The 54403-nt window shown below is 47.9% G+C and overlaps 1 protein-coding gene across 5 annotated transcripts; it reads left to right on the top strand.

Annotated features, from left to right (window-relative positions):
- The first annotated feature begins 4373 nt into the window (after nt 1–4373).
- Nucleotides 4374–54166, top strand: IL1RAP (interleukin 1 receptor accessory protein). Of its 5 annotated transcripts, none has more exons than XM_049802956.1 (11): nt 4374–4445; nt 21542–21612; nt 33722–34007; nt 34763–34955; nt 36802–36967; nt 37913–37984; nt 39131–39260; nt 40200–40348; nt 42496–42645; nt 43604–43747; nt 46472–50193. In XM_049802956.1, exons 2-11 carry the CDS (start codon nt 21546–21548, stop codon nt 46915–46917), a joined length of 1803 nt encoding a protein of 600 aa, XP_049658913.1. In that variant the 5' UTR covers nt 4374–4445; nt 21542–21545; the 3' UTR covers nt 46918–50193. The 5 variants fall into 5 exon arrangements, with proteins under 5 accessions (XP_049658913.1, XP_049658911.1, XP_049658914.1 ...); XM_049802954.1 differs by having other exon boundaries at nt 4376–4445; nt 21545–21612; XM_049802957.1 differs by lacking the exons at nt 4374–4445; nt 46472–50193 and adding exons at nt 4501–4770; nt 53181–54166 and having other exon boundaries at nt 21545–21612.
- The last annotated feature ends 237 nt before the right edge of the window (nt 54167–54403 follow it).

The following is a 54403-nucleotide window of genomic DNA, read 5'->3' as shown; positions in this document are numbered from 1 at the left end:
GTTTTAGCTTGTATGAAACACAGAATCATAGGACTGGAAAATATCTCCGGCCTTAGGCTGTATCAAAACATTTGTGACAGAGATCTGAATGGACTTAGGTGCAAGTCATGTAAGGTCAAGTTTCCATTTGAGAACCATTTGCATTAGCAGTCCTACCGCCACAGTAACACAGAGGAAGAGACACTAACAATATTTAGCACATGAACATGGACAACAGCTATTTGCTACATCCTCAGGAATAAACGATGACCTCATAACGAAGCTGTGCTTCCAATCCCTCCTCCTTGTGCAGGGTTTTTATAGAGGTTCACACAACATGCCTCACCGGGGAGTGAGATGATTTGAGATCTAGTTTGGATATAGTCAATATGGCAAAGAATACACGATCTGTGTTAGTCAAGCTCACCTGACACAGATAGAATTGGAGCTCCTCATGCATTTTAGTGACTGAGCAGTGCATACCTGTCTGAAAGCCATGTGTACCTGCACAGCCAGGCACAGGTTCCTCGCTGGAAAATGGTCTCAGCAGAAAATATTCAGCCTTTACCCCCGTGTGTGGGTAACCTCAGCTTCTTGACAGAAGCAGATGGGAGGTTCATGTGCTGCTATGTTAGAAATGTCTGTCATTCTCCCGTTTCTTCTATGATGTCCTTTATCTTAGGTTATCAGGCGTGCTCTTCTCAATGCCAGTTAAAACGTAGGTGTAAAACACAGAAGGCACGTTCATTTATAACTACACAGACTATAATTATATGTAGTCTAGGGCTTGTTTCCTGAACTAGGAAAGAGGAAAAATGGGTTAGGTGGGTGTGAGTAAAGTAACAAGCAGGAACATGTCTTTTAGAGGTTATGAAACTACCTTGATCTCCCAGTATCAGAAATGCTGGCTAAGAACAAACAAATCAGAAAACTGCGCGCAGGCTGAGAGTTGGGACAAATACAAGAGAATTGGGAACTGACAAGGGAATAGTAACAAGTTTCTGATCCAGCCTGGGAACTTAGCATTGCAAGCAAAAACGGAGGGGAAATATGAGGTCAGCACTACAGCTTATTTGCAGAAAGATAAATGCAATCTTGGGATTACCGGGTGAGGTATTTCAGTGAGAAATGGGGACTTTAATGTCATTGTATGAAGCATCAGTGAGACCTCCTCCCATTTAATACTATAACTACTTTTGGTCATCCATATGCACTTTAAGATTAATTGAAATCAGAGCAGATGGAAGGAAGAGGTCTGAGGTGAATTGAGAGTCATTTAGGAAAGAAGATTGAAAAGCCAGTCCTGTGTAGCTCGGGGGAGGAAAGGAGGCAAGAACCATCGCCACAAAATACTTAGGTAAGGAGTGATGAGCAGCTACTGAAATGAGAGCCAATGCTGGTGCCAGAATATGTGGGAATAAACTGGTGATGGAAATGACATGAAGGTGCCTGACCATCAGGGACATGGACAGTCTGGGAGAATCGCCCAGCAGCATTAACGGGCAGAAAACACAAACTTGTTTTAAGTTTGGAGCATGGTCCTTTCATGAAAAGGACCATAAACAACATTGTGCCTGGCATGGCGGAGAACTGGGCTGTATGATCCAGGCTCCTCCTGTGCTTTTAGCTCTAAATTGCCTAACGGAAATAGAACAGCAGCAAATCAAGGCCTTTGGCCACTTGTTACTGGAGATCTGTGGAATATTTTTGCAGCAGTCGCAATGCCAGCAGCTCCAGTGTCCTGGCTAAACACCAACACATTCCTCTGCTATTTAATTCCCCTCCGTGGTTTCACTTGGTAATGCTGCTCTTTGCTCCCCTGCCCCAAAATTGTGGCACAATGCTGCTTTTTTGTGCTTAAAAAATGTTTTCTATTTACTGAATTGCTCTTCAAACTGTAGTATAATTCACTCTAGGGTGTAACTGTGTTGCATTTTAACCTGCACAGAAATAGCATGTGCAAGTGTGGAGAGAGGATGGGAGAAAAAATAGCAATACAAAAATAATCCTTATGACAGCACTGAGCCCAAGTGAGCAATATTACCCTTATTTTACAGTAGGGAATTGCTGATTCTTTTAATCTATAAGCAAAAAGAGTTTGAATCCTTTCCCATGAAAACACAATAAGCAGGTGTGGTTTGGGGCTTTGCTATCAACTGTAGCTTTAAAACAATCTCTGGAAACGTGGTCTTGAACCTTAATTCATGAGCCTTTCAATGAAATCTAAAGTCTAATTCTGGCTTTCTGTCAAAATCAGAGAAAATTAATGACAGCGGCCTAAAGACCCTAATTTGCACTGGCAGGCTAGGATTTTGGAACGGTATGAATATGCCAGGGTGTACATGTCGATGACTGTTAACCTGCATTACCAGTACTGCAACAGTGCCTGGATCCTCCCAAACAAGAATAATGACACGTCCTACCCCAGATCTGTATCTATGGATGGCAGATATTACGTAGAACAAGGTATCATTATTATTATTATTTGATTCTTGTAACAATCGCCAGAGCAGCTAAGCTACTCCCACAGCTGCATTAAATATCACAACTAAAATATGCAATCCTTTTGTTATTTCATCTTCTATGAGAAAAGTGGACTGTCGTGTTTCAACAGAAGATTTTAAGCACGTATTTCTCTGTAAGTGCATTGGAAAATACAGCTCACAAAATGTGCCTTGCCATTCCAGTTTTACCTATATTCAGTAACGCGGCCGAGTGTACGGATACCTAAAGTAGCTGCAGACAAGCTATCTGGGATCCTGGAGCTGTGCAGGTAGCATGGAGCGAAACACGGACTAATCTGCCCTAAGAGTGGGGTAAATTAGTCTACACAGAGCTCTGCCTTAACAAGTTACTTTAATACTTGGATGGATTTGGGTTAGGGATGGCTTGAGTAGAGCTGACTCTAAGCACAAGCCAAGCAGGCAGATTTTCAAGGGCATTCACTGCCAGGAGAAGAAAGCTGCTGAGATAAGAAACTTTCTGCCTAATTTTGCTGTGCCAGAGCACTTGGGAAGGGAAGGGGAGAGAGGTGCAGGAGGAAGAGCTATTCCTGCCGGAGCAGCAGGAGCAACGCCGGCCTCCCATAGCAGCTCCTTCACACCCTGCGGCACAGCCAGGCCACAGCCGCTCCTCCTTGGGGTGGGGGGGAGCTTCAGGTGTGCCCTTGATGAGCTGGGGTGGGCTGCCAGGACAAGGACCTCCTTTTGCAGCGGCAGGTGTGCGTGCAGCGGTACCTCACACAGCCTCGCGGAGAAGACTGGGGAGATACGTGCTAGTGGTGGCTGTGAGAGGTTGCACCAGATGCAACCGGCCCTGCTCTCCAGGACAGGTTTGTTGCAGAGGAGCTTCACAGGGTGGAGTGAAATTTGGTCTCCTAGATATCCTAGAGCCACCTCCTGGGGATAACGACCGGAATCTTGATCTCGGTCCAAGTGTTGTAGCCAATAGTGCGAAGAAGCGCTGCAGCACTTTCCACCGACAGGATTTTCCTTAGCACTAACGGCTTTGTGTCCAGACATATCGCTTTGCTGTCAGGCTGCCAAGCGGTGGCAAAAGCACGAACAAGGCCAGGTCGCTCACCGCCAGGATGGAAGAGCCTCCTGGCCAGCCTGAGGGGAGAGAGCACGTTCCTCCTTGAGCGGGGCAAGGCCAGTCCTGCACTCGGGGCTGCACTGATCATCACCGGCCACGTTCCCCAGGTGAAGGCGCCAGCCCAAATTTCTGCGGATTTTTCTTCCGCTCCTCAGCCCCGCGACCATTTCCCTTGGAGTCCGTTTCGGGCGTCCGCTCCTCACCCATCAACAAATTCAGCCTCACGCGGGCCGCATCCGCGGCGGCGATACAGCAACAAGGTGCCGCTTCTCTGGGACGAAGTGGCCCACGGAGGGGAGGAGGGCAAACTTTGCCTCCCCGGGGGGGACAAGCGGCCCGCGGAGAGCGCAGGGGGCCGCAGCGCCATGAGGGCTGCGCACGCCAGCCCGCTTTCCCGAACCAAGGCTGCCTCCAAAGGCTCCCTAATGTCTCTCGGCCGCCCTCAGGACGGGGCCCTGACTTCAGGCAGCGTCAAGCCGGCACGACGGCTCGGGCCAGGAGAGGGAGCCGTGGCCCGCGGCCGGCCGCCTAACCCGCCTCCTCGCAGCAGGACCCCGCGAACTGCGAGAGGGGCCCGGCGGCGGCAGCGGGCCGCCTCACAAACCCGCCCCGCGCTCGCTGGCTCCACGCGATTCCTCCCACCCCGGCTGCTGCCGGTTCCCCCGGTGTGACACCACCCCCACCCCCCCCCGCCGTGGGCGTTAGGAGCGCGGCCGGCGGGGAAAGGGGCGGAGCGGAGCCGGGGACCGGGGACGAAGAGGAGGAGGAGGAGGAGGAGGAGGAGGAAGAGGAAGAAGAAGAAGAGGTGGAGGAGGAGGAGGAGGAGAGCGCGGCGCGCGGGACACGGCTGCGCGCGCCCGCCGCCTTCTCAGGTGAGCCACGGGCGAGGGGGGGGGGGGGGGCGTACACGCGTGTTTCTGTAGGTGTGGGCGGCGGGCGGGAGGCGCGGCCCCGGGGCCCGGGGGGGTCCGGCCCGCCCCGGTCCTGAACTTCCCCGCACTCGGAGGGAAAGTTTCTGGAGGAGGCGGCGGTTTCCAGCCCCGGCGGTGCGCGGGGTGAGGCGGGCGGTGGCGGCGGCAGCCCCCGCTCGTCGGCGAAAAAAGGAAAAAAAAAAAAAAAAAAAAAAAAAAAAAGAAGAACCGCTCGGGAGAGCCCGAGGAACCTTCGCGGCCCCCGGCCCGGAGACGCCTCTGCCCGGTGAGAAGCGAACGTGCGCGGCCGCGTCCAGCCCCGCCGGGCCGGGGTTAACGGGAGCGAGGGACGGAGGAGGCGAGCGGGCGCTGCGGCGGCTGTGCCGCTGCCGGAGCCGGGGACACCCCGGCGCTGTCCCCCGGTAAAGGAGGCAGCCGGTGGGAAGGGAAGCCCGAGGCGAGGTGCGGGACCGCAGCCGAGGGTCTCCGCCGCTCCTGCAGCCGTGCCGCCGGTACCCGAAACGCAGAGTGGTTTCCTTAAATTCCCTCCTTTGGGCCGGGGAAATCTGGATGTTCCTAGCTAGAGCGCTGCGTGCACTGGCAAATGCAACTTTAATTTTCATCCGCATTGCAAATGCGTTGAGCCTCTGATACCTGTTCTGTTCCGCTGTCAAACAGATCTTTGAAATGGAAGGGGGGAGAGGAAGGGGTCAGACTTAAGCTGCAGCAGGAAAATGAAGTGCAAGAGACGTGTCCAAGAAAACAGCCTGAAAGTGATCAGATGCCGGCAGCAAGATGCCTTTTGCTGTGTGTTTGTTGAGGACAGCTGCCCCCTTATCTGAAGCATTTGGGGGGGGGGGGGGTATCTGGATGGAAACTAGATGGTGGGAATGCTTTCCTGAAAAGGAAGCCATCGAGGCTCCAGTGCTTCAGGTGGCCCTTTTCTGTGCCAGTGTCGCTCCTCTTCATTACGGTGGCAGTGCTTGTTCCTCAGCCTGGGCTGGCTTCTCGGAGCGCGGCTGTACGGTGCTTGGCACAACGGCATCCTGATCTCAGGGCCTTAGGATGTTACTGTAAACTGGATTATAAATACACTGTCACACACACACGTTCCTTCTTTCCATCCTAGCCTCTGCTTTGTGAATAGCTGGTTGTAACGCTTGGATAAAATTCTGTTTTTCTTTACAGATCTTCTTTTCTTATCAAGTGATGGCTTTTGTTCTATGCAGTTAGTTTTGTTATCCTAGGAAGGGCTTTTTACTTCTGGATTTGGGAGATGGCAGCAAGCTCCTTATCTTTTTTAAAAAAATTATTTGCTATATAATTAAAAAGTACTACTTTCCTGACACTCCATTTTTAACTGTGGCCCCTCGTGGGTAAGCAGAACTGTCACTGAACTTATACTTCCATACACAGAAGGATTGTGGGGTGTTATTTATTAACTGTGCTGTGGACAGTCCCTATCTCATAACTTAGAGGGTCGTTTATAACAGGTTGCTTTTGGCAGCTCTGGAAGATTTACTTGCTTTCTTATGTTCCTTGCAGGAAAGGCCTCTCCTCTTTGCATGGAGAGCATCACTCCAGCCCGAGGGCTTTCTGGTGGGAGGGCTCGGTGCTGGGAAGGGTCCTGCCTTCTGCTCCCATTGCCTGCCTGGCTGTGGTGAGCAGGGACGGACAGGCCGAGAGGATTAAGCTCTTGAAGTAGGTGCAGGGTTGTTCTTGTCACTGGGAACACCCTCTCTGTAGGAGCGGTTAAGGATGTAGAATAACATGGAATGCGGAGAGTAAGGCTGTGAGGGCGTGGGGCGGTGGAAGTGTGCAGGGCGCTGAAACGATCAGGAAACATTAAGCTGGGAAGGTGGGAGATGCTGCATGGAGGTGAAGCAGAGAGCTGTGGGGTGAGAAGTTAAGTTTCTAACACAGTACCTCTGTGCAAGGCAGAGGACGGGTTTACGTGCACGCAACCCTGTGGCTTTCTTTCCATGTCTCTGGATGTAGCTTGAGTTCAGAGTGTCTATGTATTACATAGGAAGAGCTGTGCTTGCTCAAGTCTGCCCACGCCTGGTCCTTCCAGAGTCTGTGAAGGAAAGCTTGTGTCTGAACACCTCGGGGCTCTCTCCTTCCAGACCTCTGGAAGGGGCTCTGCTCAGGTATCCTGCATCTGAGCGTTAGCTAGTGTGCAGTGGGGATGAGTACGGCACCGGTCCGGGCTTGAGCAGGCTCATACCCCGGGTCAGGTAGTGCTACCCCAAAGTGCCTCGCAGGAACACACGGGTAAGAGAGACGTCGGAGGGTTGGCAGAGCGGTGTGGCAGGAGGTTGGGTAGTGCCTGGATATGTGGAGGGATGGGGAATGCCTCCTTGCTGGCCTTGGTGCTATAATTTTATGCTCTGAAATATGCATATAGGAAGGAGGAGGCAGAGAGAGCTTGTTCCAGCTTTATTCCTTCAATACCTGCATGTGCCAGATGCCAGCACCAGGGAAGAAGCATTTCATTCCTTCAGAACAAGAGGCCAGATCTGTTCTTTTATTCCTTCTCACTTATGTCAGGATTTTTATGTTGGTTATTTTGGCAGACATATGATTCATCTTCCTTTCCCCATCTGTCCTGGGTCTTCCAGTGTTGTCAAATGTCCTCCCGTTTCAGCAAGACTCTGACTTGCAAAAAATTGCCACAAACGTAACCCTTGCAGCTGGTGGTGTGGGAGAGGAGGTGTCCCAGCTTGGTTCTCAGACCACGGGTTGCCTTAGCAAGGTGGACAGTTTGGAAGATTATAATCAGCATGTGAACGCGTTCAGGTATCTGCGAGCATCCATGCTGTCCGGTCTTTCTTTTCATCATACTGTAATGGGGAATGCTTCGGGAGTAAAAATAGATATATGGAAAAGCCTATATAAGCTGAAATCTGTGAACAGCTCCACGTTATCTGGGAACTGAAACACTTTCTACAGTGGAGCTCACAGTTCAGACCTTGCCTGCTCTCCTCCTTCCTCCCCTGCCTTTCTCTTGACACAGCTCATGGATTTCTCTGCTCCCATAAGCAGAGCCAAGAGCCGTCTCCTCTGTGCTGCCAGGCTGATGCAGCCCAGCCGGTAGCATCTCCGTACCCGGTGGGTGAGAGCTGGTGCTCCTTCGGCTGCGCGAGGTGGGCCAGATGCAGAGGCAGAAGGAAGGCAAAGCTGGCTGTCACGTTTGCCACGCTTGGGCTGACCCCCTCTCTCACACCAGCTCTGCAGCCTGGGTGCAGCTCAGGGGCTCACGTGCAGGCGGGTTTCTTTCCCTCCAAGGTTTGTAACTGCTTTGTTCTGCTCTGCCATCAGCAAAATGTATGGCTGAGATTTGGTCACTGCTAAACTGGAACAAAACAGCTGGTTCTTTTGGGAGGTATTTTAGGATTTCTCCTCCCCACCCCAATGTTTTTGCAAAGCAGAAGGCTAATCTCGCGTTTCTCAGCCGCAGTGTTTTTACGTGTAGGGCTTTGGCATGCAACTGAGCCACATGTATGCTCGGAGAGACTGCAAAAAGGAAACTGATTTGGGGAAATTAGTTCAAATGGTGCCTCTGCTTTTGGGAATTTAGATCTTAGCCAGCACACTTGCTACCTTCAACCTCAGAGGTCTCAGTGAGACACATGCACAGATCATGATATTCATAATTTCAGAGTCTTATTTGACAGAAAATAGAATAGGAGAGCATGAATGTACAAGCGTACATATTTCGTTATAGGGTTCCTTAAAAATAGTTTCTGGTAAAAGAGGATTTCTACTATGAGCAAAGAATCGTATCTTTAGCGAGTCCTTTGTTAACTTAGCTACTCTCAGTTTCATCAAATGGGGACTATATCCCCAGGAATTCCTCTGACACAGGTTTCCCCTGAGTTGGCATGATTATCCAATTACAATTTTAAGAAAATTACAGCAAGGATAACTGGCTAAAGATAGAAGTCTCTGAGAGTGTTAGGGAAAGAGAAGGAAAGAGTGTGAGAGAGTGAGAGCTTCACTTTGTCATCTGAGTAAAATGAGGAGAATTATACCAGTCCTTAACTTTTTCAGTGAGTGGAGTCAAGGTCCCTGGTGTTGGGTTTGGACCTTCTTGCTTTCCTTCTTACTCTCCTACTTCTCTCTCTCTTGTTATGTGCCGACTCCATATTTATATGAAAAAGTTACGCTGATTCTTACGGAGTCTTTTCAGATTTACATGTGTTAACAAAAAGGGACCATTAATTTAAAAGCTCTGTTTGGGGCAGAGAATAAGAGACTGCCATGAATCCTGGGCTGAATCAGGGGAGTGGTAGGTGGCTCCTTCTCCTGGGAACACCGGGGAGGTGCCAGAGATCATTACCTTGGCAATCCCACCCAGAGTAGGGTCATCAAGAGCTACCAGCTCTTACCAGCTCTCTCTAGGTGTCCGCAGAAGGAGACCGTATTATCATGCCTGGAAGGAGAACTGGATGGTCAGGCGCTCCCATCCCATGTCCATCATGGGTATTGGGATCCCTGAGCTGGCACAGGGGAGTGCCCAGTTGATTCAGAAGCATTTGAGACTGCCATCAAGGCCGTTTAGTCTTCTTTATTGCTAACAGCTCTCTTAGGCATGGCTGGGCAAGCTTTACTATTTAATCCTTACAGCTTTGGATCTGGCCTTCAGCTTCAGCCAGCGTGGCCGCGGTCAGTGGGTTGTCTGGGCACAAGCTGGGAGCTCTGCGTTGCAGCCTGGAAGTACCACGGCAGAAGGCTGGTTCTGGGCTTTGCAGGGAGCTCCTCGGACAGGTTTGTTGTGCGACGGGAGGGCAAAGATGCAACGTGAATCGTGTGCTCGCACAAATACATAAGGAGCCTCTTCGTTTTTCCTAAGCTGAGGTGTTATCAGAATTAGAAGAGGACTTTAAAAAAAGGAAAAAAACAAAAAGAGAAAGTAAGTTTTAATGCCTCTCTGTCTCTTTAACTAGAAAAGCTGCTGTGTGTTGTGGTGTTTTGGGGGTTGTTGTTTTTTGTTTTTTTTATTCCTCTCCTGGCTTTGCTTAATCCCTTGCATGACTGAAAGAAAGTGTAATGAAATATCCTGACTCTCTTAGGCCTGATCCTGTCCACTCATAGGCATGTGATATTTTCAGATGTTCAGAGGATGATTCTTATATATTCGATCAGCTTGTGTGTAAAAGCTTGCAAAACTGTGACCTAAATGTTTATCCTTAGTGCTGACAGGATGCTGTGGAGCTGTTTAACGATATATTTGTAACAATTATGCTGCTTGGCGAGGAAGATATGACGTTTTCTTCTCAGAGGGATTATTTGGGTTTTTTTGCCTTTTGCTGCCTGTGATTTGTGGTTATAGTTGCCTTTCTTTATCATCTTACCTTTTGTCCTAGATGTAAATAAAGAGCTAATTACAGTTAATCTCAGTGCAAGGGAATGAAATTTTTAAAGAGTGAAAAATAACTCCCATCTGTTAGATTTGCAGTAACGTTTTGGGGTTTGCCTTCTACTCGGAAGGAAGCCAAAACTTATCTTGCTCAATTTAAAGTTTTCCTTGCAATATTTAAACTGGATTTTTAATCATTTAAAAAACAAACAGAAGTGGAAATAGCTTTTCGAATTATGTTTGGCCATGCTCTTAACATGCTGGTTGCTAAAATGTGAACAGCTCTGTCATGTTCCTACTGAAATGAGTTGAAATCCTACTACCGGATTCTATAGGAACAGGTTTGAAACCTTATTCTGGAAAAGCCTCTATTTTTCATAGTGGTGTATTGCATTTCTGTGTTTCCTGCGTTCTGGGACTCCATGTGCCCAGCCAACCAGCCCCAAAATGACTTGTTCCAAGGGAACTGCTGCTTAAGTGGTTACTATTTAAGACAGGCTCAGAACCCAAGTTTTGCGTGGTGGGTATGTGGTACATTTAGCCCCATCAGCTCCAGTGACTGCTGAGCTCAGGGAATTAATCTATACTTTGCACTCATGTGTTATCTTTCATCTCGGCATCTCTAAGCACTTTAGAGACATTAAGATGCACAGCTGTGGTGTGAGGTGGGGAGAGGCTGTTATAAGTGTGGCTGGGGAAACAGAGGCACAGATTTCAGAAGCCCCTACTAATGCACTCCGTTCAGGGGACAGCCATCTATAAGCTCTCTGATGCCTGATTATCAGGGAGGCACTACAATTTTTCATGCGCTACAGTTGGTGATTGATGCCTCTGTATGTTTCATGTAGATTAAGCAGAAACTCATATTGCTACCCTAAACCAGTAAACTGTTTTAAAATCTTCCACCTTAGAGACTTGCGGGAGCATAGTAAATGGCAGCGGCAGGAGCCCAAATTTCTAGTTATTATTTTCTGAGGTGAGCCCTAGTGCAAAAAGCAAATCTCACAAGGAACCAAAAGTAAAACCACCTCACCTCTACCCCACCATAGTAACATCTAGGGCCACCATAGTAACATCAGCAATCTGTTGATTCAAAGCTCCAGGATCTGTAGAAAATACTTATTCTGACAGTAAGAGCCGTACAAATTCACTCTAATACAAATAATTGGATTTGTTCCGTTGAGAAATAGCTACCTCCCCCTTCTTCCTTCAAGCACAGACACCTCCCAGCCCTTGTTTATAAGGAGGAATCTGGATAATGTGAGGGGGACGTATGTGTTGCTGCCCAGCGTGATAACGTTGGCAGGCTGTGAAGGGCTTGTAGGGCACCCAGCCTCTTTGAATGAGCACAGATGTGCTGCTGGATCCTAAAACGTGTTGCTCTAGCTAATTGTGCTGGTTGCAGTTGAGCCAGACAGGGCTTGTGTTGGGGTGACTGAAGGACGTGGCAAAACTCAGGCTCCACTGGATTAACATCCCCATGGACTGGGTTGTCTTTCCCCCTCATCCATTCTCCTGTAAAAATAGCCACAGCCCCAGTGCATTTACCTTTCTCCACCTTCCTCGTTCTGTCTCGCGTTGCTATGTGGGCTTTAGGGAGACTGTTTAATTCTGGCTCCTTGGGAGGCTGCACACACACAGACACCCCTGAACCAAGGCCATGGAGAGGTGGGAATGCTTTTCTCCGGGCTTACTGTGTCCTCCTCTTCTCCCACTGCACAGGGGAGCTGCATTTTCACATTTCAGCCCTGCTGAATAGCCCTGGGTTGTCGCCACCCAGGAAGGCAATGTTTTCCCCTTTCTAAGCTTCCCCCCCTCCCCTCCCCTTGTCTGCCAGGTGCAATGACTCTCTAATTGTTGCCAAGAAGTTTCAAAGAGCAAGAGGGGAAACAACCCAACTTTCCAAAGACACTTAGTGATTGCTTCCTCTCAATGCAAAGAGGTGAGGCAGCCCAGGGCTAGGGTCAGTGCAGATTTGAGAATATGAAGGCATCCGCTTCCTGGCATTGAAAATGCTCCGAACAGAAAATTTTGGAGACTTTTCAGATTTTTGGCCCTTTGCAGCAGGGTTTTAACACATAGCGGTATTTCCTCCTGTCACTGCTCCTTGTAGCCTTTGGAAATGTCAGCAGTGCATATATTGCCTTTTGTTTGTCATTCAGCTGGAGAAATGAATTCATTGCCCTCATGAGATCAATCATATTCTCCCCAAATAATTAATATTGATGACAATCACAGCACACTGCTTGCTGCCTGCAGCCCCTTCTCAGCCTTCCCACTGTGTAGGTGCTGTGGGTCACAGAGCAGACCTTCTCGTAGGAGGCTCCTGGACTTGAAAATTCAGGGTGCCGTTGTTAGAAGATTGAATTTAGAGCTGCACTGATGGGGTCAGTGCAGGCAGAGCCTGAGCAAGTTCCCTGTGAGGGTGCAACCTAATATTTGCAGAAGGAAATGTTAGAGACGTGGGGAGCAAATGTGATGAATGTGACATGGGAAGGATTGTCTTGTTCTGTTTCTCTTTTCCTCCTTTTTTCTGTCCGTGCCCAGCTTTTTCTAGTCCCCTTTGCAGAGCGCAACCGTACTGTGCTGACCAGGAAGGGGCAGGCACGTGGAAGAAAGTTGCTCTGATAGTCACCAGGAGGACCAAGTGGATGGGTTGGGAACATGGAGGCCCATGGGAGGGCTGGAAGGACCTCTGGAGAACTGCTTGTAAGTGGGTGTTGTCCTGGGGGAGGCAGGTGACTCCCAGGCTTTCAGTGCCTTTGCTCTTCCTTTTTCTATTGCTTTAAATTTTGCTGTGGATTGATGTGTAAAGCACACTTACAGAGCAGCTTGTTTGAGCTGAAGGAGGGGGAATGAAGCATCTTCATGTCTTATTCTTGTTTGCTTTTTCTTATAAGGCTAAATGCGATTAAATTAATGTGATTAATAGAAGTGCCGAGTGTGGAAACACTGTGTGGCCCAAACTTGAAAAAGAAAAACTCAGCTAGCTTGCTTTTACCCTTGAATATGTTGCTTATCCAAGGATGCCCGGAGTCACTCGAGGAAATCTTTCTCTTATGCCACCACAGGGAGAGTTGGAGATCAGGTCTTTGCCACTGGCAGCAGCATGGGTAAACCTGCCAGCGGTGCTGGAGGCATTGCAGTCTGCCTGGGGATTTTGTGGCAATGGTACAGTAAAAGAGATGCTTGGAAAGGGGAGTGAAACGCAGTGATGTGCTCTGGAGCACGGTGGTGCTTGGAGGCTTTTTGCTTGCTGTGCCCCTCTCTGGGGGAACAAGAAGGGGAAGATGTTGGCTGAATATGGAGCAGCCGTCCTGGGAATCTGGTCTGCAAGCACTGAGGGCTGTAAGGGGAGGAGGTGAAGTGACAGAGCAGGTATGTAGCTGGCAGCAAGGACTCGAACTTAAGAAACTCTTGGAGAGTTTTTTGAGACCGAGAGCCTATTACAGCTAGTGCTCAGCAGGACTGGGTGCAGCTCCTGTCGTGACAGTAGGGGCGTGCAGTGGGGCTGCAGAGCACTGGCTGCGCCAGGCTGGGCTTGCGAGGAAAACACCTCTCCTGGGAAGGCTGCTCTGGGGTTCAAGAGTGCCAGGCCAGTCCTGTGAAAGGCACTAAACCCAGCTGATAAGCCTGGTCGAGTCTGCATCGTATTCTCTGGCCTTAGAGACTTGGGCTGAGCTAGCTTGGAGTTGCTGCTGTGCAATCTGTTGCACAATGTGGATGTGCTGCTATATCCACAAGGACGTTGGAATAACCTCTTAGAGAGGGCAGTGGGGTTGCTTACATCTAAAACCCATTAAAAAGGTCAGGAGGCAGAATGTATAAATTAAATGCTTGTTCTCAGATGTGTCCAGGTGCTCCATGACAGCTAATCAGAACTATTCCAGCAAGGGAGGAATCTCACTCTGGATTCCTTAAGTGTCCTCAGGTCTCTGAGCCATGTTGGTTGCGGATTTCTTTTTTTCTGTGCAGAGATTAGTTTGTCAGTTTATTTTCCAGTAGCGCAATACGTGGGTATTTCTCAGAGCTCTCCTTTCACTGTAACATCGTTGTCCAAAATAGAAGCATTGTGTCTGACTTCATGGAAGGTCTCAGCTCTCTTTGAAGCTCTGTTGGAAGCTTTTCATTCCCTGGCTATTCAGACTTAAAAAATAGACTATCTTGGCTGGATACCTTTTGCTTGAGCACAGAAGTGCTCTTGTAGATTGGTGTTTGAACTGCTCGGTGGCCAAAGCGTGTGCATTGGTAATCCGTGCTATTTGATTTCATAGCTGTGGCTCAACCTGCCCCTCTTCAGCCCACTCCACAGATCTCTGGGTGATAGTCCCAGCTGTTTATTTGTATTGTCCAGGTGTGCATACATTTTGGAGAGGTGACGGATATTGAGCTAGTTTATTTTAAATGTATGAAATACAGTGTGCTCTGCCTGCTAAACAGCTGCCAGTGTATAATCAGCGGCACCCAGGGCTCCAGCAGAGCAGTGTGCAAGATCTGTAGCATTTCTGCTTTGCCAAGCCCTGAGAGGACCCCAGGCGAACTGAAAAGGAAAGGAGGGGATACTGACTTTCTTCAGATATATTTTTCAAGCCCCTCACACTTCTCTCCACATGTCTAGATTGCACTTTTTTCCTTTTCTCTTGAGAGGGGGAAAAACAGCTTCTTCCTCTGAATTCTCATTATTAGCGTTAAATCTGTTGAGCCAAAAGGACGCCAGGAGATGGTATCTAAATGCCAATAGCGGATCACAAATTCCCTGCCTGGCAATCGCCTCGATGTCCCAAACATTGGCACCGGCAGAGGCAAATCTTGCGCTACCAAGGAAGCTCCCAGAAATGATTCGCTGTTAATGAACGTCTCCCTGCTTTTCCCCGAGCCTCTGAGCCCAAGGTGGGGCTGCTGCCCGCTCTGCCCGCGGGAGCTCTTGGTGCTCTTTGAAGGTCAGCCTTGCTCCGGCAGTTTGCGCTGCTGTCTTGAAGGAGAAGTAGCTTGGGATCACCTCCTGGGGTGATCCCAGAGTGACACAGTGTGCAATTTGTTCATCCCCATGTTGGGGATTTAGTAAAAAGTAATTACTAAAAAGCCAGCAGACTGCAGCCCTTGGCCTGGATGTGCAGCGTGGGAGGCCAGGGAAGGGCAGCGGTGGGTGAGGGGCAAATGGAGCCACCTCGGATGCCTGGTGTCATGTCCTCAGCTGGCAAAGAGCTGGCTGAGCCACTGACCAAGAAGACTGTTTCTGGATTTTCTTGGGGTTTTTTTGTTTGTTTTTTCCTCTTTCTTCTGGGTACTCGTAGACCTGGGTGTAAAACTGTGTGTGAGCACTGTAGCTCTCCAGTGCCGGGAGCTGGTGCTTCCAGGTCCTGAGTGATGGTGGCCAGCTCTAGCCAAGGAAGACAGAAGATGCTTTGTGCTAGCGGCAGGGGAGACCTCTCACCAGGGCAGCTTTCTGTATGACTACCATCATTCCCCCCGCCCCTGCAAGAGCAAGTGTTTGATATTTGCTGTGATTCTGGCTAGTAACAAAGTTTCAGTCTGCTCAAATCTAAATGTTTCCTTTGGTTCTGATGATGTAAATTGCTTTTATGATAGAAACATTTCAGAACAAAACCCTTTCAGCCCGCTCTGTGGTCAGGCACGCGATAGCCTGGTAAGTGCAGCTACCCTGGCCGAAGTGGGACTTCAGCATCGATCTCGTAGGCTCCTGCCTTGGATGTGTCACCATTAGATGTGCTGACTGGGTCACACATACGGCTCCCGCGATATCCCTGATTGCGGGCCAGGCTTCAGCCCTGGCTGTCTCCTGCTGAAATATGCCTGGCTGTTAGGGAGCTGCTGCCAAGACAAATTGGGCTCCCTGCCCTTAGGAGAGATGCGACTGTTTTTCCGAGGATAGCGCTGGGGGCCCTTTGTTGGTCAGCGTGCCTGTGTTTGAAGTGGTGAGCGCGGTGTAGCGTGCGTGAGAGCAGGAGAAGCGTTCTGAGCTGCTTATGGAGTTCATCATCAAACTGCTGCTGGTTTTCTCCCCATTCTGTTCCTGGCAGCTGTCTGGGAAGGAAAATTTTAATGAACATGCCGATTCCTCCTGGGGAGAAAAGGCTGGACTTCCAAAACCCATCGCCCGTCTTTCTACCCACAACTCCAGAGATTTCAGTGTGACATTACGTTGCTCAGCAGGGCTTTCCTCAGGACTGGGCAGCTCGCTGCAGGAGTGGCTCTGCTTTGGGCACGGGTACGAGCAGAAAATACTGACACCGTAGCAAAGGGTGGTGCTGTGCGGTGCCCAAATGGCCTCCGGAGGAGAGGCAGGGTCAGAGAGATGCTGCGCAAAGCCCGGCTAAGTGGCACCAAGATGGTTTATGCTACAGTAATTCCCCCCTTTGTCTGACTTACTCCTGCACATACTGAAAAGCGAAAGTGTTTCCTGGAGCGCCGAAGGGCCTTTTCCCACTTTCCATTAGTGTTTTTGCTATTGCTTTTCTGCAGCGGCTTTTGCAGGCTGCCCTTTGTCTGCCTTTTGGATTCTTTGAATTTACTTGGACTGTACATCTATTTTCTACATAAGAAAACCCGGCAAACTCATCAAGCAGCCTTCTCCAGTGCTGCTGCACGATGATGCAGGGATGCAGGGCTCGTGGGCCCACAGTGATGTGGGAGCAGAGGACCTGTGCCCCTCTCCTGAGTGCCAGCCTCACTCTGCAGCCCGTCAGCCTTCAGCCCCAAGTCCACATGGCATTAGAAGCAAAACATTTCCTAAACTAGCTCACCCTGGTTTTTGCTAGCCTCCTTGTGTTTGCATCCCTTTTCCTGGGGCCAGTCCTGCACTCTTGAATGCTTTTGACTCAAAGGGGCTTGGGACAGAATTACAGAAAGAAAATAATATGTAAAACCTGCTGTGGCCAGTGTTATTTTTTTTCCTCTTTCTGAAACTGCTTTATTTCAAATGCCCTTTCAGCCAGAGCACTTAGTGGCAAGGTTTTGAAGGGCGCCTTTGTTCTGTGTGCCATAGTGTGACTTCTCAGCAAAAAGCAAAAAACCTGTCAGCTCTCCCTAGGTGCCTGTGGTTAGGAGGGACAAAGGCATTTTCTTGGAAAACGCAGCATTGTTCTGTAGAATTGGTACAGTGTCTTTGAGAATAGGTATGCAGTAGTTACTTTGAGTGCAGCTTTCTTCGTTAATTATTTGACATCTGTCTTGGGTTTTACAATCATTTGGAAAGCGCATAGCCTTTGAGGTGTCCATGCTGCTAAAGGCAGGAGGGTATAATTCCTTGCCTAGGTTTGTTTGGGAAGGGTGTTTTATTAAAAGGTATTTTATATGAAAATATTCATGCTTTTTCTGACATAAAGGCCACTTCTTGCCAGTATCAAATGAAAAAACAAACCTTTCCACCACCTCTGCTTTTAAAGACTGGAGACACTTCCACGACTGTGTTTCCCCCCACCCTGCTTTTCTTTGCTCCCCAGTAGACAGAATGTGAAAGTTTGAAGAAGAAAATGCTCAGGAACGAAAAGGAAACAATTTCTGATTTGAAACAAAATGAACGTTTCAAGGAAACAATTTCTGATTTGAAACAAAATGAATGTTTCAAGTTCCTTAAAAAAATTCCAGCAACAGCAGTGATGGATTGTTTTCCCCAACCGCTCTATGAATTATTATTATTAGAATGTTAATTTATGGAGACATTAAGAACACCTCAGTGTATATTGGTCTCGTGAGAAGTTCCTGGAGCGCTGAGGATGTATCAGAGCTCTACAGCCTTCTTCTGGCTGCTCTGATTGCCTGCTTTCTAGCTGTGATTTGATTTCTGAACTGGTATGCTCTTCTGCTCTCTGATTTTTTTCCTGGCTCCCTTTATTTTATTTGCTTGTGTACTAGAGGCAAGGTCTGTGTCCTTTTTGGGTGGACACGGTTAGGTGAACCCCTCTGCTGCAGGCTGGTGTTTGCACTCTCTGACCTCTGGCTCCTTTGGTTGCAGCCAGAGATGCTGGTGTTTCAGTGCAGTGATACCGAATTGTGCAACAGCTTAATCAGACACCACTGGAATTGCATCACATGCAGGCAAAATGGCAACATGCCTTCTGATGTCACAAAGCAAAGAAGCAGGTTGCTGGAAAAGGCTGAGAAAACTCTTGGTTCCTGGCAAGACCGGAGTGGGTTGTAGTCCTGTGGTGTCAGATTCTTATGGCATTGCAAAACCCACCCTCTCTCTGCAACTGAATGGATGCAATGCTTTTTTCCTGGTGTCACTGCAGAATCATGTTATCCTCCCTGGGGACAAATGATGACACTGTGTGACCACAGGACTGCTGAGGAAAGACCTTTCTCTTGGGGGTATATCACAGATTTCAGGCCTTTTAAAGCAAAGCATCACAATGCTAGCAGCACTAGTATACAAGAATTGGCCCCTGCACTGTGTTAGTAGTACAAACCATCAGATCCTGTGGCATTAATTTTTTTTTTTTCCTTAATAATTATGTGCCACAGGAGTGGACCTGGACTGCAGAAGCCATCCTGCCCTACAGTCCCCTGTGTCTTCTTCATTGTGTGCGTGAGCTCTCCGTTTCTTTAGCAAAGGGGGAGAATCCTCTTGTTTCAGCTCAGCTAGCAAATGCTGGCATAGTCAGGGCATCCAGGAGGTTGCGACAGCTCCCCTTGACCAGCCCTTGACTCTGTGCCTGTGCCTTCCACGGCCACTTGTATTTTGTATAGTGTGAGAGCAGCCAGGGCTGTGGTCAACTGAGTCCCATTCCCATAATGGAGAAATTGCTGTAATCTGACAGGCTCCATGTCCATCTGTCTCCACTGATAAGATCTCTGGAGAGCCTGGAATGAACCAGAAGTAAATCACACTGTGTAGGGCTTCTGATTTTAGAGCTGGGTAGAGGAAAGAACAAGAATTTTCCTACTAGCAGGCAGAGCATTGGAAATCTTAGATACCTTGCTCGTGGGAACAGAGACCTGGTGGCTCTTTGAGACAGTTGAAAGGAGCATGTTCCTATGAGCATAGTTAATGGATGTAAATATTAGCTTGCTGCAGAGTTCATGTATCACTGAGTGAAATGTAGTAGTTTATTTTGGCCTGGGGCCACGTAAATGGCCTTGTTGTAAACGAGAGAAACTCATCCAAAGTCAGTAGTTGTTCCTGCTTGCTTCAGGGCTGAATTCAGTCTGATTTGTGCAAAATGCAGGAGAGAATCACTGGAAAATAAGGGTGTGTTAGGACACGCTGTGCATTTATCTAATGACAAATGGAGAGGGAACCATGTGGGATCTTTATTATGAGAATGATCCCCCCCCCCCCCCCCCCGTTTACACTTTCTGTCTTCCACCATCTGAATTCCCAAAAGTTCCAAAATTCCTGCCTATCGTGGTTTAACCCCAGCTGGCAGCTAAGCCCCACACAGCCACTTGCTCGCTCCTCCCTGATAGGATGGGGGAGAAAACTGAAAGAGTAAAAGTGAGAAAACCTGTGGGTTGAGATAAACACATTTTCACAGGTAAAGCAAAAGCTGCACATGCAAGCAAAGCAAACCAAGGAATTCATTCCCCACTTCCCAGGGGCAGGCAGGTGTTCAGCCATCTCCAGGAAAGCAGGGCTCCATCACCCATAACGGTTACTTGGGGAGACAAATGCTGTAACTCCAAATGTCCGCCCTTCCTCCTTCTTCCCCCAGCTTTATATGCTGAGCATGACGTCGTGTGCTCTGGACCATCCCTTGGGTCAGTCGGGGTCAGCTGTCCCGGCTGTGTCCCCTCCCAACTCCTTGTGCCCCCCCCCCCCAGCCTGCTCGCTGGTGGGGTGGGGGGAGAAGCAGAAAAGGCCTCGGCTCTGTGTGAGCACTGCTCAGCGATAACGAAAACATCCCTGTGTTAGCAATGCTGTTTTCAGCACAAATCCAAAACGTAGCCCCACACTAGCTACTGTGAAGAAAATTAACTCTATCCCAGCCGAAACAAGCGCGCTGCCAAAAGTGCAGCATGTTGGTTCTCTCTGTCCTATCTGATGGCATAAAGATGTTTTATCTTTCTTCAGCATTTCCAGAGGGCAGAAGTACTTAATTTTGTTCCCTCTCTACAGAGTTTTATAAAGTGACATTGGGAGCTGACTGTAGATGGCAATAGAGAAGGGTTTGATTAGCAGCTGGCATTTCAGTTTGAATGAAGGAGGTAGGGGATGACCAGCCCTCTCAGCTGGACCCCAGGGAAGAAAACTCACTTTCTTCCCGGCTTCTTGCCCATTTCTGAAGGTCTCATGGCTTCCGAGGCAGACTGTAGCCCTTTGCATGGACTGTGCAGGGAAGAGCAGGCTGGCTCCGGATTTCCTTTGTCTCTTCGAGATGAGCCCGGCAGAGGGAAAGCATTGTACAAAGGCTTTTCAGATGCACACATTGAAAAGGAAGGATTCAATATCCGCTGCTGGATTTTGAGTAGTACAGTTCACGCATCCCATTCTTGTTACTCTGCAGTAACTGTGCAATCTCAGGTGCTCTCTGCTTATGCTTGAAGCCCTTCAGTGTAATGTGTATATTACGGACAGGATTATGAGGGACATGTTTAAGAGAGTTCTGTGGCTTCTCTCCCCACCCTTTTAGCCCACCCTGATGGGGCAGATTTCTTGTCATCTCATGAGCACGCTCCTGACAGTATCACCATGCTCATTACCTCATCTGCCCAGTGGAGCTGAGATGCTTTGATAAAGTTCAGCCTTTTAACCATCTCTTCTCCCTTTGTGATCTGACAGCACCCAGGAATATCAAATGTAACCCTCGCCCCATTAATGAGAGCACCCAGTATTTATCAGCTTTTGTGACTACCAGCTTATAAATTGCATCCTGGAAAACCTAGAAACACAGGGAAATTTAATTCCAGTGAGGGAACAGCTCCGAGAGCTGAATGCCAGGTACTGGAGCAGGCGGCAAGTGAAAGTCTGGCAGTGTACATTTATCTCAAATTACAGGAAATTGTGCTCTGTAGCAGGAACAAAGTCTGGGGTTGGTTTTTGCCTATCAGTGCTGCTTTGAAAGTATAAATCTTTGTTCAGATAATTTCTGAAGAGAGTACAAACCTGGCACTTGTTTACTCTTGTGAGGTGGCCATCCCAAGGAGGGTTTGACTGGAAAGAGCTGGTGGAGCCTTGACCTGCCTGCAGGAATGGGGTGAAGCACAGGACTCTTGCAGGTCACCAGCAGCACACCTTGCAAATTCGGACTGCACCGGCGTGGTTGTCATGCCGAACTGTCAGATGCATGTTCAGTGCAAATGTGCTTCAGTTGCTGCTTGCCATCACGAATGCTCTCTGCACTCGTCCTTAGAAATGAGCGAATGAGGCACTGGCAAAGGACCTTGGTGTTTTGGGAGTCAAAGCTTGGGATTTCTAGCCTGCAAGCATCTACCTCGCTCCTTGTGCTCACGGATATAGACTATTCCAGTGACTTAAGTCAATGAGCTGGGCTGTCCTTTTCTGAGCCATCACCTCCCAGGCTTGGAGAGCTCACGCAGCTGCCTGCAGGCAGAACAACGCTGCCATACAGATGCTGTTCTTAAGGAATCTTAATGAAATAAAAAAAGAACAAACGAGAATTAAAGGATCACTGGTGGGTGGAGGAATAAACACATACACTCAGAGTTACAAAATTGTCTGCAGTGATGAAAATAGCGTAAAATAACCAGAACCTCTGTGTGTGCTTTGTCTCAGCAGGATGAAGATGGTTGGTGTGCTGCTGGTTACGCTTTGGCTGGGCATGGTCACCCTCGGCAGCGGCTCGGGTAAGGATGTGGCATGTGATGGGTCTGCCCGCTTACCGCGGGAAGAGCTGATCTGGGGCTGGAGAAAGAAAACTGGCCGCAGTGATTTTTAAGCATTTAGAGTATTCCTGGATGAAATGGTCGTGTGCAAAATACTTTAGCAAAACGCATGAACACTATGTTAGTTCTGTGTGGGTATTGTGTAATGCTCACATATAGAGGCTCCAAGCACGGTGTAAATGGGTGCATTAGCAAATAGCAATAAGCACCACCTCAACCTAAAAGTGCTTTGCAAATTCAGCCAGTTTTGTTATTCCCCTTCCGTGAGAGGCAAAACCAGGGCTCGGCGCATGGTGCTGACTTGTCACTGAGTTGTAAGCAGGACCTGGGCTTGAACCGGAGCTCTGCTGTTCCTGGCTGGATCCAGAGGGGATTTAGATTCCGACTCTCAGATTCTGACTCATGCCTCAGCGATGCAAGGGGAGAGGGGAACTTCTTGAGTAAGAGGAGCTCTCTCTCATACCCGTCTCACTGAGTCACTTTCCTGGCAGGAAATATGTTGTCATGCTCACAGCTCCTCTGGCACACGTTCAGCCCAGCTCTTGTGAAGAGGCAGATTGTGTGCGTCTCGGCTCCGGACTTCCTATTTGGGGGTGGAAGGAGACAGCATGATTTGCAGGAGATGAGTGGAAAGGGGGAGGAAGGAAAGAACAGGCGCTGGCTTTATAGGGGGAAATGTTCAGAAATAAGGGCTGTGCAGGGGATTGACTAGTACCCCAATGAGCCCTTGCCCCTCTGCGGCACTGGCAAACAAGCAGTTATAATACCGTGAGGAGATAAACAGCTCTTGTATCATTATCTTTTGGACCATGCTGAATTATCTGGGCCAGATTCACAATACGCACTTCAGCAAGGTTCATCTCGGTGCAGGGCTCATCACGGAGGCTGAAGGCTGGGGGGCTTTTCTCCTCGGGTTGCCCGAGGGCTGCAGGCATATCACAGTAGGCTGTAGTCTTCAGTAGGGGATGCCTCAGCCTGGCTAACAGGGGTCTGGTGGAAGTGGTGAGCAATGGGGAAACAAGAAAGGAGAAAGAATATATGGCCTAGGTCCCCTTGGCTAAGCCCCGGGTAGTAGAAGTGCCTGGGGAAGGAGGGACCCAGCAATGCAGACTGCCGCTGCTTGCTGGGAAAATCCCTGCTTTGCGTGTTCTTCTGGACGTGCTGTTCTGCTCTCCACCAACGCAATATCCTCCTCCTGCTGAGGCAGCATTACAACACCCCACGTGCAGTCATCTTGGGCTTTTTCAGAAATGGGAGGTAGGTGCAATTGAATCAGGATTGCCCAGGAAATGTTAGAGCAGCTCTAGAAGCTGAGACTGTCAGCTGGGAGCAGTCAAATGAGCACCCTGGCGTTTGGGTCACACAGGCTTGTGCCAATTGATCTGGCAGAACCCTCTGTGCATCTCTGTGAGGTATTTAGTGCTCTTCAAATATTCCTCCTTTAGCAGAGGTTTTCTGTACAGGATAGTTAGAGCCCTTGTAAAGTGCTGCAAGAACATAAGTGTCAAAGGGTGATACGTGGGACACGTGATCGGTTAAAATAGATTTCTTCTGCAAATCCACTGTAGTGTATGCAATTAATTTTCTGCAGGTCCATGGGTGACAGACCCGCTTTTCAGTTCAGAGCTCCCTTTTTGTTCCATGGACATCATAAACCACTTTGGGCTGTCAAAACGTCTTTTGTTATTCATGATGGGCTTGGATGGCTGTTTGTACTTGGATGGAGGGGCAGCCGTCTGTGCAGCCCTCTGTTACACTGCGGGGTTTCCTGGGACTGGCACCAAAAGGGAACTGGAGCTCATTTCACCCTTGCAAAGTCATAAATACAGAGCAGTGTGGGAGACCGGACATGCTCTGATAATGTTACAGCATTTGGGCTTGCTTTTTCTTCTTGGAGCGGGGGACGTAGGTGGGGGGAGCGGAGCAGAGGTTATCCGGAGCGAATGCAGAAGGCTGTGCACGGTCTGCAGCTGCCCCAGTGGTCAACTAACACCAAGCGAGGCCATGGGGATGGGTAGCTCTCACTAGGCAACCTGGCTCGTGGGATATTTAAGATGTGTAACTTGGTCAGGATTTATCATTTCAGCTGGATCTTTTTCTGTGCTTTGCTATAATAGTCATGTAACGCTGTATTGTCGGGACCAGCTCTCTCTCCAGCCCAGGCTGGCAGGGGCCTGGGGAAGACTAGAGGCAGGGGCAGGAGTCCTGTTGTGGTTTGCTGCCACTTTTCCTGCCTGCTTCTGCAGTCCTTCCCAGGGATGCAGTGTGATCAGCAACATTGACTGGGGACTGCCCAAGCCAGGGGTATCGGCTCTGCTGAGTCCCAAGCTCTCTGAGCTTACGGAGGGGATGAGGAGCCAACACTTACTAAATTTCAGCTATAAAACCCCAGCGCTGCTTCAGCTATAATGCAGACAGCCTTTCTATCCGGTTTAGCCAGTACAGCTGACAGTCTCCCTGGCAGTGTGTCAGAAAGCTTCAGCATTGTACTTCACCCTAACTCTTACTGGAGAGACAAATCTGCAAACTATTCCCCCCCCCCCCCCCCCAATTTTGCCAACAGCACTGTGGCTCTAAACATCTGTTCTTTGGGCTCTGCTGTTTCTGCTGTGTATGGAGGCTGGTGCTGCAATAAAATCATTTGCTGAAAGGGAGCCGCAAGCTGGAAGAGGAAAGAAATGTGATCTGAGTAGTGTAGAGTAAAAGACTTGGAGTCTGAGACTGAATTTGTGCCTGAGTCTGCTACTCACTCATGCCGTATGCGTGGGCAAATCTCTTCTGGTCCTGAGAATATACGTTATCTGCAGTGCCTGGGTTTGAATTCCTTACTCCTGACCTTTGGGACATTGTTTGCAATGGTACTCAGCATCTTCTGCTTTCCGTGCCTCAGCTAAGCCATCCTTAAGATGGAAATAAGGCTTAGATCTCTGCGCTTGTGTTATAGGATGCTTAATGAACACAGATGTTCTGATATCCAGAGAAGGGTAGCAAAAACCAATGAACCCAGTTTTGGTCTTATGATGATTTCTTTGGCACTGCTGAAGTCATATAAATACGCATTGGCTTAAAAGAGATGAAAAACCAGTTAGACAAAGAACATAACAGTAAGTATGAATACAGAATATTGTTATCTAGTTTCTAAACATAGCTGGCCAATGTTAGATACTGACTTATTTAGAAGATGGAGCTGTAGTTGTGCTCCTTGTTCTGTTTTTCCCTCTGCTAACCAGGCTGCGCTCTCATTCTCCAAGAGCTCTCAGCTTTCACAGGGTGAGGGCTTGGGAGAGGATCACGGTTAGGAGTGTTGTCCTGGGGAGCTAGAAAAGCAGAAGAATATTGCTGCCAGGAGAGGAGGAGCAGCATCATACTGATTACCTAAAGGACCCACCTAGTGTGAACAGGTAACTGCTGTGCATAAATAGTCCTTCGGTGGAAGGAAACGTTGTGTTTGCATAGAAAACTCCTCTGACAGCTCCCCTGGGGGCTATCAGACAGGCTGTGTGGTAGGATGAGCCCAGGACTGGGGCCAGCTTCTGCCCGGAGTGACACCCCAGCACGGCAGGCAGTGGCTGTAAGGCAGCCAGGAGCCTCTGTCGCGGGAGTTTTATTTCAGGCTTTGCTGTTATTTACTGGATTGTGAGCGAGTCTCTTATGCTCCCCCATACCAGAGGCTCTCAGGCACTGGTTTTGTCCTCTCTGAAGTCGGCTCCAAAGGGCCAGATGTCACCAGTGCTTCTGGATTCAGGTGTTGGCTGGAGCAGTGAAGTTCTGACCGCAGCGAGGCAGAATGAGGTCTGGCTCCGGAGGTCAGAGCTGCCGCCTGCGCCATCTCTCCAGAATGCCGATCTGCGCCGTGCGTCTCTCTCGCGCTTAGCAGGGAGGCAGAGCAGTTACTTATGGCCAGGAGAAATTTGCAGATTAATAAATTACTGTCTGTAAAACACTTTGAAGATGGAAAGCCCTGAGCGGCTCCTCAGGATTATTACTATATAGCTCTTATTCTACTGACGGGGTTCCAGTGGCCTTATTTTCCTTATGATTTGTGACAGCCCCAGAAGCTGAGAAGCTTATTTTAGTGCGTAAAGTCAAAAGAAAAATAGATTAAACTGCATTATTGTTTTCTAAAGAGACTAAATCCCTCCCCCATCATCTTCTCCTGGGATTTCCTGACTTCCTCCTACTCTTCCAATCTCAGCTTCTTGCTGTCCTAATTTAGGACATGATTTTCTAACTATCCGTACCCATCTGTGAGTTACTGCGGTTGTAGAAGTTTACGGCGCTTGGGGGCATGAAGTTATTCAACACTGAGGGTGTTGAAAGGTGCACAGCCCTGAAGTGAATGGAGATAAAACCTGCAGAGCAGAGCTGGCCTGGGTGTGCAGATGTGTAACCACAGCCGCCAGCCTCCCTCCGCACCAGCCAGCGTCGTGCCCGCTGAGGAGATAAGACCTCACGTCTGCTTCTTGTCAGCTGAGGAAATAGGTTGTGAGGGGTGAGTTTTGTGCAAGCATCAACATGACGTGACCCATCCGTATTGAAGTGCAGAAACGTGTGGAGGAAAGCAGCCCATTTTGGGTGTGTTGCTGATGTGATATTGGAGGGTTGCTTTTGCTCCTTGGTGTGTATCAAATAAATAGGGTGTCAGGGGACATCAGGGACCCGTCTCCTACGCTCCTTATCCATCATGTCCCCCTGCTGCAGCTGCACAGTTTTGTTCTCAGTCTCATACGTTTTATTGCGCACAAGTGACTTCTGCCAGGCTCATAGACCCTTACGGTGCATTTTATCACCTGCTGCATTTTTTCAGTTCCCGTCCTCATCTGAGGACAAGTGCTGCAGCGTTTTTTTAATGCAGACATCCCTGTGGATATTTATGGTGGGCAGTGCAGAATTGTTGACCGTATTTTAAAGCAGGCAACAGAGACCCTGGCTAAGTGCAATAACTAGGCTGCATGGGTTTAACTAAGCAAGCCTGTGGCAGAGCCAAGAGTTGAGCTTGGACCTCGTCAAGTCCCAGTCTGATGTTCCAGGCACACAGAAGAGCCGCTGCCAGCTTGAGCACAGCTCTGTGGTGGTGCTACTCAGGTAAACCTCCTTTTCATGCTGCCTCTCCTACAGATGATTTTGCAATGGGCCGTTCTGTTTCCTCTCTATCTCTCTTCCTCCCGTGCTGCTCTGCTTTGCTTCATGCAGCAATTTCCTCAATGAAGTGGGATGGAAAGTAGCTATTTGCTCCTTTTCTCCTTCAGGCTTTGAAGCAGTTCATACCCCTACCTTTATCGTTTTGATCTCAATTTTAAAAAAAGCCTCCAGGAAAACATGTCAAGCTTGCTAGAGAAAACCTAATACTTTTTTTTTTTTTTCTTTTTGGCCCAGTTGCTGGAGGTAACCAAAACACTCTGTGCCACGTACAGTAAACACAGCGTTACGCACAGATAGAGAGTGAAGGCATAGAGCTCACTGTGGAGGAGTTTTAAAAGACACAAACAACTACCCCTCCCCACGTTACAGGCTGTGCTTGATTAGATAAGGAAACTAGGAGTCAGGAGCTATGGGCTCCATTACAGGATCATCATTTTTTGGATGTCATGCCTTGGCTGCTTCCTCTGAAGTCAACAGAAGTTTAGGCAATCAGCTTGTTTTTCATGAATTTGGCTGAGGCAGACCATCACAACTGTTTAAACTAGACTTTCAGGGTCTAAAGTTAAACAACCACAATGTGTAAGTGCTTTTGAAAATTATGAGCTATTCTGCAACAGAAAGTCCTTTTCCTTCTTCCTTTCTTAGCTGTTCTATCTATTTAAATTATAAAAGCGGTTGGGGGGGGGAGAGAGAGAGAGAGAGACTCCGTCCTCATGCGCAGCATCCAGTGGAACTGCTTCCATGGGGTGAATCACAGCTCACTGTCAACACAAGATGAATATGGTGAGACTTGGGAGAAGTATAAAACCACGTTGCCAGTGCCATTGCAGCAGAACTGCGTGGATGGGGCTGGGCTGCGTGCTGTGCGTCGGAGCCGGTCACAGGGGGGTTTGTGCCAGGACCACTTCCAGTTACTGCCTCTGTTGGAGAGGCTGTGGGGGGAAGGCAACGAGGTTATGACAGGCCCTTTTTGATGTGTTTCCACTGGAAGTCAGATTATAAAATACCTGCAGATTTCACAAAGCTTCCAGGCTGAGCGTCCACGACGGCGTTCAGCTACAACCAGTTTTTAGGCATTCTCTGACCACTATTGCTGCTGCGGAGATAGTGGGAGCAAATGGTGAGAGCTAGCTGATCTTGGCTAGGGCTAACCCAAGTTCTCTGTCATTCCCACCAATTTCAGTGTGCTTAGGTCTGTGCCTCTTCCCCCAGTTCAGGAAAGATGTTCTCATTTGTTTTGGTCCATGTTGCCCTCCCTCCGCCGCGTTGTACGGTCAGATGGGATACAGACTGCATGGGAAACGCTGCCCTGCCACGCTGCCTAAATTGCTCAGCTGCTGAGTGAAGCGTGCAGCCAGGGAGCACGGGCTGGTGGTGTGCGGGATGCGTGTGTGAAAGGAAAAACGCAGACGCAGTGGAAAAGTGGGTGCTCCTGGCGCCAGTGTAAATGGAAAGCGCACCCACGCGCGGCGGCTGGCCACAGCTGGTACCTCCTGTGCTCACAGCGCAGCTCCTCCATTCAGCCTGGCTTCCTCTGCTTCCTCCTCACTGACTGCTGTGAGCTTGAAAGAGGGTGGGGGTAAAATCTTTTTTTAAGGTAGTAATGATTAATTCTCACTTAATCGCTTTGCGTGACCAGCTTTTTCTGCCTCATCGATGCCGATTCTTTCATCATGCTGACCTCTGGCCTGGCTGCGCTCCCCAGGTGGAGGCTGACTCATATCAACTTTGCTTTAAGATAATGCAGCAGGGATGGCCGAAGAAAGTAGGAAGCTGTTGAGATAGTGCAGCCCCTTCTGCTGCTGAAAAGGCGTAGGGAAGAGGGCTCTGCTGTGTCATTCAACCAGCAGCATCGATGGCTTCATGTCCTGCTGCTGCCGCACAGTCCCAGTCTGCATGCAAGGCAGGTCCCCTCCCAAAATTAGAGACGATTAAAAACGGAGCATCGATTTGGCAAATGGCAGGGTAATTTTGTGTCGGCATGATGGATGGCTTCTCATAAGGATGGCTTTTTATTATTTCTTCACAGAAATTTTAACTAGGGAAAGCCTTTGTTTGTAGCCCCAGGGGAGGGAAGGGGTGGAAGTGGTGTGGAGCTGGTAGAGTTTTGGTGGTTGAGGATTTTTTTTCAAATGGAGGTACTTAAAATGACTGCATAGAAATGCCAAGCTGTGGACAAAATGGGACGGCATTTCTTGATGTGGCCTTACTCTGTTTTTCTTTTTTGATCCATGGGTTAAGCAGTTTGTCTCTTCTTGAAAAATCCAAATAATCGCACCAATTTCATCTCTGTTTTGACTGTGTGGGTGCTTATGATGGGTGCTGCAGTTGCATCTCAGGAGCATTTCAGGTGTGTGTATGCAGAGCTCTGTTCCAAAGGGGGTAAATCAGTGTAATAAGAGAAAGGTTGGGAAAGGTTTCCAGAAATGTCTGGTTTCACTTTTATGCAGCTGAGCAACATCATTATTTTTTTTCTCTCCTTTCATTTTCTACTTTGCATCTGGAGAAGGCACTTCTTCAGCTTTTGTTTGTCTTTTGAGAAGGAGTCTGTTTTGGGATACCTGCTGTTTAAGGGTGTTGTAACACCAGATTCAGAAACAGTACAGATCTGACTATTTCTGTAACAGAAGAGGTTTCTGTCCCTTGTAGCAGTAGTAGATATCCCTATGAACGTGAATTGCAACATACAGTCCAAGCAAGGAGGACATTTGGAGTTAACTTTGCTAGTTCACCCAGATCCCAGTGTGCATCAGGGAGGAGCAGTAGCCCAGCAGCCCACCCATAGCTTTATCTCAAGGCACGTGAAATCAAGATGGACATCCTTACCCTGACCTTTCTGCCTGCACTTTCTCTTCCAATGCTGGAGGTGGGTGTTGCATTCCACCATGCAGCCTCCCTCCAGCCTGTGTAATCCTTATCCATTTTCCCAAGAAGGCTGTGGAAACAGGACCATTTCTTGCTTTTTTTCTGCATTGTCTGTCACAGGTATGTATTATGGGTCATAGACTGCCTTGCTGTGTGATTACAGAGCACCCAGCAGAAAAGAGGGGGTCAGTTGAGGCATGTGCAGTACACCTCATCAGTAATAAGAAAAAGATGGCTTTTTTCAAAGTGTTTTGCAGAGGTGTTTCTAGGAGGATGCATTTGTGGGATGGTGGATTTTTAGAGATTTTATTGTATCCCTCAGTTATGTGCATAGTGCTCCATTTGCTGCAGCATGGAAGGGACCACGGGGTTGCATATAGCTCCCCCATCTCTTCAGTGGTTTCTGTTTGTTAGTGAACCTCTGAAGTCACAGCATGAATGCTGAGCCCACTCAATTTAATCAGGAGCTGCTCTTAACTCCAACGGCTGTTTTGTGCAGGAAATATTTAAAGAGAGAAGAAACTCACTTCCTAGGCTTAGCCAGTGAAAACAAGTGTGAGTTGCTGCAAATGGGCATAGCACTGTAGAAGTCAGTGCTGTTTTTCACAGTTAGAACTGGGTCTTTGTGTCTTTCTGCAATGCCCCCTCAAATACCGTTACTGGAGTCAGGATATATCAATGTGTGCGTATATATATTTTTTTATTATTGTTTTTTCATAGTGGGAGCTGCTTCATGCCAGTGAGGTTCAGTGTGAAGCCATGCCAATTTTTCAGGCTGTCGCCGGTTTAGACTGGCATCCAAGTAGCTGCATGCTGATGTTAGCAGCAAACAGGCTCTGAATGTCCAATAGAGGTTAAAATAGTGGAAGTGGCACAAAATGTTGCAGGGAGCTGTTGGATGCAAATAAAATTATAGCAATAATAATGCGGGCAATCCCTCTGCTTTACACGTGTGTAGGGAGTGCAGCCGGCTGTCTGGGCTTGACTCAGCCACTGTGGCAAAGGATGTTGCTGGCACAGGGAGAAGAGCCACATCACACCCGAGGAGGGAGAAGCTCACAAAGGTGTGTGTGTGAGGGATGCCTGCAGTCCCCTCACGTGCCATGTCAGGCAGAGTCCAGCTATCTCAGGCATAAAACACCCCCAAAAATCAAAATAGCAGTATTACTGTCAGCATGGCACAGGGAGGGAGGAAGTTGTGCAAAGCACCACAACTTCTGTCCTTGGTGTTTTATGCATGAAGGAGGTCTCACTCCAGCCCGTGGTGTTTCTGCCATCTCTGTTGTGAGCGATGGGTCGTGGCTTTGCTCCCTGAGCCCTTGGAGCCGTGCCGGGCTGGCTTTGCCGTGGCAGCCAGGAGGAGCCCTTGCCAGGAGGGTGGCCAAGCGCAGCCTGTGATCTCAAGCTGCACGGCTGCTCCTGTGGTCTTTGGTGCAGCTGCTCGTTAGCAGCATGGTTATGTGCTGCGTTTGGGGTTCAGCTCGGAGCACGCAGCACCCCAAGGCAGGACACATGTGGGGAGCCTTAGGACTAGCTGTTTGGTGCGACGGTGTTCTTGGAAGTCAGGCGAATTAGCCAGCTCTGAGACAAAATCTCCAGGTACAGCTCTTATAGTAAAGAACAGTAACAGTCGCCTCTTCCCCAGCCAAGACGACAAGGCCCATGCATTGCTTTTTAGTAATCTAGGAAGAAAAAAAAAAAAAAAGTTGTATTTATTTTCAATAACTCATTGAGGTAGAACAGGTAAGTAGTTTTACAATGCTGATTTATGAGCTGTTGCAAAATGCAAGAGCTATTCGTGGTAGCAAATTTCATTGATCTTGACTCCAAGAATTTCAGTACTGTAATGTTTTATGTAGTTTTCTTCCTCTTCAGTCCTGCCATTTGAAGTAATGAGGACAATTTGCCTTTATGCAGTCCCAGAGGAGACAGCAAAGTCAGGTGCCAGGAAGAAAACCTGGGTGTCCTGATTTACAGACCCAGGTCTGCTCCTTTCGGAGGGAAAGCTTTTCTTTATAAAAACAAATGGCCCGCAATCCGTGCTTTATCATGCAATTAGCAGGCAGTCTCTGGCAGGCTCATTTGTCTCATTTACCACACTATGGAAACTTGCCCATGCCTAATCCAGTAGCTTGACCCCACCAGCATAAAGCAGCATACTGGTTCCAGTTGGCCTTGACCATGGTGGTGACTGGTGACTATGCACCTTCCCATGGTATAAGGCTTCCAATAGTGTTTTGGTCTTTTAAAATGAGCCTTGGTGATGGCTGTAGTAGCAGCTGTAATGGATGATGCTGTGCAGTTTTGAAATAAATAGCTACATGTTTCTTAGATGATGAGCAATGGCACTCTCCAGCCATTTGGATTTGGGGTTCCTACTAGCAATTACTTGTACCCTGGGTAGCTTCCCTGCCTCGTCCTAGCCCAACTCCCTCTCTTCCTCCAGAAGAAGCACTCTGTCATATGGGTGTTTGGCATACCACAGGAGGAGCAGTGCAGTTTGCATTTACATTTGTGTGTAAACCTGCCAGAAGACATTTCTATTCTTACTGGCCCAGATTCCTCTTCACTGTGACTAACCATTGCTGAGCTACAGGAGTTAGCATTGCTGCCTTTAAGCGCTGTGGGCCATCTTCTCAAAGGTTTATCTCTTTGCTTTTTTTAATTAAGTATGAATTTTGGGCCAAGCTACATCCCACTGTCTATTTAAGGAAGATAAAATGCCAGAAATCCTGCTTTGGGCCTGTGAAGTCAGTTCAGAAGAATTGGGCTCAAAGAGCATATTGTATTCTGTTTTTCCTCTCGGTCCGAGGTCTTCTAATATCTGCAAACCAGAGAGGCTTTGCAGTGTCGTCTCTGGTGTGCCTGTGATATGCTGAGACACTGCTCCCAGGGACTGCTGCAGGCAGCACCCCTTCTCCTGTTCGACTCATTTGGGGCTCTCAAACATCAGGCTGCCCTAGCTGATGCCTCCCAGCACCTACAAGAGATGTGCTGGGAAGGTGCCGTGCCATGCTCTGCCTTGCCGGTGCGGGGAGACAGGAGATGCAGTGACAGCAGCTTCTCCATGTGTTTCGGCTGGCGCCGGCAGCGCGGGTTGCTCTCAGGTTTGCCGACACCCTGGTACCCTGCTTTGCTTGCACAGAGTCCTTTTGTGACTGGGCATCCTGATGGGTAGGAGGAATGGAGTGGAGAGGAACACTCGGAAGAGGAATGGTTTTTGACTGTGCTGTTGGTCCTGAAACTAGTCACTAATGACAAGGATAAAGTAAAAAAAAAAAAAAAAAAAAAAGAAAGAAAAGAAAAAGGGCACTGCACAGCTTTTTCTCATGCTGCCCAGTTTCTATGTCAGCCTGAGTCTGCTGTGAGCCACACTGAGCCTGTTGAACTCTGCTTGGGGATTGCACCTGGAGGCTGCCTGGGGATCCCCAAGAGAACCTGCTGCCAGTCGCTACATGTCACTTATTAGTGCTTGTACTCTCTGTGTTATCACAGCGTGCACAGGTGTTGCATGAATGCATCACAGGAAAGACAGTCCTCGCTCCCAGAACCCACAGTTCAGCTTCTTCTGGCATGGACGATGGCCCATAGCTCTAAGGGAGGGTTGATGTCTGCGTTGTTATTTTTTCCCCCTCTTATTTCAACACCTCTATTTCCATCTTCCCTGTCACTGTGCCTGGATGCACACACACCTCTAGCGTTGTTTTCGTCCAAATTTTATCTTCCCACACAAGATTTTAGGATTGAATTTTCTTGGAGCTCTCTGGGAAGCCTGGTGTTATGCAGGAATATCCTATCCTACCCTACTGTCCTGATGGGGGATAAATAACTTTGAAGAAATGTAGGAGGTGTACAAATGAAAGTAGAGGTTTGCAGGTTCTCTAGAAACGAACACGGTATTCTTGTTCTGCTTTAGAAAAGCCCAGTTCGCTTCCACTGAAAACACTACCTTTTTGCCTCCGATTTTAATGGGGACGGGACCAAGGGCTGTGGGGAACCTGGGAAGAGCTGCTTTTCCCCTGCAGACTTGCAGACTAAGGTACCTTGTTCTTCCTGGCTGCAGAACGCTGCGATGACTGGGGTGTGGACACCATGAAGCAGATCCAGATTTATGATGGGGAACCTGCCAAGATCAAATGCCCGCTTTTTGAGACCTTCTTAAAGTACAACTACAGCACAGCCCATTCTGCTGGCTTGACCCTGATCTGGTACAGGATTGGGCAGGACCGGGATCTGGAGGAGCCCATTAATTTTCGTCTCCCAGACAGTCACATCAGTAAGGAGAAAGACACCCTTTGGTTTTGGCCTGCTCTTCTCAATGACACTGGGAATTATACATGCATGCTCAGGTAGGTTGTGCAGTGCAGCTTCTGTATGTCTTCAGTATAATCAAAGGACTCTCATGGAAGTGGGAAAATTATGCTGTTAGCACCAGATCTTTCTGTAGGGAGAAGACCATTTGCATAAGCATTAATGGGAAAAGAATGTTACAATTATAAGACCGCTCAGTGCTGAGCCAATTTACATCGTAATAATTCTTGGAGCCTTGCAAACATTAATGAGTGTGCCTCTCCTTGCTGGCTGCAAGTGTCCGTGAAAATATTATTGCTGAGCCCATGGCAAAATCCACAGGCACTCACCATTAAGAAGTGATCTGTATGTCTAAAGTAAAAATAGCTTCAGATGCAGGGGTAATGTTTTGACTACATGCTAATTTGGCAAAGATTCATGAGATTCAGACTTCTAGGAAATTAAAAGTCTCTCCAAGTGTGCTACAAAATGAACATAGCATCTGCTATGCATTGAGCACAAGAGCTCTTTTTGATCTTCCATTGTCTCTTGTTCATCGCGTCTTTGACCCTATTATCTCCTTTACCAGCAGGGGAGTGGATGTTGCTTGTTAGTCATCTTTATAGGCTTTTCTGAGCTAGTGTGGCCATCTCTGATGGTGTTTTCTTTCCCATTTATAAATGAGTCAGCTAAAGCTGTATGTGCCTCATCAGTGCTATGACGCTTGTTATTGCAGATGTGATTCTTATTTCATTCCACTGCTATAGGAGTAAATAAGTTTCAACTAATCACCCCTATCCTCCTCTGTCCTTAGAAATACAACCTACTGCAGCAAAGTTGCATTTCCCTTGGAGGTTGTTCCGAAAGACCAACACTCTTGTGTAAGCCATTCAATAAAACCCATCGAGGAGATGTTCTACTTGGAGCATTACCATGAGAAGATCATATGTCCAGATATTGATGGGTTTTACCCTGCTAGTGTAACACCAACTGTCAAGTGGTACTTGGTAAGAAGGACTTGTTTGGGCAGTGGGGGGAATGCAGTGTTGTATCTGAAAAAGCAATGGTTGGCATGAGAATCATGGAGCTATGTTTCAGAGGCTCACCAGTGATGAAGCTGTTAATGAAGCTTTACTAATTTTAAGAGCTTTGTTTCCATTGAATTTAAGGGTAAAACTGCTCTTGGAAGGGAATTGAGAGGTAACACTGAAACTTTTTTGACCAGTGTGCATAAGTGCAGAATATTCTAGCAGGGATTTAGGAACCTCAGTTCAGCTGCAGGCAGTGTACCTGACCTGCTATGTAAACCAGTCACTATTCCTGTAAAGGAAACTGATTCATATTCCGTCTTCTGTAAAAAAACCCCAACAACAACAACAATCCAAAAAAGCAAACAACAAACAAAACAAACAAACAAAAAACCCCCCAAACCTGCTAATGAGAACAGCATTTTTCCAAAATCCTTTGAGGTCAGGAGATGAAGTTGTACATTAGGCCTTTGCAAGGACCATGGGTGCCCTGTTTGACACAATTCAGCAAACCTCTTTTCTGAAGATGGAGACATCCCTACTCCACCCTCCATATTGCTCTGATAATTAGGCTGTCTGCAGCCATCCTCAGGCTCTTGCCTACAGAATTACTGTTCAATTTTATTAAATTTTGACCTCAGTGTTTTTCTTTAGGTGAATGCCTTTAGTCAAGAGAGAATAAGAATTCTCAGGGGATGTGCAGCCAGAGGGTTATGGCACTGAATTCTCTAACTGCTTATAAAGCGCTTTTGGATTTCTAGATAGAAGGTTCTGTACGAGTGAATTTAATAATAAAGAAAGTTGGCAACAAATACATCTGCTGATTAAAAAAAAAACAACAACAAAAACCCCCCACCAAAACAAAAACCCAACCCCAAACAAAAAAAAACCACCACCACCCCAAAAGAAAAAACCCAACTCTAAAACCCTTCAGGAAAAACTTACTTTTGTATCCAAGAGGAGCAGTTTCACTTGAGTAGCTGAAATGCTATGCTTGTACCATTCATTGAAATTCACATCTCAACAATCAATTAGCAGAATAAAACAAAAAGCCCCATGGAAGTAATTTTTCAGGCAGCAAGTCATTCCATGCCTAATAAAAATCATTAAAAATGGTATATGACCCCTGTCTTAAACTGCCCCATTAGGATGTATCTGATTTGGAAATGTACCATTCAGAAATAATCTCTGAGAAAATGTGCACATCTTTGGGTTTTATGACATTCAAGATGTCATCTGCATAACCCTTTTCTGAAAAGGGATCTCTAGCTTGGTACTTGGCAGAGGTTTCTTGCCTTTCCTGACAGAAAGAGAAGAGCTATTAAGGTTTCTGTACTACAGATTCTCGTTTGCCAGTTGCCAATTTTGGGACCTCATCCTCAGCTGAAGTCAGTCAGGGTAGCTTAATTAGTCCCGAAAGAGTTAGACACGCTGACATCAAGGGGGACATGTCCTTTAGTCTTAGTATCCATTTGTGAATACATCAGCATTTTCTTCCTGTCTCTTTACTTTCACTCTTCACTCTGCTGAGGTGCTCACCCTGATTGGAAGTGTAGTTCTGGATCAGAGATGTCTCTCTTATAAACTTGTCTGTATTTAAAGTGGGATAAAACTATGAGAGTCTTCTGCTTCATCACCTCATTTTCAAGGTGAACATACCAGTTTGTATTCCAACATGCTTAAAGTTCATGGTATATAGGTCCAACGTACATCACAATCCCAAGTATCATATTCATAGTATAAAAAGCAGATCTTTCTAGTACATTTAAACCAGTATCTTTACTTTTGAATCCCCAAACTCAAGTGTTTTTCTGCCTAACTCCAGAACTGCAACTTGGTGGATGGCTTCTATGAGCGACACCCCCAAGGGTCCAGGCTTGTCATTGGCATTGTCCGCAGCGCGTACAAAGGGAATTACACTTGTATTGTGACATTCAAGGACCATGGAAGAACCTACAATCTCACCAGAACCATAATGATGAAGGTGGTGGGTAAGAATGACTTTAAAATGTGTAAAATGCAGGTGGATGGCTGCATAAGTGGTGAAAACAGCTGGAAGAGTCTGTCACAGGATCCATTTGTGGTTGTGCTCAAACTGCATTACCCAACTGACCTGGTATATTTTTGCTTGCTGGGGTCAGCCTCGTGTGACTGCCCAGGCACTGGAGGTCCTACCCACCACCATGTCAAATGCCCCAAACAACACAGAGGGTGACCAGGCTTAGGCTGGTGAGGTACAGCCCATGAGATGGCCAGGGGTACCCTCTGGTGGCATGTGAATGCATAACCCTGGCACTCTTGCTCATTTTTGTCTCCAGTGCCCTTTGCTCATCATTATTTGTGGGATTGTCCCATTATAGCCAGTTTACCTTGGTCTTCTTGCAGTCTCAAAGCCTTGAGACTGTTAATCAGCCAGGCAGGGCTCCAGTTACCCAGCCCAGTGCTTGGACAGGTCGTCCCAGGCACAAGGGCTTAGTCTGCCTGCCAGACAGAGCTTAAAAACCTGGTGAACAGTAGAGCACATGCTGAGTTCCATGGCAACTGCTGCTTTAAGAGCTGAATTAAATACTTGCGACAGGAAATGATGTTTGTATTTTGTTTTTTTAGAAGCAGCGATAAAAAGAAACTGGTACAGGTTGTGCCTTGTGGGAGATGCTGAGTGGGAGATGAGAGGGGTATGGAGCTCTTCTGATGTGAGAAGCCCAAAACCTTGTATCTAGACTTACCTGAACTTTGGAGAAGCCTCAAAATCTGGGTCTGGCCCTGAGTTTGGGGACTAGGATTAGATTTCTCTTTGCATGGAACTCTGCAGCAGGATTGTATCACATGTTAGATAGGGGCACGTGCAGTGGGGCATGGGGGCGTCATGAGTGAGGCTGTAAGGACCCCAGGTTCTCATGAAGTCCCTGTGGGGGGCTCTCTGTTCTCTTCTGCAGGATCTCCGAACAAGGCCTTGCCACCACAATTCACCTCTCCAAATGAGAAAGTTGTCTACGAAGTGGAAGCAGGTAAATTGCAACGCTCGCTGCCTGCGGTCGCTGCCCTGGCAGCCTGCCTGCCAGGATGGGGAGACGCAGCCAGGCGTGGAAGCTCTCCCCTTCCACTGCGTCCCTGGTGCTTTCCCTCGCAGAGCACACGAGCTGCCGCAAGTTGCCTGGCAGAGAGTGTGGACTGCCAGTTCTCGATGCCAGAATAGGAGAGCATGGCTTTAAAAGTTTATTTTTCCAGGAACAAATAAAGGTAGATATTCAGGCATGGAGATGCAGGACTGCAGCTGCAGAACCAGATGAAATGGGGACCCTCAGCTGCTTAGAGAAATTCCTGTAGGATCTGGTCTCAGCCCTGTCCCTGTCGTTTGTTCCAACCCTCCCTCATTCAGTCCCTCAGTGGCTTCAGCCTTCTGGCCACTTCTTGCTCATCTCTCCCTTCTTGGCTGATTACTTTCTAATGAATGACAGCTCTCCTTTTGCTGGCCTCACAGCATTGTGTAAAGGGGTACCATGCCCCTTCCCCCACCCCATCTGTTTAGACTGATAGCTCTTTGGAGAAACTCCCTATCTTGAATGGATCATGTCCCATTACATTGCTGTAATAAATGTGGTGCTAATGATGATGATGAGCAGCAGTCTTCACTTTAAAGCACAGCGTTTTTGGCTCAGAAGGTCAGACTTCTTCCATAGTCACTCTAAGATAAAATCACTTCTGGGCTGATCACAAAGATATTCACACTCCCAAGCCTGATCTTGAGGGGAAGTTAAATGCCTGAACAAGTGTTCCCACACCAAAATGCTTTTGTGTAGCTGGATCCTTCGCTTTATGGCATCTGTCCCTTGTGCAGTGGGGATGATTAACACTGCCTGGCTTTCCAAGGAAGTGGTTGGCATGGAGCATCTCCCTTTGGGTGGGTCACTTGGTGCAGTCAAGGAATTTGTAACACATTTGAGAAGGCAGGATACTTCTTCCTATTTATTTGTCTGTCATAAATCAACATGTTCAGAGTGCTAAACTGTTACCAGATGCCTGAAGGTGGATGCTGGCCTCATTCCCTCCTGAAAGGAGGCAGAGCTTAGGCTGGTAGGATCACTGGAAAGCACAAAAATCAAGGTGATGCTGTTCCTGCTTTGCAATACCTCACCATGGTCCTTTCTTCCCAGGAGATGACCTTGTTCTGTCCTGTGAAGTCTTCTTCACCTTCCTGAAGGACTCCCGGACTGAGGTGTGGTGGACCATAGATGGGAAAAACACAGATGACATCACAGAACCCAAGATAAAAGTCACACAAAGGTAACATACTGATGTGAACTTTCATTTGTATCTAGCCCTCTCTTGGGTCCTGCAGAGAGGTGTGGGTACAGATGTGCAATAGTCCCGTTTTCCCTTGCAAGGGAGTGTGAAGTCCTCCGCTTCCCTATTAATCAGAAACCCCTGTGTCTGCACCACACCGTGATGAGGATGCCTCCAGACCTGGACAGTATCCTGTCTTACAGAAGGATTTGAGGGAGCTTTGTTTACCAGTTCACATTATCACTTCTTCAGGTCCTGGTAGTGGTGCCAACAGCTGGTGGACTCCTAATACAGGGCAGACAGAATTTTCTTTACAGGAATGTTCCCAAATAGCATAAGTGATAAATATGTCTCAAAAAACAGAGGATGAAAACAAAAATGTAGTATTATACTTAGTATTGATTAGGAGGAATAGAGATTCAGTTACATGAAGAACCCAAATGAGGTTCAAAGTCCCATTTGCTGGGTGCTGAATTACATGTGGAAAGCAATTGCTGCCCCAACTGGTTCGCAAACCTATGTAGAAAAAGGAAAGGTAAAAGGAAATACTATTATCCCCATTTTGCAGATGATCAATTCAGGTATAGAGAGACAAAAGTGACTCATCCAGGATTGCACAGACAATGCGACGTGGGCTCTGAATCCTGACTTCATGAGGTCTTGTTGCTTTGTAGGCAAGAACTTCCTTTATCTCTAAAATGCAATGTGACACAGCTGCAACTAGAAAGTTATGAGCGGCAAAATAAATATTAAGGAAAATCAGATAAAGAAACAGCTGCAGCTGTATTAAAATCTGAATTGTGTATCGATTTATAAATATCAGTTTAGGTGTTTTGTCTTTTTTAAAGAAAGAGTCGGGCTATATCAGGGAAAAGAGTATTTGCCACTAAGAACTTGCTGCAGTTTCACATATGTAATGCTCTAGTTTTTCTCTTACAGTGAAATTACTAGAGATTTTGAAGACAAAACTATCATAAGGACTCTAACAGTTGCAAAAGCCACGCCAGAGGACTTGAAACGGAATTATACTTGCTATGCCAGAAACGCCAAAGGCAAGGACCATCGCCAGGCCATAGTGCACATGAAAGGTAAAATACTTGCAGAGCATGGGTGTGAAATGAGGCATGCTCAGAGAGGCCTGTCGGTTCTTCCTGGAGCCTTGCCCTGCAAAACAGTAGGGGAACAAATAATTCCATCAGGCCTTTTTCCCCCACACATGCTGTTCTGTATGCACTGCTGTATTATTGCTGTCATACTGCACCACTTCTCGGAGGCAGGGAGCAAAGGACAGATGCCACATACACCCTACTGTGATCAAGTGCATGGGGAGAGAGAGGGATAGATAGACCTGTTGTTCTCATCCCATCTATGTACCACAATCGAAGTAGACCTGAGGGGACAGGCTGCTTGGAATGATTTCGTGTTACTTGCTTGTGTGAGTGTTTTGCATGATGCAACGGCTACCACTTGGCATCCTCCAGAAGGCAGACTGCACTCGTTGACATTGCTCAGGGAGTGAGACAGTCTAACCCCGACACTGTGGTTTTACTCCTCGCTGTGATGATGCTTCAGTCTAGATACAGCCATCTCAGCATGGATGGTATGGACTGATCCACCTCTGTTCAGTGTGGGTTTTTCCTATATCTTTCTTTCATCAAAGACTTTGTTTCTGTTTCCCAGACCCACCTGTCAGTAATAAGAACTGAGCCCTCACTATAGTTATGTGAGGTTTCCTGACTAAGGTGGATATTTCTACCTCCTTATTAACCTCCTCTAGAGCTTTAATACCTGCTTACTGTAGGCTGGAAGGAACAATAGACCAAACACACAACTGAGGCTAAAACCATTTGCCAGTGTGTTCATCCTACATACATAATTCTGCTGGGATTATAATGTTTGTACATGTAGCAGAAGTGAATCTAAAATCTTAGGATTCTTTCTCTATACAGCAGTGCCTAAATGCTGTTTTCTAGTGGACTGATCCACACTACGCTCTCTCTTCCTCCCCCGTCTGCTCCTAAGCAGTTGAGTGGGTTTGCTCTGAGCAGACCTGGTTACTCACCACCCCTCCTTTTTGCTCTGTTCTGCAGAAAAAATCCAAGAACCATTCCCGACTGCTGCTGGCATAGAAACCTTAAGCTAAGCTCACTGCAGACCATCCAACTGCACCTAGGAACATCAAGCATGCCAGAACCTAGCCGCCCAGCACTTGTCTTCCATTTTTTAGCAAGCAGCTATATGTGTTGGCTCCAGCTCTTTCATTACATTAGGTTATATATGTTTCCTGCTTTTTCTGGATTATTTCCCTCTCCTTCTCATGTACTTCTGTTGCTCATCCCCTAATGAAAGTCATTAAATTCCTTCCATTTTCTTTTTTTGTAATTCAGTTTCTAAGAAAACTTATTAAATCTTGAAATTTTGTCATGTCTCCACTCACTGCTGTTCTTTTATTGTGCAGTTTGCCAGTGTGCATGTCAGCTGCCACCTGAATTGCCATAAAAATGGAGTTGCCCAGGGTTACAGTTAGTGGAGTTATTTTCTGTCCTTAATACAAAGAAGCATCAGTGGCGTGACGGACACCGTATGAGTTGGAGGGGGGCCTGTGATATTCTGGCTTGATGTCCACAGGTTGTCCTATTTGTTTGCAAGCATTTCAACTTTTCTGTAATGAACTCTGATTCTTCTTTCTTGGTAGAAAACAATCAGGCCATGGCTAGTTATGTACTTGCTGTCAGTCTTGGGACAAGCCACAAGAACTGTGCGTGTTTGATGGGGAGGGAAAGTGGTGGCCATTGCCTTTATTTGCTGCAGGTGAGCTTTGGCTGGCTCTCCTAGAAGTAGAGTGCTGTTGTGTTGCCCCAAGAGTTTGCATATAGTGCTGAGAAGGTCATGTTCACAAGCTGGCTTTGGACTGCGCAGGTGGTTTCCATCAACGGGTCATTCTACCATCTGCCTGCTCCCAGGGTCTTGCTCAGAGCCCGAAGTCCAGCCTGTGCTTTGACTTGCTCTGCCAGCCCAACCAGACCTAGTAGCCCAGAACGGGGACTCCAGGGTGGCCAGCCATCATGTGTCCTGCCAGGAAAACCTTGGCTTGGCCACCTTACTCTGAAGGGCCAGCTTGGCTCTTGGCTGTTCCTTTGTGGTATTTGGCAGCATGTGACACAGGCTTGTTGCTGCTCAGCTGAAGGCCCGACCTGTTCTGTAAACCATACCCCCTCTTTATTTTTGAACCCAGTTGTAGCACCGAAGTACACCGTGGAGCTGGCCTGTGGACTGGGGGCAACCATCCTGCTCATTGTGGTGCTGATAGTCATCTATCACGTTTATTGGTTTGAAATGGTCCTCTTCTATCGGGCTCATTTTGGAACAGATGAAACCATTCTAGGTAAGGAGCTAAAGGGCTTACATTTATTTTATCCTGCTACAGGCCGGACCCTTCATTTTCATAGAGGAATCTTCATGTGAGCTATTTTTAACCTTCTTCACAGCATAATGACATTTTGACCTTCCATTTCTATACCTGCATTCAGTTGTGTGGGTCATTTTAGAGCAAGAGGAGTCAGGTTTGGGTCAGGGGAAAGGAGAGAGAAGTCCTCTGTATTGTCTGCAGAGGTGAAGTATGGACACGTCAGAATCCCTGGGGCACTGCCCTGCTGATGCCTAGCTGTTTCATCCGATCTAGATGGTCAAGATAAGTCATCAAGTTTCAGTAAGTCCCTAGTGTCTCTGGTGACTTTATCTAAGGATTCGCAAATCCAGGGTGATTTGCTTTAAAATGTGGGAAGGCATCCAAACGGATGGGTCTGGAAATCACCCTTCTGTCCTCAGTTCTTCCACAGCTTCCCTGTGTTGCTGGGAGTTCATTTCTTGGGACTCTGAGCTGAGATTTCTTCCTCCGTAGGATGAGGAGGGTGTTCAAGCCCTCGCAGCTTGTGGTGTGAACCTGCCAAGGGGGTGCAGCGGCTCTCAGAGGGTGTAGGCAGGGTGCAAGTCTCTGTCTGGTGGGACTGCTCATGTGGATAGACAGCAATGAGAGCAAGCAATGTCAGAGGTGTCAGAAGACAAAAGGACCGTGGACAGAATGGGTTGGTCATCTTGCTGCGGTCTCATGCCTTCAGTGACCCAGCAGTCTCCAAGTACCCTGCACGTTCAGGCTGGGTAGTCAAAGAGGCAGGGCTGCTGTCTCGTAACTGTGGAAATCAATGTATCTTAACCTGTGGTGCCTGGGCTCAAAGTGAACCTTCATATCTGCTTTTCCCATGAAGTAAGTCAAAGGCTCAGCATGTTCAGTATCACAAGTGTCTCTTCTGCCGTTTGTGTTTCTCTGCGCTTCCAATGCTCAGACGGGAAGGAGTATGATGTGTATGTGTCCTACGCACGCAACGCGGAGGAAGAGGAATTTGTGCTGCTGACGCTGCGGGGAGTCTTGGAGAATGAGTTTGGGTACAAGCTGTGTATCTTTGACAGAGACAGCCTCCCTGGAGGAAGTGAGTATTTCACAGGGGGCTGTGCTCCATGTGCATCCTCTTTTTATTGTTCTTTGAGGTATTGATAATTGATAGGAACTGGCTTATCCAGATTAACTTTATCCTGTGGGGTTTTTTCACCATCTCCATTAACGATCTCTTGTTGGTATTTTCTAATGTTTTTGCTTCACATGACAATGTTGCAGATGCTCCAGGCCACCAAAAAGGCTACAGTGGGCAAGTGGTGGTTGTTGCTCACTTCAGTTGCTCTCCCCAGGAGTGATGTACAGGAGTAATTGATCTATCAACACGAGGGAATCAGACCACTGACCTTCATGCAAACCCTCTAAGCTGCCTTAAAAAAAGGGGATAAAGTCAAGGCTAGAAAGAAAAGAGGCAGGGGGAGTGTGATACTGGACCAGACTGGTAGCTCACAGAGGGTAATGGTGAGTGCCTGTAAAAACCAGGAGTGTCTGCTTCAGGGAGGTGTGGAGAGCACCACGCCAACATCGGTGAGAAGATAATGTGCCCTCCCAGAAGGCCTCCCACTCACTCTCATGAATTAGAGAGTCTGTGTCTAACACGGCATACAGTTAAGTTGCTATGATTAAGAGTACTTTGTTGCAGGTAGTGAGACTCATCTCTTCACTAAGATGTAGATTTGTTTTTCACCGTTTCAAGCTAAATCCTACAAGGTTCTGGACACAGTGTCTGCTGGAGGGTTGCAGGGAATCACCAAGAATGGAAGCTTGTGAAACTCTCCAGATACATGTACAGTCACACAGGTGCCACAGCAAGTGTACAAATCTAGCCAACGCTTTACATTTCTAGTGTCCTGGGGACTGAATTGGCTGTATGATCCCTGATGCCTACTAAAAGTTCAAAGCCTGAACTTTCACCAGTGCAGACTGCCCCACTTTGAATTCTTGGGCTTTGGGTCAGGACCCCACTGATGACAGAACCTGTGCTGATAAAGCCCATTAGTGTCCCTTTTGGGTAGGACAGGAGGGAATGCTGCAGTCCCAGCCCAGCTGTCTGACAGAGGGAGCAGAATCAGTCTGGGATCTGTTATCTTTATCTCCTAGATCATTGCCAGGACACAGCACCTCTAAGTTTGAGGGCAAATAAATACTTGTGCCTCAGGGTACAGGGAGACAGCTGCAATCCTGGTGCTGTTCCTTCCAGAGAGAGCCTGGATGACGTGGCAGGGCACCTTCCAGGCTCTGTTTCCTTGACGCCAGTGCCAGGCTCAGACCAGGTTTGCTCTGAGCTGTTCTCACCGGTTGTTCCTCAAGATGTACATCTCCTTCCTGTTCCCGCTACCACTTCTTGCCATCCTTCCCCTTTCCCTTTGGAGGGTCTCATTTTCCTCCCAGCACAACTCTCCTGGGTTCCCTGCCCTTCACTCTCACCCCCAGAGCGCTGCCATCCCTGCTCACGGTGGCAGTCACTACCAGCCTCAGCCCAGCGCCAGCCCTCCGGAGCACTGCTGCGGTGGCTCATCATCGCACGGCTTGTTTGCAACGCTGCTGGGGCTTCCCCGTTGCTTCTTAGTTAGGATTTGACTAATCTCCTTCTTGGGGAAGCACGGTGAGCCACGAAATAGCTTTTGGCAGCTGGTGGTATGCCTCCAGAGTGTTCATCTGAGTCACAGGTAGGGAGTTATGTTGTCCTTGATGAAGAAACAGTGGGAGATGGATTATCCTGTGAGTTTGCTGACAGGGACTAATCAAATGTGCTTGACAGCTAAATGAAGTTGCTTGTCAGAGTTATTTTATTCTCCATGGTATTTTCTGACCAGTCAAGAGCGTTCCCTTGTCAATGAAGTGTGGGAGATCCTGCAGCAGAGAGTGCAAGCACCAGGATTCACACTTACAAGGAGTTTTCACATTAATTACAGAAAGGTGCCTAAGGACAGTCTACCTGCAGATGTTACCATGACATGTCTCCAGCATAAAGGGTATCACTTTTGGGACACTTCATTAAAAGTCCTTAGAGCAGTTTACTTGTCACTTCTAGAAACACTCAAATCTGCTTTCATCAATGACAGCAACAGGAACAGCTGGATGAGTAACAGGAGTTAGGGTGGTAGTAGTTCCAAAGCAAATTAACCCATGAGGACATTCAGGGAGGGTGTAGATACTTACTGTGTGTATTTGGTGTGGGGAAACTGAGGAAAGAGGAGTGAAGGGATTACCCAGAGTCACTCTGGACATCTGCCAGAGGAGGACGTAAGCATAGGCATTCGGGCTTCGTGACGTCTCTTCAGGCTGAGTCTTTTCCTTGAGGTCATATGTTGTCCAGCTCCAATTTTCCTGCTTTGCTCCAGAGAGCCCCTTTTTCCACTCTCACTAGAAGAAGACTAAATCTGAGCCTATCAGAGCAGCCCTCTTGGCCATACGGCATCCTTATAGCATTGGGCAGTGTCGCTGCCATGTAGTACAGTGCCTTTCAGATGTAGCTACGGCAGGCATCTCCGTGTAGCATGTGGAGGAGGAAACACATCCGTAGGCAGCCTAGGGCTGGGAGTAGAAGATGTCACTGTATGGGGTAGTGGGTACCAGCCATGGTGTAGGAGGCCCTACCTGGAATCTCTTGCAGGGTTGGGAAGCACCAGCATAATTTCTAAAAAGGGCCTCCAAGGGATTTTATTGTCCCCTTCAAGAGAGACACCTGGTGTCACACTAGCAGCTCAACAGCATGTTCTCCGGCATCACTAACCACCTCAATGTTTCTTTCTCCCAGTTGTCACAGACGAAACCCTCAGCTTCATCCAGAAAAGCCGACGTCTGGTTGTTGTCCTGAGCCCCAACTACGTCTTGCAGGGGACACAAGCCCTGCTGGAGCTCAAGGCTGGTCTAGAGAATATGGCCTCCAAGGGCAACATCAAAGTCATTCTAGTGCAGTACAAAGCCATCAAGAAGAGCAAAGTGAAGGAGCTGAAGCAGGCCAAGGCGGCCTTGACTGTCATTAAATGGAAAGGAGAGAAATCCAAGTTCCCAAAGGGCAGGTTCTGGAAGCAGCTGCAGGTGGAAATGCCAGTGAAAAAAATTAGCAGGAGTTTGAGCCTTGAAGGGCTCATGCGTATCCCTGAAAAGTGTTTAACACCATCGGAAAACAAAACAAAACAAAACCCCAAAATCCACAAGTTAGGCCAGGGAGTGGGAAGGAACTCAGGGTTTTTGCCATGAAGGACTGTGTCCCAAGCATTGTAGAGGACAGTCATGTCTCCCTGTAGCTTTTCTACTGCCGTGGCAGTGGAAAGACCAAAGATGCCTACATCTCCTCTCTGCAAAAGCATGTCCTTGTCATCAACCACACAATCCCTGGGCTCAGCATCTAAATTTGGGCTATCCAGGTGCGATGCAGCCAACACCTTGTGATAGCATGGTATTTGCATAGGCCAGTACTCCTAGCTCCAGTTCCTATGGGACTTTTGTTAGCATCCAGCACAGAGCTCCTTTCCTCTCCTAAGCAGCTTCACTCCTTCCTGGTCGTTGGTCCTTGTTGCAGAGGCTGGGGAACAGTTTGAAAGGTGGCTCCAGTATAGAGCCTTTCATGCATGTCCCAGCTATATTGTGCTGATCATTGTGGGGGGAGCATAAACTCTTGAGGCTCCTCATCTTTGCTCCCCATGTTTCTTGTAGGAGCAGGGGCATTCAGACAGTTTGGCAATGTGAAATGGCTGTTACAAAAGCATTTTAAAAAAAGCTCCGCTAGGTGATATTTGTATTGTAGCATTTCTACTAATAAGTGGTCAGTCTCTGGGACTCTGCAGTCTCTTGAGTACCCCAGATCCTTCAGGGCTGTAATGCTTGTAATCCAGGGGAAATCTCTCATCAGTACAGGCCATGGAGCATGTCTGAGAGATGCCTTTTTGTAAACTCAGGGACTTCACAAGCACTGCAAGAAACCCCAATTTACTACTGAACCCGCCTACTGTCTCTGTGCTGCTGGCTGGGGGAAAGCATCACGCAGGGTGCTGCCGAGGTCTCTGGGATGACACTGGATATATATCCAACTCCCCAGGAGACCCTACAAACTTATTTGAACTTATTAAAAACTACTAGCTCTGTCCAGCTGGGTAAGACTATGAGGAAAAGCTGAGAAAGTTGGGGTTGTTCAGCCTGGAGAAGAGAAGGCTCTGGGGAGACCTTATTGTGGCCCTTCAATACTTAAAGGGGGCTTATAAGAAAGATGGGGACAGACTTTTTAGTAGGGCCTGTTGTGATAGGACAAGGGATAATGGTTTTAAATTAAAAGAGAGTAGATTCAGACTAGATATAAGGAAGAAATTTTTTATGATGAGGGTGGTGAAACACTGGAACAGATGGCCCAGAGAAGTGGTAGGTGCCCCATCCCTGGACATATTCAAGGTCAGGTTGGACAGGGCTCTGAGCAACCTGATCTAGTTGAAGATGTCCCTGCTCATTGCAGGGGGTTGGACTAGATGACCTTTAAAGGTCCCTTTCAACCCAAACTATTCTATGAAGACTCAGTGTTCTCTGCCTGGCTATGAACAACATCACCATTCATAAATCAGGGCTCAGGTTTAAACTAGCCTTGGCGTTACAAAGCAAGTCTCCACCTGTCTTGTTTCCAGCCCGGAGCTGCAGAACAGAGGATGTATCTCAGCTTCTGCAAGCTTTGCACAAATGGAAATATAAAAACCAATCATTAAGTACCAGTCCTTGCTTCAGTGAGAAGCAGCAGGCGTAGGAGAGGACCTGGTGAGTTAACCCCCAGCAGACAGGCTTTTCAGACCAAGGAGGGGAGTGTCCCTTCCCTTGTAGGACAGACCAAAGCACAGTGGGACTCTGGCATTGACTGGTACTGTTGTTCACAACGTTTTCACATGAAACTACAAGCTCTGGGGGTGTCTCCATACTCCTGTAGCTTCCAATGCAAGGGCCTGCCCACTTAATCGTGGAATTCAGTATTACGCACACGAAGTGCTTGCTTATTTTTTATTGATAATGGTTGCTCCTGAGTCACCTCTGACTCATGCTTTTGCTTTGTTGGTGTCCAGCAGGTGAAGCATATCTATTCATAATGGCATTAAAAAAGCACTACAATTTGAAGTCTATGCACTATTCACCCAGCGGAGCAGGGAGGTTTGAGGGCCTCCCAGTAAACAGCCCAATCTTAAAGGTGTGGGGCTGAATCCTGGCATCAGTGAAGCCCCTTGCTCTTAGCATCTTATGATTAATGATGTTATTCCAGGGCAGCGGGGAGCCACAGCCACCCATACCGTTGGGCAGGTACTGTACAAATGTGGAACAAATAGGGCTTCTTTCTCACCTTCCTCTTCACCCCTCCGCCCCAAGTAAGCTTTGCTTTAAGCAGGTAAAATTGCAGTCAGCTTCACTGAGGGCAGTGGAGCTCCTCATCTGCACAGAGGTGCTTAAAAGCTTTGCTGTTGCAAGCTTTTCTACCGTGGCTGTCAGTGGAGGGACAGAGCTGCTTCTTCCCACACTCCAGAAAGCTTCATTTATATGAAATAGCACCCAAAACCATGCTCAGCTTTGTGAAGCCATTGCAACCACATCATTTTGCCCAGCTTCACCTTTTTGTTTGTGTTTTCAGCGTCTCTGCAATCAGCTGCCAGATCTGCAGGCAGAGGAAAGGCCCTGAGGCCAAATCAGAGCTGTGTTAGATTCCAATTTGATTTTTAAGAAATAGTCACAAAAATACACATAAATTCAATTAACATCCCAGACCTCATCACATCTCACTTTTGGCTGAGGTACCAAGAGAACTTCTGCTGATGTTTTAGTAAGACTGATTATTTTAGGAAGATAATTCACCTCATTTATCTTGCTGATTTTATTCAAAGAGTTTTCCAAATAACTAATAGACCAGGACTTTCTCTGGCATACATCGCGGCAGCCCTCGGTGCCATTGCAACCTCAGAACAGGATAACTGAGAGACATCAGCAGAGCACCCACAAGGCAAAAGGCGCGATGGTCTGAAAGGGGCCCGAGAAGTCCAGAGGGAGCAGTGTGGAAAGAATAGCGCTGGACCAGCTCCCCTTCCGTGGGAGCTTTACCACTGGCATTGCTGGGAGCTGTCAGGTGAGGGGCAAAGCCCAGTCCCAGCTGTAATGCAGATCTGCAAAGCACCTCACATACACCTGCCATTTCACCCTATGCCACGTGTGGTTTCCATTGTGGGATTCTGTCACAGCGTCTGTCTAGTTCAGTTGATTCATTTGAGTTTCTGTGCTCTAACCTAATGTTTATCAATATGCAGCTCATACAAAGTTCCTTGTTGTTATTTCATGGGGAAATAGCGTGGCACAAATTGGAAAAAATATCTTCCCTCCCCCATGCCGTTTGATGTTGTACAGCTGTTCCAGAGTTTTCCCTTCTCTTTTCTGTATGTTTTTGCCTTTATGTTATTTGGTCTGTGAAGTGTCAGTATTTTATTTTGCTTTTCAATAAAACATTTTCACTTTTGCATTTCAGTCCTTGTGCATTTCTCATAAGTATCATTTTCCTCCCCATTACGTCTGCGAAAGGCTGTTAAAGAAAGATGACTGTGTGTAGTCTAAGCATCGAGATCATTTGGGGTCACCTCCTTAGAGGAGGGCATGTTCCTGGCTGTTTCATGGTGTGCCTGCAGAGATCCTGAGGCACCACCACTGCTACCAGTGCCATGCAAGCAGAAACACAATGACACGCAGCACTCAAATGTCACCCAGCAGTGGGCACGCACACGCAGAAAGTCTCTGACCCAAAGAGTGCTCAGTCAGCAATCACAAGATAGAAAAATGGGAAGGAAATGCCCTCCTTGTGCTTGAGAGACCAAGCCAGAATGTTGAACAGAAATCTTGGAAATCTGCCCTAACCACAGAAATCAAACTCAGTCTTAGGCTGCTTTGACCATCAACTTCCAGGTAGTTGGGTAGAAAAGGTTCATTTAGCTTCCTATTTTCCTATTGAAAACACTTTCTTGGCTTTTTCCCTTGTTTGTATGCTAGCAGGTAAGTTGAGAAAGAGCTTAGTACTTCCAGACCACTAGCAAAATGAAGACTTGTGACAATCTAGGGATTTGCGGTATATGGGGTATGGGATCTATGACCTCCCAGCTTTTATTGGGGTGGGACAAATGTATGGCTCTTATAATCCTCTGTTATATCTCCGGGTTGAGTTAGGCTAGATGCGAGTAAACCAACAAAAATATGCGGTGTCCTTCGTAATCATGTAGTAAAGATAGATTTTTTTAGTATAAAGCAGATATATCCAAGAGTTTCAAATTCCCAGCTCTGTCGGTACCGAAGCCCCTGCAGCGTTATTGCTGCCTGCCCCATTCTGTGCTGTTGGTGTCACTGGGAGGGACCATTCTGCCTGCACACCATGAAGTGGCCACTCAGAATTTTTCGTGAGCTGGGATTACATTGTAAACTGAACATCCCAAGGTATCCTGGTCAGCCAAATCTAAATGCATCCCATTCTCAGAAATAAAATCTATCTTTAGGAATTTGAGCATTTTCCCTGCCAAAAAAATGCCAAGTCTCAAAAAGTGTTGCAAATTCAAAATTGATAAAAGAAAACCATCACTGTCGGCTCAATCAAAACATTTCATTTCAGCAGTGTTGGAATCATTCACATTAATTGAACCTGTGCTTTTTGAGCAAGCAGGTAGAATAGGTGACCTCCCAGGGGCTTCTCCTGCCTACATTTTGCTGTGATTCTATGATTCCAGTTTCAAAAAGAAAGACCTTTCAAACCAGCAGAGGAGCTTTTTCTTTCACAAAATGTCGAAGGTAGGATGATTTCAAAATAGATCTCAATCAGTTATAGAAAGGTTTGAATGAGGTCTGGACTCAGTAAATTGGGAGATTGCTGACAATTCTTTGTGCCTTTGAAATAGGATGGTAAGAACATTTCATGGCATTAAGTGAAAATTCTGATAGAAATGACTTTATAATCTACTTTTGGTTTCAATGAATCAGTGTTTTCCTGTGTGTGTCGGGGGGGGGGGGGGGGGGGGGAATCCCCCCCCCAACCTTGTATACAAGAAAACAATACTTCAAATAGTTTGATTTATATTCCAGTATTATGTTAAAGAAACAAACAGTGCCTTACTTTCTCTATTAGGATATTATTGCTCAATCCTTTCTCCTATCCCAAGTTCTTGGTCCCCAAATAACTTAGTGACAATGAGTTTTACAGCTAGTTATGTATCTTTGAAAAAAATAATAAAAAAATATTGCTCTGTACAATATTAAAATAAGATGCATCCAGGTGCAACATGGTGCACCTTCTGCTGTGAGATAAGGAAAGAGAGCCAAGTGCTGGAAGAATAAGAGGCATTGCCATTGCAGGGAAGGAGCAGTGTTTTTATGTATATAAAAGACCAGTGTTCCACTAGCAGGAAGAGAGGGGAGTCTCCAGACTGAGGAATCAAGGCTTTAGCAGTGTGAAAGGCAATGGAAGCAGCAGGTAGCTCTTCTCCCCAGAACAGCTCTTTGGAAGACACTCCTATAGGGAGGTTTTTGTCTCTCAGTGTGCAAGAGCTCTTACTCCAATGATCCCTGTCCTGCTTGAACTCCACCTTGTCCTTAGGTCCCCACCCATCCCAGGCACCAGCACTCAGTAAGTGGCTGGGGGTTTTTTTAAGTTTTTTCAGTTCTGTTAATCAGCTTGGGTTAATTTGCTAAGTGCCGCAGCCCTATTAATTCCCGCCCTTTCCACTGCTCAGCCATGATACCTTCAATATGCTTACTGCATCCCAAGCCATAGATAGAAGTCCAAGGACATCCTTCAGGTTTGCTGCTTTTCAACATTCATAACAAAAGAGATGCTGCCCTTGCCTGGCACCATTCCAGCTAAGCATCTTGCTGAGCTTTACAAACTGCAGTTAATCCCAAGAAATGCTTTGAAGGACAGTATTTTCACCGCCCCCCCCATCAAGCTAGGGGATCTGATGGAGAGGTTTAAGGCTGACACTTTTGCTTTCTAAGTTTGGAGCTTCCATTTCTAGATGAGAGAGCATGAGAGGGAGGGAGGGAGGTCTTAGCCTTGTCACTGCAAGCTGTGGCACGGTGACGTGATTGCTTCACTTTGTTCCCCCCATCAAAGGGCTGCCAGAGCTGTGGGCAGGTGGTTCCCGAACAAGACCTGCCCTTTATCAAATGCCTGCGCTTCCCTGGGCAGCAGTGATGCCATGCAGGGCAGAAGTCAGAGTACGGTCCTGGCTTATCCTGGCTTCTCATTTACCACTTCAGCCTTCTCAAAAACCCCCTGCAAAGCAAAAATGCTGCTGTTGCTCATGCAGTCCTTGCCAGCAGGAGCATGGGCAAGTCGAAAGTCACTGGGCTTGTGCCAGGTTTCCCTTTGTGGGAAGGGGAGATCTGCGCAGGTATGCCACCTAACAGCTTCCTTCAGCTTTTCTCTCCCTGCTCCCTCCCCCTTGTGCACCCCAATTCCTCTGCCCTTGCACTCTTAGATACCACGGAAGCTGTGTTCGACTTCATCCAGAGGAGCCGCAGGATGATCGTGGTCCTGAGTCCCGATTACTTGACAGAGAAGAGTATCAGCCTCCTGGAGTTCAAGCTGGGCATCATGTGCCAGAACGCCATCGCCACCAAGCTTATCGTGGTAGAGTACAGGCCACTGCAGTGCACCCACCCCAGCATCCTCCAGCTGAAGGAATCCGTCTCCTTCGTCACCTGGAAGGGGGAGAAGTCCAAGCGCTCCGGCTCCCAGTTCTGGAAGGCGTTGCGGCTCGCCCTGCCGCTGCGCAGCCTGAGCGCCGGCACTGGCTGGAACGAGAGCTGCTCCTCCCAGTCGGACATCAGCCTGGACCCCGTCCAGAGGAGAAGGAACCAGCTGAAAGGGCAGCTCGGCCCACGGGGCACCGCAGCAGGGACTCTCGTTCCCGGAGGGACAGCCCCAGCCCCCGAGTCAAAGGCCAAACACCGAGCCAAGCACTTCTTGACGTGCCAGTGTTGCGGGACCTATTGCAATGGCGGCAGCAGACTCAAGCGCAAGCATCGGGCCGTGGCTGAGCCCAGGTGGGACGCTCATCTCTGCAAGCCGGGCTCGGGCAGGCCTGCGGCACAGGGGGTTCAGGGCAGAAGTCGAGCCGAGCCCCCGCCGGCACAGGCTCCCGCTCTCGCCCTCTGCCATTACAGCGACCTGTCGAACAACAACGACTTCTACGTACTCTAGCCAAGAGGCTGACGGCACCGCAGGTGCTGGGCCGGCAAAAGAAACTCACCGCGGCCTCAGCTAAGATATTTTTATGATATCGCAGGCTGACGCGGTGTCGTTCACTCTCGGTCCCATGCCAGCATGGAGGACTGCAGCAATATCACCAGTGCTGGTGATCTGAGCCAGGGACCTGCAGCCACACACAGAGCGGCGGCTCGGCTCAGGGCTGCCCGCCTGGGTCCTTCTCCTTAAGTTAAACTGCAAAGTGGAGCTGAAAATGTGTTTCTCTAGCGTTGCTTTTCCCCAGCTGTGGTCATTTTTGCTGCAGGGCTGCTGCTGGGGTTGGGTGCGGGAGGGCAGGTCCCCAGCCAGGGGGAGGGAGGGAGGGAGGGGGGAGAAGCTGTGCTCCTGGCAGTAACCTCTTTGCAAAGGGTAAAACTTTGCTAATGAGGGCAATGGGAGCTCCCGCCAGCGCACGAGTGCGCCGTGCAGTACGGTGCGTTATCCACTGTGGTT

Source organism: Accipiter gentilis, chromosome 6 (assembly GCF_929443795.1).
Source record: "Accipiter gentilis chromosome 6, bAccGen1.1, whole genome shotgun sequence".
NCBI classification, from domain to species: Eukaryota; Metazoa; Chordata; class Aves; order Accipitriformes; family Accipitridae; genus Astur; species Astur gentilis.
Note: the sequence above shows the minus strand (reverse complement) of the source record. Positions and strands in the feature narration are given on the sequence as shown.

Bases quoted from the DNA above. Each gene is read 5' to 3' on its own strand.
- IL1RAP (XM_049802957.1), top strand. From the start codon at position 21,546: ATGAAGATGGTTGGTGTGCTGCTGGTTACGCTTTGGCTGGGCATGGTC. The intron at 34,956-36,801 runs GTAAGAAGGACT...GCCTAACTCCAG, and splicing joins CAACTGTCAAGTGGTACTTG to AACTGCAACTTGGTGGATGG. The intron at 40,349-42,495 runs GTAAAATACTTG...TTTTGAACCCAG, and splicing joins GGCCATAGTGCACATGAAAG to TTGTAGCACCGAAGTACACC.